General features: G+C 42.5%; 1 protein-coding gene across 1 annotated transcript; it reads left to right on the forward strand.

Annotated features, from left to right (window-relative positions):
• Positions 1-8,956: 8,956 nt before the first annotated feature.
• On the forward strand, positions 8,957-48,846 carry LOC126484666 (putative bifunctional UDP-N-acetylglucosamine transferase and deubiquitinase ALG13). The gene is made up of 4 exons (XM_050108258.1): positions 8,957-9,068; positions 10,938-11,173; positions 11,246-11,326; positions 48,397-48,846. Exons 1-4 carry the CDS (start codon positions 8,957-8,959, stop codon positions 48,844-48,846), a joined length of 879 nt encoding a protein of 292 aa, XP_049964215.1.
• Positions 48,847-65,654: the final 16,808 nt, after the last annotated feature.

The following is a 65,654-nucleotide window of genomic DNA, read 5'->3' on the forward strand; positions in this document are numbered from 1 at the left end:
CTCAAATTCGACGTCATTCTGAGGAGTGGTTTTTTTTCTCGGAACTTTAACTATGGACACCCTGTATATCCAATCAAACGTTTACAGTTTGTAATAGTTATGACCATAAGTACGTGAGACTAAACTGTGCCGTACCCGGTTGATGGTTGCAGGGTCTAAACGCGCCCGCATTTCCGTGGACGACGACAGCGCGTCGGACGTGGCGGAAGAGAGAGGCGGCGGCGGGGGCAGCAGCGGCGCCGACGCCGAGGCGGAGGCCGAGGAGGAGGCGTGCGATGCCGGCGCCGGGGGCGGAGGCGGGGCCGGGGGCGGCAGCAGGTCGGCCTCCGCGTCGCCCGCCCCCAGCTCGGGCAGCCCTGCTCGCTCCGCCTCCGCCAGCTCCACGCCGGAACCGCCGCTCTCAGGTGAGCCACGGGGTGCCGACCCTACGACCCTCCCGTAGCGTACCAGGTAGTGCATGCTAGTTGTATGTGCATGGAGTAGTCCCTGTCCACGGACAACCGTAGTCGAATAAGCATAGCGGTAAATACCTATTATATTTATAATCTCCAGGTGTACACGGTACTCATCATCATCATCATCAGTTGTCTACTCTATGAACAGGACCTTCTTGTCACCACATTTTGTGGTCCATCGCTTCTTTCTTCAGACTGGTGCGCTCGCACGCATTAAGCAGATCGTACAATTTCTGAGTTCTCTTCTGTCCTTTCCCTCTCTTCCCCTGCTCACAACCCTCTAAAACAGTTTTCAAAATTCCGTTGTGCTTTCTCAGCACATGTCCAATCCAGTTCCTCTTCGTACCTACTACGAGGGGCATTCAGTTTCGGCTAAAAGGATCGCAACTTTATTTGCGACATCATGATTCGCTCCTCATCTCACATATTTCCAGTAATTGATGGTAAATGGCACCGCTGTTATCAATCTTCAAAATGACGCTTCCTATACAGGGTGTTACAAAAAGGTACGGCCAAACTTTCCGGAAACATTCAAAAATGGCTCTGAGCACTATGGGATTTAACATCTATGGTCATCAGTCACCTAGAACTTAGAACTACTTAAACCTAACTAACCTAAGGACATCACACAACACCCAGTCATCACGAGGCAGAGAAAAAATCCCGGAAACATTCCTCACGCACAAATGCAGAAAAGATGTTATGTGGACATGTGTCCGGAAACGCTTAATTTCCATGTTAGAGCTCATTTTAGTTTGTTCTTCCACCTACGCTCAATGGAGCACGTTATCATGATTTCATGCAGGATACTCTACCTGTGCTGCTAGAACACGTGCCTTTACAAGTACGACACAACATGTGGTTCATGCACGATGGAGCTCCTGCACATTTCAGTCGAAGTGTTCGTTCGCTTCTCAACAACAGATTCGGTGACCGATGGATTGGTAGAGGCGGACCAATTCCATGGCCTCCACACACTCCTGACCTCAATCCTCTTGACTTTCATTTATGGGGGCATTTGAAAGCTCTTGTCTACGCAACCCCGGTACCAAATGTAGAGACTCTTCGTGCTCGTATTGTGGACGGCTGTGATACAATACGCCATTCTCCAGGGCTGCATCAGCGCATCAGGGATTCCATGCGACGGAGGGTGGATGCATGTATCCTCGCTAACGGAGGACATTTTGAACATTTCCTGTAACACAGTGTTTGAAGTCACGCTGGTACGTTCTGTTGCTGTGTGTTTCCATTCCATGATTAATGTGATTTGAAGAGAAGTAATAAAATGAGCTCTAACATGGAAAGTAAGCGTTTCCGGACACATGTCCACATAACATATTTTCTTTCTTTGTGTGTGAGGAATATTTCCTGAAAGTTTGGCCGTACCTTTTTGTAACACCCTGTATAGGTGTGTTCCAAGCATAGACCTGTCTCCGAGTCTCTTTTGGTGCAAACCCAGAGCATTGCAGATATTCACAGGCGTTTACAGAATGTCTACGCAATTTTTCAGACTGGATTAAAAATTCATCTCAAAGTATTCTGTAATATCTCGTTTGATCTCCTAATTGTTTTAGCAGCGCATTTTGACATAATGCCAAAGATAAATTCAGCTAAAGGTTTCAAACTTTCGTAGGAGAAGAACAGTGGAATGCCAGTACACACCGAGGTGTAGGATCAGTGTGCTTACTTACTCTGTTGTGCTTTCCTTCATCGAATTACAAATTTATTTCTTGTTGTGCATTCCGATCTCCCGCAAGTGCAGGGTGGCTGTTAGCACAAATCACAGTCAACTTTCAACTTTGTATGCAATTTTCTCAAGTAGTTACAATGAGTGCTTCAAAATATTTTCCTATTAGGTGAAAAATTTATCTAGGATACATTAAACTGATTCAGGAGATGTCTTTCACGAGCGTGATTTTATGGACTAATACCATCACTAAAGAAGAAAACCCTTAGTTGTTGAGACTCATAAATATTTCATGATAGACGTCTTCATGAAAACTCGAGTATAAGAACCAGACATGAGGTTGTACAGGTGGTAATTTCTTTTTTGGGAACCTCCTTTTAATTCACTCTCCTGTACTCCAAAAATAGACTGTAATCATTGTATGTTTATTGCTAGTTCTTTATATACCGTAGACTTATACGAAGCGCAATGAATGAAACCTGTAGTGGAGTTCAGGTCAGCGTCATTGCCCTTCGGTTAATAGTGTAGTTTCCTTAAATATGTAATTAGTTTTCTATTTTTTTAAATTTAGATAATAGATATTAGCAGTAAACACTGACCGTGTCTTCAGAAGTGTAAAAAAACGCATATTGCAATTAATCATAGATGACTGGAGTGCAAACGTGTAGATGATATAGAAGGTTATTGGAAAGTTAGAATCTTGGTTAAAAAAACACTCCGAGAAGGATGAAAAATTTTAGAAATGTATTTCGCCCCCTATTTTTCTTGTTATGCAATGTTCGCAGGACGAACAACGCTGAAATTGAAGCTAATATACCCACTACTGCGCTAACACTATGAGTAGCAGGAACGAATTGCATCCCCTGAAATAATGTAACGGCGAATGACCTCTGGCTGCTATTGTAAACATCAAAAATTCTCTCACTCATGTGCCCATTGCATGCAATTTCACTATTACATTAGCAAATAAAGCATTTTCTTCCAAAAATGTGAATCGTGGTTCAAGTATCACATTATCCGTCTTAAACAATTAAGAGAAATAATCAAGTTAATATACTGAACCGAAGTTTTCATTTGCTACCTACGTAATATGTGTCAACTTTAACAAAATACACTAAGGATGAAAGTTTTATAAAGTATAGATACGAAGAGCAACTAATAACGTATTTCTTACATTTTTCACGACAGTCACATGAGGATTTCATTGTGCCATAACTGGCTGTGACCAGCAAGGAAGCCGTTACGGTACTGCGAATTTCTTATACGATTGTGTTGTGAAAAAAGTGAAAAATAAAAAGAATATTAATGACAGTCTGTCATTTCTTTCAAAAACGTTTTCCTTATTGCACGTGATGAAAATGCAGCGAAACTGTCAACTTCTCCCTAAAATATTTTAGCGTTATACTCTTGTAATTCATTAGCTTGGTAAAATAAACACATGATTCTATTTCCATGTTGTTGCTAATAGTGACTTCTCTAATAATTTTACATTTTCAGATTTTCGTGAAGCTGACCTGACACCTGCACAGGCAGTTGCATTATGTAATTTCATTGTTTACGTCATAACAATGAAAATACATGCATCTTACTTTATAGTTCTTGAAGCAATATGTATTAGTTTTGGAGTGATGTATTTTAATTAGCTAACGTACTGCCACGATGAAGTTGCTTGAGTGATAACTTTATCAGGGACTGTTTTTTAATATCTGTTGCAACACTATGTCCATTGTTAGAGCTACGCTACTCTATTCTTTTATCTATATTTGAAAAAAGTGAGATTTTAATAGTTGCCGATCGCCGTAGTTTGTTAATTAAAAAGTTCGTAGTGCTTCTTGGATGTAAGTTTTTTTTTTCGTTTAACATAAATAGCACAAGGAGATATACTAGTTGTATAGTCTTCTCCAATACTCGAGGAATTCTCCCAGCTCTGAAGGTAATTAACGATTCCACAGCTGAACAAATCTTTTGATTAGAAGTTGACAAATCGTCTAGTCAATTTCGAAACACTTTTTTTCTCAAAGGATCATCTTAGCAATATAACTCTCATCCAAAGCCGTGGTTACTAACGCACACTTGTGCGATGGCGCTTGGCTAGAGGGGAATCGGTTAGAATTCTGGCGGTGAAAAAGGTTTCATCACCAAAAGCTCATCAAATGCGTATTATCTTCTTATATGGACGAACTGCTTTTTGTCCAGCCAGGATAGCCGCACTCGTTATCACACAACTTTCGGGATTCAGTGAGGAGCGCCGGCATCGGATCGAATCCTTCCGGCGGCTTAACGATGAGGGCAGGTGTGCTGGCCAGCCTGGATGTGGTTTTTAGGCGTTTTTCCACATCCGACTAAGTGAAAACCAGGCTGGTAACCACTTCCCACTTGTTGCAGTATTCGCGAACATTTGGAAAACGTTAGCATTCTTTCACATGGGAACATGTGATAACACTAGACGCAGACAATTCAGGTACATAAAATTCCGTTCAGAAGGTGACATGGAGGTGGGGAGGGGGAGAAGATGGAAGACTCTTTACCACTAACACTGCCAAAACCGAAAGATTATCCAGCCGATCCCGTGAAGATACGGACAAAGGCCAGGAATAAGAAAAAGTAGACGGATGACTTGCTTTTTATTATGACTGCCTCATTCATTGTTATTATCTTACTTTAACAATTACGTAAGAGTTAGTTCGTCGTCGCTATTAACCACCTTCTTCTTGTGCTATCACACGGTGATCAAATAGGAAATAACCAACCACAGATTATTATGGAATCTAGTTAAACGATGCGGTACCAGAAATCGGACTTTTCAGTCTTGCACATGGAATGAAAAACCCACGCGATGGTTGATTAGCCACAGCACACCACTGATGCTAACTGTGCCACTAGCTGACATGGACTACAGGTTTCAAATGATCTTCGTGGAAAGTTCGGTGGTCTTCCTGAAAGTGATTAATCGATCGTGACAGTCTGGTCTTCTCTATTATTTCTCCCATGACATTCTCCCAAAAAAATTTTCTACGCCCTTCCCTACGAAATTCTGTGGAAGGTATACATCGAAATTGTCCATTCTCTCTCCGAATTACTCCCCCACGATGATTAGCTTGCAAACTAGTAACATATTTCTTCAAATGCCAGTCTGGGAACTGATTTAGAAGAATACCAGTTCATATAACGAATGGCAGATGACTGACGTTAAACAATGTACTGCACCGAAAAAGTAAAAATGTGTGACTTTATGTAGAGCCTTAACAACTCGGTTCGCGACTGAGGTATGTGATTGATTCTTTCAATAAGAGAACAAAATGCTAGTTTTAGTCCCTAGCAACAGCAAATTCAGTGAGGTGCAGACATAGTAAAAGAAACTATTCTTATGTCCACGTAGCTGATAAAGATCCGTTTCGCTTCGTTTTTATTTTAATTTATTTTCTGAGAACATTTCGGATCACTAGAAAACCACCCAGAACATTGTAAAAATGAACATTAAAAATAGCTTAAAAATGTTAGTATTTCAGGCTCTGGAATTCTGAAAAATACTCTGAAGTACTCTTAAATTGACTTAAGTATTCAACTGTAGCTCTGCTTAGATCATTTCGTAAGCTTGTTTCTTTTAGCAGTCTCTCTGTGGCTGCTTGCTGAGTGCCTCACTTGATCATTTTCTCTACTTTCACCTCGTTGTATATCTATTAAGTTCTAAGTCCATTCTTTCTCTTCCGTTGTCAAGCTAAACGTACTTCTCGTTCCTCATCTGTATCATTTCTTAGTTTTTTTTTCTGTTGCCTTCTTCTCAACTCACCACTGGCAAAGATGTCCTCATTTAGACTCCGGCATCCTCTTAAATGTTAATATTACTTAACACACTAAAATTCCACTTAATACACTCCTCACTATCTTCACCAATTCACTTTCACTTAAATTTATTTAACTTTCTATCACTATCACTTTTCCTCAATCCACTTTAATCGATTTCCAAAAGTATACTGACGCATGCCTCTCGCCATCGCCTATATTTACCTTTCCGAGATGGAACGTATCCCCACACAGCAGGATAATGGAACACTCGAGAATATTCCGGAACGTTAGGTAACATTCTACAACATTCTGGGTGATTCTGGAACATTCTAAAACATTCTAGAACGTTCTAGAAGGAACGTCCTGGCCGAACTCAGCCACTTCGGTTCTCGATTCCCTGCAGCATCACTGACTTCCTATAAGAGGTCCATTGGTGCACTGCTTTTGACACCCATGTCTTCGAATCCAAGTCTGCAGTTGTAACCTGAAACCTTCTTCATGACTGAGGGGTGAAGGGCTACCGTACTTTACGGGGTATCAGGGTTATAAGTGTAAATATTTTCATTGGGAACTTAGGACAGTGTACTGAACGACATTACATCAGTATTTACTTCATTTGAAGACTAATAATTACAGGTTTTAGGAGTAGTATCTTTTTAGGTTGGTTAGTACTTCGAAGAACATGTGGCAAGAGCAAGCCATTAATGCTCATTTTCCTCTGAGCAGCAGGTCAGCTGTTTAAGTTTGGACGCGTGGGTGCAAACCGGTAAGCCTATACCGACATGCGTAGTCCACTTACTGGTGCAGTTAGCGGCCGTCTAGAAAACATAATATATGACCTATTTGCGAGAAGGCAGACGCAGAGAAAAAAACAACTAGCACACTGAAATGGGCACATAGTACTAAGATACCATAGTACTAAGATACCAATGATCACAATGTCTGCACTTATAATTTCTTGTATAACCCGTAAAGGGCTGCAGGGACCGGTTTCGGAGCTATAGTAGTATACACGAACAAACGACGATTATGGTTATTGTAACTATATATTGATTACAAACCGGAATTTTAGAGTTCTTCTTAACAGCGACGGCCACTACGATGTCTCAGCTATCTGGGCATACTCGGTTCTGCTGTAAACCATTCAGAACCAGAGAGGCCATGTGCTGTTTCCACTGTAATGTTAAAGATTCCTGGTGTTTATTTGTTACTGTATTATTACACAGTCATGGGGTTGGAAACTGCGTGCCACTTTCTGAGTAGCACAATTCCAGCGATACAGTTAGTCACTGAAGCGTTTATAATTTATTGACTGATAATTTTAATGAGAATCTGTGGACGAAAATGGCATCTAAATTTTAGTACTCTTCCCCCTTCCTTCCCTACCCCCGTATTTTTGTGTAAGACACTGTAATTAATATTTCGAAAATTATAACATCCATTAAATGAAACCGCAGGCGAAACGTATTAAAAAAATCCATCTATAGTGGTTAATGTTTGTTAGATACATTCTGGAAACAAATCTATGAACACTACCCTAACAACTCAAGCGTGCTGCAACAGAAAGTGTCACGGCAGCCAGAAACAAAGGCATGTTGCTAGGAACCAGGCTATGTTGTGAAGTCACATTTAACTGATTTATTTCGCAATGCTGAGGGACCTCAATACTTTTGTTGTACATACAGAGCAACTGTATTAGTTTCGGAATCCGCCCGAACATTTTATTCATACAGTTATAGTGATGAATTCTGGACCTGGCAGCTTGATAAGAAAGGAAACACCCCTCCTACCCCTGCGTTTCTAGACATCTGTATTTCACACCAGCGTGCACGGCAGAATGGGCGTGACCCACATTTAGTTGCATATGCGACCACTGAACGGCGAGCATTATAACGCAGCAGTCTTCAAACACAGCGTATCCTGATATTGTTAGCATATGCCAAAACTCATCGTGGTAGCTTGTCTGATAAACATAAATAGTACTTAAGCTGATAAATAAATTTTCAGAATCAAATTTCTCACTCACCATTGGAGTGTTGATTAGCTGAACAATGTTGACGGGTTAAAACAGTGTGCCGGACCGTAACATCATCTCGTATCTCTGACAAGTGCTCACCCAACTGATTCAACCGGAACAGTCTAGACGTCAGCCCTGCAGAGCCTGCGCAGACGCTGATGTAGGCGATAACTGGAGACTGCGCAGTTAGAATGATTTCCTGGCAGTGTGATTGTAGAGCTGTTAACAGACAGGCTGTGTCACACAGAACCGCTTGACCATAGTATAACGAGCATTTCCAGGACGACGTGTGATCTCGGCTACAACCAAATATCTTCTTCTTCTAAACAACCTGCAAGTGCTTAATATATTTCACATGAGAAACCACAAATACACTTTGCTCAAAGAATTACCACAAACGTATATTTTCACACTGTTGACGAACAGACGAAAGCCTCAATGATATCATTTAAAGTTCACTGGTTACAATTGTGACTCACTGATGCTGAGGTCATAGGATACTACTTTTCTGCCTTCTGTGAACTTCGCAGATTTACTTAATTGTACATTTAAAGCAAGTTCCCAATGTCTACACCCCTTTCAAATCTTTTCAAGCTATAACCCAGTAGCATGGTGATCAAGAACCATCAGTTTCAGTTGAGAGTCAATGTGTGGATCGGATTATTGGCTACCACCTCACACAAGCCATCGTCCTTCCATGACGCCCTACAGATGAAGCGTATCTGAACTTCTACGAGAAAAGACTGCCCCCCCCCCCCCCCCCTACTGGAAGAAGTTTATTTTATGTTGATAAGTGCTATGTGGTTTCAACATGATAATACTCACACCACTTTTGCCTTACGGTGCCAAAACGCCTCGAAAATGTTACCTTTGACGACAGATCAGATGATAAGGTATTCCACTTGTATGACCAGTCACGTGAAATGGGGTGTGTATTAGGAGTCCACCTGAGATGAAAAGGCACCGGAACAACGAGTTTCTGCTGCCAATGACGCCATAAGGATACTGTTGATGGGTCTGAATGAATGCGGCCAGTCTTCGCTGCCGTTCGTGCGTAAACCCCTAGAGCCTCACAATGTCAGTATCTTCTCCAAGCTACATGTCAGCAAGGCATATTCGGCAGGTACCTTGTCACGTTCGCCAATTACATTATGCTGAGCCACGAGGGAACTTAATGTCTGGAATCTTAGCATTTCCCAGTGATACATCTGGTACCTATATCTTTCCCCACAGTTAGTAAAACAAACATCGTCCAGTACCTATTCAGAATTTCTCACTGATTTTCTGTGCTCTTGCAGGTAGATGTATAAAATGGTCAAGTTTAAACGACTTCCCCAGCCACATAACTGGAGTACCTTATCCGGTCCGTCTCCAATTAAACATTTTTGGCATGGTAAGGCAAAAGTGGGGTGGAGAACTATCATGCTGCAGCCACATAACAGCAACATAAATGAAGCTTCTTGCAGCACGGGATGCAGTCTTTCCTCCAAGAAATGCAGATACGCCTCCCTTTGAGGCGTCATGGAAGGACGATGGCTTGTGTGACTTGGTCGCCGATAATGCCATCCACACATTGACCCTCAACTGAAACTGATGGTTCTTGACCACCATCCTATTGGACTATGTCTTGAAAAGATTTAAAAGTGCTGCAAAAATTAAGAACTTGTTTTAAATGTACAGATAAGTGAATTTGTGAAGTTCACAAAACGCAGAAAAGTAGTATCCTATGACCTCAAGATCAGTGAGTCACAAATGGAATCAGTCAACTCATACAAATACCTGGGTTTAACAGTTTGTTGCGATATCAAGTGGAATGATCTCGTAGCGTCAGGTGGGTGGCAGACACGTTCTTTGGGAGGATACTGGGAAAATGCAGTCAGTCTACAAAGCAGAGATGTGTTACAAATCATTTGTGAATCTCTTCTGTACAAAAAGCGACTAACAGCGGGTGCTGAATGCACAGAAAGATGGGCCCGTTAATTGTCACAAGTTCGTTTGATTCAAGGGAGATCATCACTGAGATGCCGAAAACTGAATTCGTAGACACAAGTTATCACGAAAAACAGTAATTATAAAGTTGCAAGAAGCAGTATTAAGTGCTGAATGTGGAGATATTCATCTCGTACCTCTGTATTGTTATCTTGGGGCCTGGAAAGACGTAATTCGACTAATTCCAGAGCCATTTAAGTAAACATTCTTCTATCAGTCCATACACAGATTGAACAGGAAGAAACCAACATGTCGCACAACGTTAGGTACACATACACTGCACAGTCGTTTGTAGAGTATGTTTGTAGATCTAGGTCCTAGCAACGGCAGCATACGTTTGAGAGAGATGTTCATTAGATCTTATTTGTGCATTGTCTCCTCCGGGTTGTCACTTGCTGTTTATCTCCATTGTTTAAAAATATCTAGCGTATTCTCTTGTTGCCACTACTACATTATTAGAGGAAAGAGCTTCAGGGTTGCTAGGATCAAAGGGCGACGGGTGAAACTTGGAACCTCCCTGTAGGAAAGACTGTTCCGAAGCTGCCCCATTGGGCACGGGTGCCCGCTGTAGCCCGCCAGCCAGGCCGCGGGAAGACACAACAGGTTGGGTAGCTTACTCGCCAATAGACGTACTGCACTAGCTACGCCCTGTTCCGCGCACGCGCCAGCCATTTATCGGAGGCTACACCGAGGCGTACTACAGCAACGCGTAGGCTGTGTGGCGCGGCTCTCTGACGGTCCGTACATCAGGTGTTGCCCACCCCTGCTCTCCCCTGCCCGCAGACACCTGGCCGGTGGTGGTAGGGCACTCGATCTGGAAGTACCTGCTGTAATGTGTTTTAGGATAGCTCAATTGGTTGAGCAGTACAAATCTGAAGAATGGATTAGAGTTCGAGAAGCGGTCCGGCACACGGCTTCAGCCCACAATGACGGTAGTCGTTAAGGTAGCTGTAGAGTGAGTTGGCGTGTGCGGGCCTGAGACGGTGGGCGTGTTGCCACTCAGCGTGCTGGCCGTGGGCGGCCGCAGCCGCAGCCGCAGGGCCCTGGCGCGCGCGCTCGCTCACGCCTCTGGCTGCCGCAGCGTGCGTGGACGCGCCCGAGAACCTGTCGCTGCCCAAGAAGTACGAGCCGGGCAGCCCGGCGCCCGCGCCGCCGCCCCCGCAGCCGCCGCCGCCCCCGCAGCCCGCCGCCGCCGCCTTCCTGCACTACTCGGCCACCGCGGGCGCGCACTACTTCTCGGCCGCCTTCCAGTCGCCCTTCCACCCCCACCAACCCGCCCCCACGCCTCCGCCACCCCCGCCGCCGCCGCAGCGCTCACCCGTCGACGTGCTCCTCCGGGCCTTCCCCGGCCGCAGACGCGTCGACGTCGAGGCACTGCTCAACAGGTGTAAGGTAAGGCGTCCAGATGCTTTCTAGAGGGCTCAAAAAATTGTATCTATCTACCTATCTATCGCTTGCGCATCGTCCCGCAGTTACGAAGGGTCAGCCATCGTTAGTCGGATTTGGCACGTTAATTTTTAAAGGGTGGCTGAATGCCCTTCCTGCTGCCACCGCGGGCCAGAGGGGCCGAGCGGTTCTAGGCGCTACAGTCTGGAACCGTGCGACTGCTACGGTCGCAGGTTCGAATCCTGCCTCAGGCATGGATGTGTCTGATGTCCTTAGGTTGGTTAGGTTGAAGTAGTTCTAAGTTCTAGGGGACTGATGACCTCAGAAGTTAAGTCCCATAGTGCTCAGAGCCATTTGAACCATTTTTTTTTGCTGCCACCCCGTACCCCCGGGACGGAATTAGTGTACCCCAACTGTCTGCGTCGAGGGTAATCCATGGAATACTGCGAATGTGTTCAGATGTCTGCGAGCCGTGGGACTGAGGCGAAACAGGGGAACCAGCCCGGTATTCACCTAGCGGGATGTGGAAAACCGCCTAAAAACCACATCCAGGCTGGCCGGGACATCGGCCCTCGTCATTAATCCGCCGGGCGGATTCGATCCGGGGCCGGTGCGCCTACCCGAGTCCAGGAAGCAGCGAGTTAGCGCTCTCGGCTACCCTGGCGCGTAGCGTGCTGAAAAAATGACTTACCCTATATCAGTGCAGAAGCTGTGATGGGGTAGGGGACATCTACAGTGGTGGGGATCCCGCTGCGAGCGGCTATGCGCGGTGTGGGGCGCACAGTTCAACAGCTGAAGGCTAGTGACTAGTAGAACGGTTAGTAAGTCTGCAAATCACCGTATTGACAGGTTATGCCAGTACGATTAGTAATTCTAGAAGTCAACCTGTTAACACTTCCGCCCGCTACTGCTATACCATAACCTCAAAGCTGAAGGCAGTTCGTATAATGAAATTATTCTTGTTAAAGCAATTATGGTATAAAGCAACAGAGCAGTGCTGCCCTCTGAGAGGAATTTTGTTATGTTGACCGTGTTGTACCTAATGGATGTGGCTTATCGGCAGTGAAAGACATAATTGTGTAAATTTTCAAACAGTAACAAACAATGTTTTACCTATCCGCACTGTTCGAAGAATAAAGAAAACGGTCGCCAGCCTAATTAGGCGACAGAATGATTGACATACTTGTTCAAGAAAATAGGTATGAGTAACTTTAACGGACAAACACAACCTATATTTTGCCACACGCGAGTGCAATGAACTCTGACACCTGCATATGTCAACGTTAAGTCTGGAGTTGACAGAGTAGAACAAATTATTTGCGTAAATATAACAGATAACAATACACACTATTACTTTCAGGGCTTATTCAAACTGAATGGTCTTTATAACATTACTATTAATATACACTGTAGAATCACAAATTGCACATAGGTTCGGTATTACTTTTCAAACATTTTCGTAGCTGTCATCAAATTGTAAATGCAGTTCATTGCAAAATTATGAACTGGTCACAGGTTAAGTCTCTCTCAGCTAAATAATATTCTATTTAGAATGAAAGTTAAATGGAATTCACTAACATATTACTTCTCACTGTCTTTTGAATAAAGGAGTTATTGTTTTCATAGATAGTTGCCTCTCTATTAACCGTTATGTAGCATAGGCAAACTGTGAATCCTGTTACAACATTAATATGCACTTTTAATACACAAGAGGAACCCAACATTGTACAGAATTTGACTTGAGTACCAAGAGTAATTGAAATTTGCTATAATTAAGTAACTTTGTGCATTTGAACCACTTTTAGTGAAAGCGGGGGGGGGGGGGGGGGGGTGCCCTTAATCTTGACCACTGTAGCAGAGAATACTAAACACACTTTCAGTACACAAAAGAAACAAGGTATCAGTTCTCAACTCTTACTGCAGTAGAACACAACTTGACATATCTATAAAAAACTGACTCACCTTTTGCGATTTGCAACAAGCAGCAATGTGATCATTTACTAAGCAAAACTTTACCATCCTCAGTTTTAAGAACTTTTAGCCGGCCGAGGTGGCCGTGCGGTTAAAGGCGCTGCAGCCTGGAACCGCAAGACCGCTACGGTCGCAGGTTCGAATCCTGCCTCGGGCATGGATGTTTGTGATGTCCTTAGGTTAGTTCGGTTTAACTAGTTCTAAGTTCTAGGGGGACTAATGGCCTCAGCAGTTGAGTCCCATAGTGCTCAGAGCCATTTGAACCATTTTAAGAACTTTTAATTTTGAAATTGGCAACAATATATTAATAAGCAGTTTTAATAAAAAATTTATTTTCAGCAAGCATCACGTACTTTCGCTCACTCTCTTGCCACATTAACTTTAACTTTCTTTCAATAAAGGACACTCGGTAAGCACTTTAGCGTGGGAGGGACCCTAAGTGGATATGTGACTGAGGATAAATCATGGTAGGTACAAAAGTTCAGTTAAAATTTACCTTGTATTTCAGTACACTAAACATCCAATGAGCTGATGTTGGGTTGGGTTGTTTGGGGGAAGAGACCAAACAGCGAGGTCATCGGTCTCATCGGATTGGGGAAGGAAGTCGGCCGTTCCCTTTCAAAGGAACCATCCCGGCATTTGCCTGGTGCGACTTAGCGAAATCACGGAAAACCTGAATCAGTATGGCCGGACACGGGATTGAACCGTCGTCCTTCCGATCGCGAGTCCAGTGTGCTAACCACTGCGCCACCTCGCTCGGTCCAATGAGCTGATCCTTCACTGCACATTACTATAGCGTTCCATTACAGTGATTGCGCAATGTGGTGGCAATTGCATGTTGGTAGGTGGATTTGCAGGTAGAATTGCCGGAATCTGTCATTTCTTGGTGGCGATGACAGACATCAATTCCAGAATAGCTCCAGTTCTTTATCCATCCATCCGAGACATTGAAAAGTGACACGGAAAGCCTCTCTCGGCACCAGCACAATATGCAGCTTTTGCATGAGCAATTGACAGTTCGGTAGCTCGTCCCCGATTGACTCTCGGTTCCACCTTTCTACCTAGGCCAACCACAATTTGCGCGTGCTACACAGTTCCGTTCCCGAGCTGAACCACTAGACCTTTAAATACAAAATAACTAAGAACCCTAAGTGAAGGTCAGCAGTTTATATAACAGAGAACAAACATTTTAAATAAAACATAACCTTTTCACATATTGACATTTCTAAACAAATTGTTTAAACAAATTCCAAATATGTACAGTAAGTTTTGTCTCCCTCCAATTGGGACAAAGAATTAATGACACATACACTACATTGCATAGAATCAAATCATGACATCAAAGTTTTTACAAAGAAAGGAGTATACAGTTTTGCGTTATCTATTCAATCAAACACATTTGCAGAAGATCAACGATGTAACATTAAATAAAACAAAAGGCAAAATAAATCCGTAGAGTATTATTAGAGCTTTTTTTCTTTTTTTAAAGCATACTGGATTTCAAGATTGCACCAAAATTGCAGTGGAAGGGGCGACTTACTTTCGCCTGACCTGGAAACATTTATTAAGTCTTTCAGTCGCTAGTTTTGAGTAATGCCTACACTTCTTTTGTTGCCATGCTGAAATTTGTTTCTATTCCCAAAACACAGCGAGGCTTACACAACTTCACTTCATTAAATTGAAAGTGAAGTTGCGATTGGGACAGACATCTCTAAAAGTGTGCCGAGTGTTTCAAAATGAATATCGAGGTTTAAGGCTTTGTAGCACTTATTACATTTAACTTACAATCGTAAATAATTCATCAAATGAAAGATCAACTCAAACAGTTTTGTTTGTATACCTGTACACTAAGGGAAGAGCATGGAACGAGGGAGAGAGACTGAAAAACGTGTTGAACGAGTGAGAGTGTCCTTCACGCGTAGCCCCAAGAAACCAGCTGGGAAGACAAGTCGTATATTATCAGTTCCACTAGTGACATCTGTGTGGAGACTTAACGAGACGCTGACGATTACATCCGTATCATATGCAGTTATTACAACATCAAAAGCCTGCAGATTACGGTTTACGTGCCAGCTTTGCAAGTAAAATGTAGCTGAATGAGAAAATGAAGTTATTCATTATCGTATCGCCTTCAGTGAAGAATCAACATTTGAACTAAGTGGAGATGTGAACACACATTATGTGGGTATCTAGGGGTCAGCAAATCCACACGAGACTCCTCTAAATTGAGTGTTTTTTGTGCCATATCCTGTCGGAAAGTTTATGGGCCTTCCTTTTTAGGTGAAGCAATTGTAATACTCTAGAACTATGGCTCTTTCCTCAATTGGAAGAAGCGGAACCACAGAACTATGGTGCGCCGCCTCACTGGCATAACTCAGAAGGCGACTGGTTAAATGACATTCTAGCCGACTTCTGGACTGACAGCAAAGGGTCACATGACAGAGCTTGTTTCACATGTACTCCACGTTCACCCGGTCTGACCCCCTGCGATTTTTACCTTTGAGGATTCACAAAAGATCATGAGTATCTGCCTCCGCTACCAGATGACTTTACCCAACTTAAGAAACACGATGAAGCAGTTGTTCCAACAATTACTTCAGACTTCAGACACACTGATCAAAGCTTGAGGAGAACTCTCCTACCGACTCTATGTGTGCTATGTGACGAATGGTCCTCACATTGAACGCCTGGAAGAAAATGTGTCTGAGTTGCTTGTTCATTTTATGTATGATTTATAGTTGTAGGTTGAACGTAATAAATGCTACAAATCCTTGAAACCCCGACATTCGTTTTGAAACACCCGGTATTATTAAAGTATCAACGGAGGACAAATAAGGTCAATAGCATATGAAGGGCTCTCTATGGGTATAGAAATAGACGTGTAGCTTCTTCACTTACGTTGTTGAAAACACGTACTAATTCACGATTAATCAGTTAAAAAAATTCATTATTTCATCGAAAAAAATGTGTTGTTACTCATATACAGTGGTAGACAAGAAAGTTTCTTATATTAACAATACAGAAAAATACTTTCTTGTTTGTCTGCTACCATTTTCCAAAAACGCATTTCAGTGTCTCGAACCATTTACGAGATATGGGTGACGTTACGAATATTTCATTCTGACAGTATCGTTTGCGCGCGCAAGTTGAAATGAGTGCATCTGCATCTACGAGGGTGAGTCAAATGAAAGCCTCAAATATTTTTTTAAATATTATTTATTGTGCGGAAGTGATACAAAGCTGTATCACTTTTCAACATAATCTCCCCCACGCTCAATGCAAGTCGTCCAGCGCTTACAAAGTGCATAAATTCCTTTAGAAAAAAATTATTTTGTTAGTCCGCGCAACCACTCATGCACCGCGTGGCGTACCTCTTCATCAGAACGGAGCTTCTTTCCTCCCATTGCACCTTTGAGTGGTCCAAACATATGGAAATCACTTGGGGCAAGGCCTGGTGAGTAAGGTGGATGAGGAAGACGCTCAAAATGCAGGTCTGTGATTGTTGCAACTGTTGTACGGGCAGTGTGGGGCCTTGCATTGTCATGTTACAAAAGGACACCTGCTGAGAGCAATCCACGTCGCTTTGATTTGATTGCAGGCCGCAGATGATTTTTTAGAAGATCTGTGTACGATGCACTGGTGACAGTGGTCCCTCTAGGCATGTAATGCTCCAAAATGACGCCTTTTTCATCACAAAAGAGAGTCAGCATAACCTTCCCTGCTGATGGTTCTGATCGAAACTTCTTTGGTTTTGGTGATGAGGAATGGCGCCATTCCTTGCTCGCTCTCTTCGTTTCCTGTTGGTGGAAGTGAACCCAGGTTTCGTCTCCAGTAACGATTCTTGCAAGGAAGTCATCACCTTCTCGTTCAAAGGGCCGAAGAAGTTCTTCACAAACATCAACACGTCGTTCTCCCATTCCAGGAGTCATCTGCCGTGGCACCCATCTTGCAGACACTTTGTGAAACTGGAGCACACCATGCACAATGTGTTGTGCTGACCCATGACTGATCTGTAAACATGCTGCAATGTCATTCAGTGTCACTCGGCGGTTTTCCTTCACAATGGCTTCAACTGCTGCAATGTTCTGTGGAGTCACAACTCGTTGTGCCTGACCTGGACGAGGAGCATCTTCCACTGAATCCACACCATTTGCGAACTTCCTACTCCATTCTTAGACTTGCTGATGTGACAAACATGCGTCGCCGTACTGAACCTTCATTCGTTGATGAATTTCAATAGGTTTCATTCCTTCATTAGGAAAAAACCGAATAACAGAAAGCTGTTCTTCCCTGGTGCAAGTCGCAAGTGGGGCGGCCATCATACTGATACTACGATTGTATGTGCGCATCTGCACTATGCTGCCACCTACAGGCCATTCTGCACGCTGTTTGTAGCACGATTACCAACTTACACGACAACGGCGCGAAATTTCAATTTGTTATTACATATTTAAGGTTTCCATTTGACTCACCCTCGTACATCTGCTTGAATACTCTGCTTGGGTTCATCGAACCACTTCCAAACTATTTCTCAACCCTTCCTCTCTCAAGTAGCACATTGGTAAAACGATCACCTACCTCTCTGATTTCTTTTATCTTACTACAATGATCATTTCTTCCTACATACACTGGTGTCCAAAATTAAACCAACAAACCGCTATTTTCCCATCCTACGTCTAATTCACGATACAGTCATACAAACTGTCGACCGAAGATGCCTGTACGGTCGAGTCCTGCATGGAAGATGGTATTCCGGTGAACGGGCAACCACGCAAACGATGACGTGAGGGCGCCTATTAAACAGGATGTGTTTGCCGCGTAGTAGTCCCACATCCACAATCGCTGTGTGCACAACCACACACGGTGCAGTATGGCAAAGAGAAGACACTTAACAGACTCTCTGCGGTGTAGAACCATAGAAAGAATGGAAGCAGGACAGTCGCAAACTGATGTGGTCCGATGGCTTAATGTGAATCATTATGTTGTTTCTCGCATGTGGCGACAGTTTATAGAGACTGAAACTGTATCCCGAAGACCAGGGAAGGCCGACCACGTGTGACATCAGAAAGAGAGGACTGTTATTTGGCTGTAAAGGCACGACGGTACCGCCTTAGTACTGAACGGCAACTGGCATCTGACCTCACAGCATCCACTGGACGTGTTGTATCGAGGCAAACGATCTACAGAATGCTTCTCCAGAGTGGCTTTTATCGTTGGAGACCTGCTATATGTGTACCGCTGAGGCCATCTTATCAGAAGGGAACGTCTAGATTGGAGCCATCAACACACCACCTGCACGGCCGAATAATGGGCCGATGTTCTTTCCACAGACGAGTCCCGATTTGGTCTGGAGAGCGATTCTCAACGGATTATCTTCTGGAGGGAACGTGGAGCACGATTTCGGGACCCAAACATTGTCGAAAGAAACCGACATCGAGGAGATGTTGTGGACATCGATTATGTTGACCACTAGAACACCTCTTCATGAAACTGTTCGGGTGAATTGTCAAGGTTTAAATGTTTTCAGGTATCGTGACAAGATCTTGGGACCTCACGTGCGGTTGTTGCGAGATGCTGTGAGCCCAGACTTCGTACTGATGGACGATAATGCTCGACCTCATATAGCACAGGTGGTCGATGTTTTCCTGGAAACGGAAGATATTGCATGCTTAGCATGCATTTGAATCCCATAGAGCGTGTCTGGGATGCATTAGGGAGATGGCTTGCGTCACATCAGCATCCACCAACCACTCACCAATACCAGCGAACAGCTCTACACGAAGAATGGCCGTTATTGCCTCAACATGAGATTGATGGTATCATTCACAGCATGACCTGTCGTTGTCAGGCCTGCGTTTCTACCAGAGGTGATCACATACCACACTGAGCGCATTAACCAGTTGTCGGAATGAGTGTGAAAATCCGTGAAGTTGGGAAAAACGAAGAACGTTTTTGTCTGTCATTATGCATGTTGCGGTTGTTTACGTTTTGTATTCTTTACATTGTTTCTACTTTACTGTCACTTGTTTATACTGTTTAGTGGCAGAATAAACGCAGCCCTGCAAAATTTCCGTTTGTTGCTTTAATTTTGACATCAACCTAGATGGGAGTGAATAAAATATTTTCGCATTCGGAGGAGAAAGCTGGCGATTTAAATTTCGTCAAAAGATCTCGATGCTCCGAAAAATCCCTTTGTTTTAATGATTTTTCACCCCAAATAACGTATCATATCCATGAAGAGAATAGAAGCTTTCGAAATGTGGTGCTACAGAAGAATGCTGAAGATTAGCTGGGTAGATCGCATAACTAATGAGGAGGTATTGAATAGAATTGGGGAGAAGAGGAGCTTGTGGCACAACTTGACTAGAAGAAGGGATCGGTTGGTAGGACATGTTCCGAGGCATCAAGGGATCACCAATTTAGTGTTGGAGGGCAGCGTGGAGGGTAAAAATCGTAAAGGGAGACCAAGAGATGAATACACTAAGCAGATTCAGCAGGATGTAGGTTGCAGTAAGTACTGGGAGATGAAGAAGCTTGCACAGGATGGGGTAGCATGGAGAGCTGCATCTAACCAGTCTCAGGACTTAAGACCACAACAACAACAACAACATCCATGAAACTCTGTCTCCGCTTTTTCGTGGTAATAAATAACGAGCTGCCCTTCTCTGAACTTTTTCAATGTTCTCCAGCAATCCTAATTGGTAAGGCTCCCATACTGCACAGCAATACTCCAGAAGAAGACAGATAAGCGTAGTGGATTCAGTCTCTTTAGCAGAGTTGCTGCATTTTGTACATGTTTTGCCAATGAAACGCAGTCTTTAGTTCACCTTCGTACTACATTTTCTGTGTGATGGTTATTACTTGTGCTGAAACTTCCTGGCAGATTAAAGCTGTGTGCCAGACCGAGACTCGAACTCGGGACCTTTGCCTTTCGCGGGCAAGTGCTCTACCATCTGAGATACCGAAGCACGACTCACGGCCGGTACTCACAGCTTTACTTCTGCCAGTATCTCGTCTCCTACCTTTCACCTACACTTTTTTGCTTGAGGTTCTAGATAGATGCAGATATTCTTCCAAGTTAAAAAAAGATTCAGTATGTTTGCAACATTTGATATGCAGCAATATATGACATAACTTACACCAAACCTATTTTTCATTGTAATATATTCTAATTTCGCGTGATGGGATTATTTAATTTCTAAATATCGCAGTAGCTATTACCATTAACGAAGCGATAGGCAATTCACCTTGAAGCTAACAAATGATGATATAAGATGCGTAAAAATCAACATTTTGTACCAAACAGTTCATGTAACATCGCGTGAGAAAGAGCGCACAACAGCCGGCGTGATCATGCCGCCGTTCCAGCAGTGTGGCGAGTGAATTTTTTGTTTCTTCGGAGGGAACAGCAAACTGAGCCTTCCGTTCCTTCGAAGAAAAAAGGACAGACTCACTCAGCTTGAGAACAAGAATGTGTTTCTGTGCATAGGCCAAGCTACTTTGTGTGAGCTTTATCTACTAACTTATATCTCTTGACATAATAGTATCATATATTTTAGAATTAATTACTCTTCTTTCTCTTGCTATTGCACTTTCTAATAACATTCTCCCGCTCATATTCTATATCCTCCTGTTCACGTACTGTATTTTTCCTGCACGTAATTATCATTCCCTCACTCTCAGTCTCATTCCTCCTCTTGTACTTCCACTAACTCCTTTCTTGAAAAAAAAAAAAAAAAAAAAAAAAAGACCGCCTATCATAGAAGATTATCTCTGACGTATAGCGAACAATATTTTGTTCAGGAAATGGCGCTCATGACTGATAGTATCTGAAGACAAAGTGCAGGCTCAAACTGTGTATGATTGTGTGGAGTGAACTAACTCCTTTAATTGCTCTTCCACTTGGTGTTGCTCTTTTGTTTTCTGCTGCTCTTCCTCTAATTCTATCCTCTTGCTCCTCGTGTTGCTCTTCACACATGCTTTCGATCATCATTCTTTGGTCTTTCTCGCCTCATTTGCCTTTGCACTTCCATTTTGCATTTGTGAAAATTGCATGCTTGTGTTCTTAAGAAGACATATTTCGGCGTATAATTACGTGATTTAGTTTCTGCCGAAATTAAATGAGTAGTATGCAAAAAGTTTTTACACAGTATGGGTGACAAACATAACAGACCTGAAAGAGTTCGAAATAAGACTCATAGGTTGCGCACGAACTTCTGCTATAAAACACATCAATTTTCGACACCCATTACCACCTCTGCGTCTCCTGTATCTTCAGAACTAATGCTTGGCCACTGCACACAATAAAAATTTGAAAAAATGAAGCAGACTCATTAGAAATGCAACTGGTTATATTTATTATTTAGCTGTTTCCTGACAACAGGGAAGTTTTGGGACGCCACGAATCTCAAAATGTAAATCTGATCGAGAATAGAAAACTTTTATTTAATCCAACCAAGTGAAAAGTTCGCATTGAATAATACAAAGGGAAGTTGTGAAAACTGACCAAACCGAAATAAAATGACTATAAACGCGGTGAGATTTATGTTTAATTGCAAGACTGCGGAAAGCAAAAATGAATAAGACCTCTATAGCCGGGCAGATCGCAAAAGCAAGATAAATGAGACAAACGTAAATATACATATAGCTGAGTGTTCCAAGATGTATAACCAATTAAGTTAAATGTGAGCTGCCTGAGTGAAGCTTACATTCTTCAATTACAGAGAGAACTGCCCGGCCGGGAAGCGAATCGTCTCAACTTGGAGGTGAGATTAAATGATGCTGCCAATATTAATTAAAGTTTAGGCCCGTTCTGCTAGACGACAGCACATAGTATGAATTAAATGAGAGTTGTACTTGATACTCTATCGACATACAACGTTTGGTAGCGATCTGACTACGTAACAGGACACGAAAGCAGCACAAAGTTCCCACTCAAATCCTGCAAAAATAATTACGATTCATGAAATTGGTACTGTTTTCAAACAGTATCTCTCCATCGGTCAGCACCATGTCTGATGGCAGTGGCGTTACTTTGGGGTGGGCAGTCCATAATTTTGGAAGGAGGCATCGATCTTTCCCAAGCCAGGCAAACATCGGTAGGCACTTCCTCTCTGATGTGCAGTCAGAAAGGCAAATTTCATCCTCAGGCAACTCCATAGGGAATCCGATTTAAGAAGTGGACACTAACTTTAAGGAAGATTCAATATAATTACGTGTGAAATAAATCTATTTATCTATTGACTTCCCGTCCACAGTACTAACCACTACACAGTCTAGTTACAAACACACCAAAAATGAAGTTTATCTAGCTTTCTTTGCTGTGTTATGAACCTTTTGACTGGTCTGACGTGACCAACCACGACTTATTATCCTATAGCAATCTCTTTGCCTCAGAGTATCACATCTTCGACTGCTCGGTTTATATTTGTTAATCTCTACCTTCCCCTACAGGTTTTGCCGTCTACGACTCCCTTTAGTACTGTGGAAGGTATTCCCTGATGCCTTAACACATGTCCAGTCCCTTCTTCAATTATTCCGAATTCAGAAATGTTAGTTTGCTTGGCGATTCTGTGGAGAATGCACTCAATTTTTACCCGCCCAATTCCTTTTCAACATCCTTCTGTAACATCGTATCTCCGCATAGCTGCTGTGATTTTAAGTCCTTAAACTCTGGTATTAATTAATATTGAAACTACATATTCTAATGTAAACTCCATCATTGTCAGATACGAAAATGGGGCACTAACTGCATCCTGAGCCACTCTGATCTAAGCTAATGAACACTAAGGTGCTATCTTTCAGTTCGCTACAAGGTCTTCTCGTGGCACACTCCTTTTATTATGTAAAAAGAGTTCCTTGCGGTACTTCTACCCTAAACCCCCGATGTCAGGCAATCATATCAGTACCAACGTTGTATGTCGATAGAGTAACAAGTAAAACTCTGGTTTGGTTCATACTATGTGCTATCATCTAGCAGAACGGGCCCAAACGTTAATTAAAAGTAACACTAGAACTACAGAACACACCAGCAGCATAACTGTGCGTGACTATTTGATGATATTTATGTGGGGAAGCTCGTACAGCATTAGAGCCTCGTCTCAAGGGTCCCGGCTTCAAACCCCAATGACGACAAATTTTTTAATGTGTTATGCATGAAAGCGTTATGTGTGGAACAATGTGTTTCGCTTCGTTTCTTTGAAAGTAGTAAACCTGTAGAGTACATTTGCAGTTTCACAGAATATACAATCAGAACAGAAAAATAACGAAACAATTGCATCAAATGTGTGAAAGTAATAGTAGTAGTAATAATTAATAATAAACAAAATAATAACATCAATAATATGTTCAACTAACGAAGCCAAAGCAGATTGCCAAAATGACATTGCTACGAACTCCGAAAAGACATTTTACATGTCAGGAATATATTTTTCACATACAACAATTTCACGTGTAAACAGTTCAAAAAATTGTCGTCAGTGGGGTCTGAAGGAGGGATTTTTGATACGATGACCAAAGGCTTCATCTCCTTAGCCTCGCTAGACCTACGGTACATTCGCCCACGTCACACTTCTCCTGTGATCTGAGTGGCTGGCATCTGGAGGCTTGGCTGTTAGTATCCTTTGATAGTAACGCGATAACTGTTTGAATACACTGTCACATACCTCTTTTTTGTTTTTGTTTTTTTTAACTTTTTACTCAACATCCTGTGAAGAATGTAGTGACTCATGCCATGATATAGTAGCTTCACGTCACATGGTCCATCTGAACCATAAAGGAAAAACAGTAAAAAAACTTAAAAAGAAGGCAGGTGAGTAGATCTTCATCGGATGACTTTGGGTTTATCACCCAGAGCTCACACTTGCGTTCTGCCCACACAGTATGTTTGCTTGGGAAAGGGTTTAACATTCCATCGGCGGCCTAGATAGTGGGCGATGTTACAGTGTCAATAATATAATGAAACATAAAAATAAAGAAAGGTTTCTAAAATTTTGTTACCTAGGTGAAAGCTTATGGATTTCACCGTATATTCATGTAATGTGGCACAGAGGCGTGCGTAAAGTTCCCGGCCGAACGGATGGTACGTTGTGACAGGCTTTTGCAGTATTTCGACAGCATTTGAGTAGACGTTGACTTCTATTCATAATATCCACGGCTCTTTAAGAAGACGTAGGCCGTCATTCCAATCCTTGTTGAGATAATACCATGGTGGATGCTCATTCAGATATTTAGGAATTTTTATTTACATAACTTCTTTTTAGTTTGAATCCCAGAAGTTAGATGTCCAGATCAGCACAGTCGTTTGCTCAAAATCTACGACGTTTGCATTCGCCTAGAAGTGTTTCATGACAACTGACTAACCGGTCGTCTTAAAAATGTATGCAATTGTTCAGTGCACCGTTTTTCCACGGTTCTGACCGTTTGGCCAATTATACATCACATTTATAAGGGGTCTGATACCGATCGCACGCACATAATTGTAGAGATAGAGACCAACCGTCTTTAACGCTTCAGAACAATGCTCTAATTTGGACGGACAGGAGGAATGTCGTAGGTATTGGATTTTTTCGTGCTAAAGATTCTCGAGAAAAGTCGAAAGTGGCTTGCTCGCTGTGAAACAAATGTAGTGTCTGTCAAACCTTTACGGTGGATGTTACACGAAAGATAAGGGCTCCAAAACAGTATCTCTCCTCTTCATAGTGTCTACCCCGTCGCGTAGGGTCAGCTGTTCTCAAGATTTGGCAAATTTATTTTTATTTTCAGCTCTGTATGTTAACCTAATGGAGGGAAGTGTAGCCACCGTGTGTCTGTGAGTCGTGTAAATTTCTGTTTCTTATCGTATTTTAAGTTTTTATGTATCATATTTTTTGAAGCGTAGATTGAGGACCAGCCCAGCCTTTGCCTAAACGGGCGTGGAAATACACCTAAAACCACTCTCAGGCTGACCATTGTATCAGATCCGCCACGTGGATTCGATCTGGGTCTGACTAACGTCCCTATTAGAACGATGAGTAGTATGAAATAATTAACCAATGGTTGCAAATGAATTGTCTAGATGGTACGGGGCCTTGAATGAGCAATGTTAATGTGGCAAGTGTTTGTGATCTGCTGGTGTTTCATGACAAACAACTGTTTGCCGATTTGTTGTTGGCGGCCCTACTTTGAAAAATAATTCATAGTCGTCTTTAATATGTCGGCTTGGGAGTTTACCACTGGTTAAATTTCACGACTGCTTTTCTATTTTTTTTATTCGGCATTCAGCTTGAGTTCACTATTTAACCGTCAACACTTACACTATGTAGCCATCAACAATTACAGAATAATTGATTTTGAGCCCAATTGAGGAGTTACCTTGATTGATAAGTAGCGGCACCGGTCACGAAAACCGACAACGGTCGGGAGTGCGGTGTGCTGACCACATGCCCATCTCTATCAACAGCTGGTGACGTTTAGGAATTGAGGATGACACGGCGCGCGGTCGGTACCGCTGGGCCCTTTTCTGTGTATGTTACTTTAAAACATCTGAACAATATTTCTTCACTATTATTATGAAATAGTGATTTCACCTTTTCTAAATGTCTGTGGTCAGTTTTTAAATTCGCTAACCGAAATAAATCTTATCAGACATCTAAGAACTGTCTTATCATTCTTTAGTAAAAGACCAGTAATGCATGTTTGGAATGGTACACTAAGCTTTCTTAATTCTGCAAGGAATTGTTCTCTGTGTTGCTGGAAATTGGAACAAGGGAAAATTAAATAATTAGTATCTCAGAAGCCAGGATCATTGCAATCAAAAGTGTCTGAATTTCCTAGTTGTAAGTGAGGCTACCTTGATTGACTCTCATCCGATATACGTGGTTGCTTTCAGTGGTATTCACTGATGATTTTGTGTAGCAGCATGTGAGGCACCCAAGACGTTATGTTGTGATTTGCACTGTTGATAATTGAGTGAATTAACCATAGAACTAATAGATGTAACGTAGTTTTAAAGTGAAATTAAAAGTAATTACATTCCAAGTGAAGCACTGTTTGTGCCACGTACTCTGCTGAAAATTGTAATTACTTTCCACTCTACATCAATCACGCAATGTTGTTGCTATGAAGCAAAGAAGTTACATTTCTCGCCAAAGAAATTTCAAACCACCGAGTTTACATTACAGAACTTTTGTAGACAGGAGATAAATTAAGGCACGTATGTACGACCTTGTGAACTGTGACTCAGTGATAAGAAGGATGTTTTATGTATATCTAATAATAGTAGGAAATGTTTAAATTATTTTAGTATGTTGCACGACTCCTAAATGCTATGAATTTCTATGTAACATCGTAATGAAACTGAAATATAGCTATGAAAACTGTGACACTCTTAACAAGCGCATGAAAAAGGTTCTGCATTTATGGCATATATTAATCTGTATGCTATGTAACAACAACAATATGTGAGTGATGTAAACAAGGGAGGAATAGCGGTTTACTGCGGAAGAATGCAACACAAACACTGCTTCACTTGCTCTGTATGTACAGTTAACAGCTTTGAACCATGTACTACGTTACATCTATGCGTATAAGATTTTTGGTTAAGTCGCTCAATTGTCAACAGTGCAAACCACAACACAACCTCTGGCCGCAACATGTACTGCTGTACCAAAATCGCCAGTGATTTCCACTAAAACCAACCATGTACGAACGCCTCACACCTGATCACGATGGCCAACCATCGAAAAGCGTGATAGATAAAATGAATTTTCGTGACTGACGAATAATTTTTTTCATTTAATTGACAATCGCAGCCCTCGAAACGTAATCCATTATGGATGTAATTTACTGTACAGACAGTTCCGCTGAGAACTGACATATTGTCAAAGATGCAGCATACGTCCTTACTGTAGCTTGCAAATATGCATTTACTGTACCCCTCAGCACGTTGTAGTTCCCGGAAAGTTGAATGAATATATATCGGAACATGTTACAGCAGATGTCATTCTCAATGGAGAAAATTTATGGTCGAGAGTAGAAACGTAAGAAAAATGGTGTCGCTCAGTCCAAATACCTGGCCAAGGTTCAACAATAGAATTGTTCGCATCGTCGAATTTAAGATGATGATGTTGGGTTTTGTGGAAGATGAGTCATCAACTAGCACCCGTCAGTTTACCTGTGGAATGCACTCTTCGACGGAAAAGCTTTGGGAAGTCCTGGTGAAAAGAAAAAACTTCCTAACATTTAAATTTAAGTTCGATGTCAACAATTTCCTGTTTTTCAGAAGTGTTTTCTTGCTATTGGCAGTCCACATTTTATATCCTATCTACTTCTACAATCATCATTTATTCTGCTACCAAATAGCAAAACTTATCTACTATTTTTAGTGTTCACTTCCTAATCTAATTCTCTCAGCATCGCCTGATTTAATTGGACTACATTTTAAAAAATAAGTATTTTTTATCTGAAAGTACTAAGTTTATGAGTCAACGCCATCTACGGCTTGGGATACCCAGAATATTATGAAGCATTTTGCAGCAATACCAACTGCAATTCGACAAATACAATTTTAAAGGAGTGCTTTGAAGGCATAAATTCGTCTATGGGCATGGAAGGAAAGTATCCATGCAATTCAATCAATATTAAATTTTTTCCACGTTAGTACGCAAATATTGCAACAAATGTCATTTACATCCTTCATGGAATATCAGAGACTCTATTACTTTCGGTTTCATTTGTAAGTGGTGAAATTGTATACAGATTGAATCTTTCATTTTGCAGCGGAGTTTGTGCTGTTTTGAAACCCACTATCTCATTAAAACTGTATACCGGAACTGGAGTCGTACATGGAACCTTGCAACGGCTATGGCTTTTGTGGGCAATGCTCCTACTAACTGAGATACCCAAGCACGACTCTGCAAACGATGTAACAACTTTACTTCCGTCAATAGCTTTCTGTTGTTTTCCAAATTCAAAGAACGTCTCCTCCATACTTCACTAGAGTAGCATTCCTGAATGAAAGGATATTGTGATGACATTTAAATTACTGAAAATACAAGTCATTAGGAAACATTTATTTATTCTCAGTAACTGACAAAAGGAGAGAGAAGAAAGTAAGAAAGAGTAGTTCCACTTCTTATTTGTCTCCAAAACGCAGAAAACTGTATGCTGAAATTACAGCTCTTTTGGAATTGGATTAAATAAATCACGAAATAAGGCGCAACGTAGAATTCAATTATCCGACAAAAGGTCGAATGTTTAAAAGTTCTTCTAAACGTTACCATGTAACACACAGTTTGTGATATCATTATTGTGGGCTCTTTCGGTGGAGACGATTATTAAAATATAATAATAACTAGCAAGAGATTCACTGTTACCATTGTAAAATAGTTAACCGTAACATAGCTTCGTCAACATGTCAGATATTACGTTGACATAATGACGAAGCTGTGTCACTGTTAACTATTTTACAATGGTGATGGTGAGTTATTGCTAGTTATATGCGAATAATTGCCCCCACTGAGACAACCCAGAAATGAAATCTCAACCTGCTGATTACATTGTTACTTTTAGAACAATTTTAAAAAGTCGACCAATTGTCAGATAATTGAAATCTACGCTGCCCCTCATTTCATGATTTCTGCAATCTATTTCCTAAAGAACTGTAATGTGAGTTTTATAAGGCGGTCAACGTATCCTGCTCAAAACGATCAGCAACTGCTCAGTAACTACTGATGGTACTGGATGAGAATTAACTAATCATCAATTTGTGGATTACCTAGATGACACTGAAATTCTTTACTTTCTTGCAGAAAAGTTCTAATTTTAGATACGTCAATCTTTAAGTAAGGAAGGCTTGCTGCGAAATACGTACAACCATCAAGATGCAAGCAGATACATCGAAGAAAATAATTGTCTCACAAATGATCAAATAACTAGCTGCCGTTCAAACCACTAGAACAACTAGCATCTCCCTCTGCTTCAAAATGTGCATATCCCCATTAATATAAAATTACATTTGCCGTGATTTCCCTAAATCGCTTAAGGCGTCTGCCGGAATGGTTGCTTTGAATGCACACGGCCGATTCCCTTCCCCGTCTAAATTGTGCACCGCCCAGGATAACATGCTCGTCGATAGGATGTTAAATTCTAATCTGTCTTCCTTCCATCTGTTCTAAATTTCATTTAGCTATAGGTAATTGCACTTCTTTATGTTCATAACAATCAAATTACATTGTATATGTTACCGATCGGCTATTTTCTTCCAATGCTTGATAACAACTACTGTTTTCCGAATGACAACAAATGAATGCTAACGAAGCGACAGAAATACTACCATCACTTGACTCTATTTACCACACAAGCTCAACTGCTTAAAGTATTGGTTTACTTACATTTTCACGACATGGGTTGTTCTCCGACATTAGACGAAGAATGGGCAAACTTCGTACGTTGAATCACATTCATCGGTAGTGCTTCATGTGTGTCTTTGGCTAGACGTGTGTAATGATAACTTCGCTACCAACGTTATAAAGTACGTTAGATACGATGTCGTTTTTGTATTGCCACGTAGGACAATGTAATCACATCGCACTTTAATTCCGCAGTCGCTTCTTACTGAAGTTTATCCGAATATGCAAGACATTATATTTGCTGTCCTCACTGCGCTATAATCTGATATCAAACGCGCTGGATAACTCCGTGCTTTAAAATTATTAAGTCTTCGTAAAGGCAACGACCACTTCATATTTCAGCGCCTGCGATCCTGGTCTTCCTTCACTTGTTATCAGAGATTATCTACAACAGTTCGTGAGCACACAATAGAAATATCTCTGGAGTGAGCATTCAGATGTGCAACATAGATTTTGCGTTGTCAGCATACAACGCCGATGTGGTCTCGCGACCTCGCAACAGCGTTCGTTTGTCCGTAAAGCGCCCTGTAGATTTAGAACGTCATTACATTACTAGTAGAGACAGATTCCCTTCGTAGGCATCGTGTATACGCGTGTCGTAGAAATAACTACGGTATTTGAATTTGATACCTGGAATAACTGGGCTCTTAGCTTTGAAGAGCAAAATGAGGGATCATTTCGTTTCTTTGCCACAACTGTCACAAGTCAAATGTATCGGTTTTAGGGTTTTCTGTGACAGACATCGCTATTTTTCGATTTTATACGGCATTTTATCGAATGGCCGAGTCTCTTCTAGCTTAGCTTTGCTTAATGACACTGCAGAACGCCCCAGTGGCTTTGAAACTATTCTGAAAAACACTGTATTTTCTGAACATTAGCGATTATACCACCTGATTCTTCATTTTCTCTTCTCTATTTTTGGTGTTTTTATTTTATTTAAAAAATTTTTTTTTTCAGGCTAGCAGGTAATTTTGTTTGCTGATAAACTTTCATATATTTATTTAGCGCATCTTACGTGCATGCACCCACAACATTGCAAAATAACTAACAAACGAAAAGTCAAACGACTGGATAAATGTCGCACAAGGACAGATGTATCGCAAATAATAAAAATACATATACTCATTTCATCCTCCTGCGCGCGTGCGCATGCGCGTTCACACACACACACACACACACACACACACACACACACACGCAGAGAGAGAGAGAGAGAGAGAGAGAGAGAGAGAGAGAGAGAGAGAGTAGTTTTCAGTTTGCTTGAACTTAAAATACAGGTGTCGGTAAAGGTTCAATAGGGATCTCACCTTGAATTTCTCGTAGTTTAGGTGCGATATCGTCGTACAACATAGGTTTCCTGAATTTACCTTGAAATTTTAGTGTTTTTAACGAGAAGTCCGTTGCAAATGGGGAAAACGTAAACGTGAGGATACATAATAGATCAATGCGCTGCCAAAATCTTCATTTCTCATTCTCATTCATTGGCTTCGCCAACTCACGACGGAATTATTACCTTCCAGCACTTCGGACTACGCCATGGCTCAGCCTATCGCCACATTCATAGGTTTCACTGTTTAGCCAAGATACCCGTGTAAAATTATTTTATCTATTTAGTGTCATCTGCTTAGTAGTAGACCAACGTAACGACATCAGGGGAAGTGGACGATACGACACATATGAAGGAATTAGCTGGGATCTTAGGTACTCATATTTTATGTTGTTAATTAAACAAGCTTAAGATAAAAGCCACCAGAGTGGTTGCATTGGTGCTAAAACGGTTACACAGCGCGTGTGTGTGTGTGTGTGTGTGTGTGTGTGTGTGTGTGTGTGTGTGTGTTGCTTTAGTTTTTTTGTTTGTTTTGTGTTCTCCATTATCATGATACACTTTCAATCTCTTGACTTCTTATCGACTTTTTTCGAAAGCGGAATATACGGTCTATTTCTGGGGATGCCCATTTTGTTATAAAAACAAACAAATAAAGTGTTCTGTACCAGTATTGTGCAGAAAGTGTATTTAAGATACAGGCTGAAATTTCAGCCAATACATTTGGTTTTTTCCAGCTTTGATTTACTTCGCAGATCTTCATTTCACATTGCTCCTGGCATATATTTAACTAATTTACTTTCACACACACAGTTCTTTTCCTCTGTTGGGTACAGCGTTCTTTCAAACAAAAGTGAAATAATTGATGTTGAATAAAGCGCAAAACCGTTTCCTCGTGTCACAGAGAACCATACGGTAAGTATATTCTAGTCTAAAACAACAAAACTGACTATAAAACATGCAAGTGTGACCTATCAAAATGTATGAAGAGGCAAAAATTCAACTTCCACACAGTCTTTTTTGAGTTTCAACATTATAAAAAATTGACATTTTTCAAGCTGTCGATTTCCGTTGTCGTTTATGTGTGTGAACAACAGAATAGAATTCGCTATTTTGCAAACGTTTGCTGCAGATGACCAAAGACTTTGTTCAACCATCCTCTACATCTTGCACATATAATAACAAATTTAATACATTTACTCAAAATGCAACTAAAACAGCTCAGTACTTCAAAGTAACCATCAACACAAACTTTTCCACGTTTCACGTATTTCTCTTTTCATCTGCAGCAAAATCAGTAATTCACCACTGATATCAGGAATAAATAAATCGTAAACGCTCAGCAAATACGTGTAGTGTTAAAAGTTTCTAGCAGTGTGGAAGGCGTATGCAAACAATGTCACCGCGAACTTTTAATTGTTGCCAACACGTACAAACGCAATGTGTGACTATGGAGCCGAGTAAGGTGACCAGAAGCACCCTATAGATTTTGAATGTCATTACTTCGCCAGTGCAGACACATCCCCTTCAAAAGCATCATGGGCTTAGTACGCGCGATTGATACACTTCTTAATAATTTGCTTTCAGTATCTGGAATGAACTTGCTTGAAAGCTTTGACGAGATGAACGAAAATGCCCTTCGTTGCTTTATGTCACAGCTCGGGTGTCCCTATTTTTTCCTGTTCTCTTTCAGGAAAAGAAGGAACAGCCATCAATATTGCTTAGGCTTATTACTGAATTTTATCGTACTGCCGAATCTCTCGGCGGAGCGGTGGCATTGTGAAATGGCCTGCTAGCGTGCCAACATTAAGACGTCCTGACAATCTTCGAATTTGGATCTATGACATGTAGTAAATTAGCGATTTATCACACGTTGAAACATCTTTAGGAACTATATTCTTCTTTCAATCTTCAGGAACAATCTTAGTTTATTTCTAGGGAAACTAATGCCTTATGTAAAGACAGTAAAGTGGAAAACTGAAAAATACAAAGAATATGACTCAGAATAAATGTTTCCCGCATGTGAATATTCACTAAATATGTACACGTTAAACGGATTGACTGGCAGCACACTCCTGCATTACCGAATTTATCCAGCACTTGCCTTATAAACATAATTCGATACAGACACATAAATTAGCCCTACGATTTTATTAAATGGTTCAAATGGCTCTGAGCACTATGGGACTTACCTTATGAGGTCATCAGTCCCCTACAACTTAGAACTACTTAAACCTATCTAACCTAAGGACATCACACACATCCATGCCCGAAGCAGAATTCGAACCTGCGACCGGCGCCATCTAGCGGGCCAACCATAGCGCCATCTGGTTTCCCCCTTCAAGCTAGACGAGTTTCGTTCTTTGTAGTTTTTTCATTTGATGCTTATTTCGTGAGATATTTGGCCCGGTCACTATCAATGGACCACCCCGTATACATGCGGCTGTAGTATCTTCCACACAAGGCATAAAAGGGCTGTGCATTGGGGGAGCTGTAATTTCTACTCGTGTGATTCACGTGAAAATGTTTCCAACGTGATTATGGCCGGAAGATAGGAATCAGCAGACTTTGAACGCGGAATGGTTCATGGAGCTAGACGCATGGGACATTCTGTTTCTAAAATCCTTAGGGAATTCAATATCCTGAGATGCACAGTGTCAAGAGTGTGCTGAGAATACCACATTTCAGGCATTACCTCTCTCCACGGACAACGCAGTGACCGACGGCTTTCGCTTAACGATCGAGAGCATCGGCGTTTGCGTAGAGTTGTCAGTCAAGCAACACTACGCGAAATAACCGCAGAAATCAATGTGGGACGTACGACGACCGTCTCCGTTAGGACAGAGCGGTGGATTGTGGCGTTAATGGGCTGTGGCAGCAGACGACCGACGCGAACGCCATTGCTGACAGCACGACATCGCCTGCTGCACCTCAACTGGGCTCGTGACCACACCGGTTGAGCCACAGACGAATGGAAAACCATGGACAGATCAGATGAGTCCCGTTTTCAGTCGGCAAGAGCTGATGGTAGGGTTCGAGTATGGCGCAGACCCCACGAAGCCGTGGATCCAAGTTGTCGAGGATGGACTGTGAAGCCTGGTAGTGGCGCCATAACGATGTGGGCTGTGCTTGCGTGGTCCAACTGAAAATGGTTATGGTCGGCTATTGGAGACAATTTGTAGCAGTTCCTGGGCTTCACGTTTCCAAACAACGATGTCAAGACACTGGGCCGCAACTGTTCACGACTGATTTGAAGAACATTCTGGACAATTCGAGCGAATGATGGTCACCCAGGTCGCCCGACATGAATCTTATTATTCGTTTGAGGGAAATAGTCTAGGGATCAGTTCGTGCACAAAATCCTGCACCGGCAACACTTTCGCAGTTATGGACGGCCTTAGAGGCAGCGTGGTTCCTTATTTCTACAGGGGACTTCCAACGACTTGTTGAGTCCATGTTACGTCGAGTTGCTACACTACCCCGGGCCAAAGGAGGGCCGACGGAGTCATTCACGATTTTTATCACTTCAGTGTAGGTGGTTCATTTTCAGTGACACTAAGTGGACGACTCTCACGAAAAAACCATCTCTTCCCTTGCTGATATGTCTGTGTCGGTAATTCGAACAAAGCACCTCTGTTCTTTGCCGATTTAGACCAACTTGTGACTTCCTCGAAGAATTTGTTGAGCTGATTTTAAAATTGTTTCCTTACCACCATCGAATAGTCCTGCATCCAGCTAACACATCTGTGGGTCCGTAAATTGATATCATAACTGAAATTTGGCTATTTAGTTTTTTGACATGTTCAATATTTGCTCAGTTGTCCTATGTTTACTGTCATAGGATTTGTAATTTTGCTTCACGTATGAATTCGTGACCAGTTCAAAAATGGCTCTGAGCACTATGGGACTTAACATCTATGGTCATCAGTCCCCGAGAACTTAGAACTACTTAAACCTAACTAACCTAAGGACATCACACAACACCCAGATCGTGACCAGTAATATAGAAGAGATAGAGAATATCCAACGGAGAGCAGCGCGCTTCGTTACAGGATCATTTGGTAATCGCGAAAGCGTTACGGAGATGATAGATAAACTCCAGTGGAAGACTCTGCAGGAGAGACGCTCAGTATCTCGGTAAGGGCTTTTGTTAAAGTTTCGAGAACATACCTTCACCGAAGAGTCAAGCAGTATATTGCTCCCTCCTACGTATATCTCGCGAAGAGACCATGAGGATAAAATCAGAGAGATTAGAGCCCACACAGAAGCATACCGACAATCCTTCTTTCCACAAACAAAACGAGACTGGAATAGAAGGGAGAACCGATAGAGGTACTCAGGGTACCCTCCGCCACACACCTTCAGGTGGCTTGCGGAGTATGGATGAAGATGAAGCTGTAGATGTAGATTATTAATAATATGACTGAGCACAATTCGTTTGGAAGAGACTCCATGACACAGCCGCTGAGGCCTGTGTGGGAAACACAGCACACGAAAATCTCAAGTTTACACTTGTAGTGAGCTCTGTAAGGAAGTCTTCAAGTCTTCAGTTACTTTCTCTAAGGCATCTGCACTTGGAGTCAAAGAACAGACTGCATCAGATAATCAGTGACTTCCAAACTAAAGTCTCATCCCAAGGTCCTGTCGGCTGTTCAGCAAAGGAAGATCTCCATATACAGGGTGGTCCATTGATAGTGACCGGGCCAAATATCTCACGAAATAAGCATCAAACGAAATAACTACAAAGAACGAAACTCGTCTAGCTTGAAGGGGAAAACCAGATGGCGCTATGGTTGGCCCGCTAGATGGCGCTGCCATAGGTCAAACGGATATCAACTGCGTTTTTTTAAATAGGAACCTCCATTTTTTATTACATATTAATGTAGTACGTAAAAAAATATGAATGTTTTAGTTGGACCACTTTTTTCGCTTTGTGATAGATGGCACTGTAATAGTCACAAACGTATAAGTACGTGGTATCACGTAACATTCCGCCAGTGCGCACGGTATTCGCTTCGTGATATATTACCCGTGTTCAAATGGACCGTTTACCAATTGCGGAAAAGGTCGATATCGTGTTGATGTATGGCTATTGTGATCAAAATGCCCAACGGGCGTGTGCTGTGTATGCTGCTCGGTATCCTGGACGAATCATCGAAGTGTCCGGACCGTTCGCCGGATAGTTACGTTATTTAAGGAAACAGTTCAGCTGAAACACAGCATAAGGTGTGTAATGCTTACAGTAAAGTGTTTGTTCTGGATAGCGAGTTGTGAAACGTCAACCACTATCTGCAACAAATGATGATGCCCAAGTAGGTGTTTTAGCTGCTGTCGCGGCTAATCTGCATATCAGTAGCAGATAAATTGCGCGAGAATCGGGAATCTCAAAAACGTCGGTGTTGAAAATGCTACGTCAATATCGATTGCACCCGTACCATATTTCTATGCACCAGGAATTGCATGGCGACGACTTTGAACGTCGTGTACAGTTCTGCCACTGGGCACAAGAGATTTTACGGGACGATGACAGATTTTTTGCACGCGTTCTGTTTGGCGAGGAAGCGTCATTCACCAACAGCGGTGACGTAAACCGGCATAAATTGCACTATTGAGCAACGGAAAATCCACGATGGCTGCGACAAGTGGAACATCAGCGACCTTGGCGGGTTAACGTGTGGTGCGGCATCACGGGAGGAAGGATAATTGGCTCCCATTTTATCGATGGCAATCTAAATGGTGCAATGTATGCTGATTTCCTACGTAATGTTCTACCGATGTTTCTACAAGATGTTTCACTGAATGACAGAATGGCGATGTACTTCCAACATGATGGATGTCCGGCACATAGCTTGCATGCGGTTGAAGCAGTATTGAATAGCATATTTCATGACAGGTGGATTGGTCGTCGAAGCACCATACTATGGCCCGCACGTTCACCGGATATGACGTCCCCGGATTTCTTTCTGTGGGTAAGTAGAAGGATATTTGCTATCGTGATCCACCGACAACGCCTGACAACATGCGTCAGCGCGTTGTCAATGTATGTGCAAACATTACGGAAGGCGAACTACTCGCTGTTGAGAGGAATGTCGTTACACGTATTGCCAAATGCATTGAGGCTGACAAACAACATTTTGAGCATTTATTGCATTAATGTGGTATTTACAGGTAATCACGCTGTAACAGCATGCGTTCTCAGAAATGATAAGTTCACAAAGGTACATGTATCACATTGGAACAACCGAAATAAAATGTCAAATGTACCTACGTTCTGTATTTTAATTTTAAAAACCTACCTGTTACCAACTGTTCGTCTAAAATTGTCTATTACAGCGCCATCTCTCACAAAGCGAAAAAAATGGTCCAAGTAAAACATTCATATTTCTTTACGTACTACACGAATATGTAATAAAAAATGGGGGTTCCTATTTAAAAAAAACGCAGTTAAATCCGTTTGACCTATGTCAGCGCCATCTAGCGGGCCAACCATAGCGCCATCTGGTTTTCCCCTTCAAGCTAGACGAGATTCGTTCTTTGTAGTTTTTTGTTTGATGCTTATTTCGTGAGATACTCGGCCCGGTCACGATCAGTTGGCTCAAATGGCTCTGAGCACTATGCGACTTAACTTCTGAGGTCATCAATCGCCTAGAACTTAGAACTAATTAAACCTAACTAACCTAAGGACATCACACACATCCATGCCCGAGGCAGGATTCGAACCTGCGACCGTAGCGGTCACGCGGTTCCAGACTGAAGCGCCTTTAACCGCACGGCCACACCGGCCGGCACGATCAGTTGACCACCCTGTATATTGACCAACTACATTACGCATTGCAAAGTTCCAAATGTCACCTACGATAATAATAATTATGGGCGTAGTTATAGCTATCAAAGTGTATTTTAGTTGTTGTGGAAAGTAGTGGAGGAAGCTTCGTGTTATATCTCCTTTTTCCTTGATCAACGGGCTTTCGTTTCTCGAAAAGCGGATGCCGAAGTCAGCCAGGCTACTATGGATGTGCCGAGTTTTCACCACTTCTTTGCACTTCTAATGAGTGGGACACCAAACTGAATACATACTGTGACGGCTCACAAGACGGTCCTGCGTCGTACCGATACCATAATATGTGTAATTTAAAAGGTAAACCTGAATATTTTAGCATTATACTGTAGCTATAAATCTATTCAATCTATCCTTTTGGTAACTCGTATTGTCGTCTTCCAGACTTCGCAATAATTGTTTGCATCTTACCAGATACAGATGTCGCACTCACGTGGAGTATGATACTGACTTTGGCTACCAGAGTGAGCTGTTTCACTTTTAACTGGTCGATCAAGAAGCAGACGCAGTATGACTTTCAGAATAGTCGTCGTTTGTGGAAGGCACCCACTGTCCCATAAATCTTCAGCACGCACCAATGTTTAAATACTAGTTAATATAACGACCTGTAAATTGAATCGGTTCACGTTATTACGATGAACCGTTCAAGTCACCCCTCTAATATGCAACTGTCATATAGACAGAAGGTAAGTACGATTTTTTGGTTAGGCCGCAAGCACATAAACCAGAGGGAATCACTGACACGAAAGAGGGATCACAAATACGAACGACAGGAACGATGTCGCTTTTCAGTCAGACCACAGTCGTGTACGACGTGATAACTTGTAAGTTACTCTGCAGCCTGACTTGGGACAAACAAGATTTACAGTCGACTGAATTTTTAAGAAGATGGTGCAACACCAATGCCAGTACATACTGTCCAGTGTATGCAAATTGCTTTACGTGGGCTAAACAGACGGCATCGCATTTGAAATTATGGGACTGTTTTCTTTTTCATGTTTTTCAACCCGCAAGTTTTCATTGCCGGAAGGGAATTCCAAGATGACGATGTTGCCAAATAAGCTGTCACTATCTCGTTGTGCTTACATTCAGCATAGTTCTTACAGTTCTTAATTGTGAATACATAACATAAGATGTCTATCTGATGTATGTGTGTAAAAAAACGAGAATTCAGCTGAAACACAGTCTAAGGTGTGTAATGCTTCCAATAAAGTGTTTGTTTTATAAACTGAAACCCCTTTTCCTTGCTGGAATTTATATTTATTTATATTCCGTACGCCCTACGCGTTTCGCCTTCAGTGAATTTAATCTTACAGTTTTGTTTTTATATGCGACACTTATAGATTAGAAAACAGTTCACAGCATAATTTTTACATTAGTAAATTACTATCTACAGTCATTCATTTTTCCAGCCAAAATCTTCTTTTCCTCTTATCTGACTTTAGGTTAGAAGTCACACTGTCATTCACGTATGACCGGATAAGAGGAACTGCAAGGTTCAATTCACTGAAGATACCGTAATATAAAAGATGAAAAGAGTCTGGAACATAAATATGGATTCCAGGAAGAAAAAGGCATTTCAGTTTATGAAACGAATACTTATCGTTTTACTGCGGATGGATAATGGCCACACCAACAACCTTGTCATACAGTGTTTGATTCAAGATGATTTTGTGGTATTTTTATTTATCAGTGGCGATCCTTTGTATAATGAAGTATCATAACTCATGAGGTATATTTGTTGCAATGACCAAACGGGTAAAATTAAGGAAATCCGGTCATATGGAGAATGCTGCAAACAATTCTTCCTTCCGGCGCACCATACACGGATACAACAGGAGAGGAGGAGGTAGAGGGGAGGGTTTGGTGGTATTGGTATGTAGGTGTACCTTCCATCGTCAACCCTATGGTCCTTGCGGAACAGAGATGTGCCCGTAGAAAATTCTACTACTGAGGAGAACAGGTTTTTGTTTCCAAATGTGACGCCTTCAGTCAAACTTGTTTTCCGCAGTAGGCGTTTCTGGATATTATATGGTAGTTTCCAGTAGTAAGGTATTTGGTACATTTGTGTTGAGAATAGATCTCCAGAATACTGCAGGATACAGTTGACTCCTTTGGCACTTTCTTATACATGCTGTGGATTTGACGGAAAGGTACCAAAAAGACATATTCAGTGATACCATCTAAAATGTAAATGAATAATAAAGCAGTCATCAACTCGAACATTCGAGATAGTACGCCATTCTCTTTCTGCTCACCGCACCGGATTTGGGACGACCTACAGTTTAAAGGCGACTTTATCCCGATGCCTAGTTTGATACATTTACATAAGCAAATAACTTACGGAAACGAAAGATGCGAAAAATGCCAGAAATGATCATAGACGGCGGTAGTCTAGTTTCGAATCGGAGGATCTGTGGATCGGGACTTACTCAAACAGACGTAGTGGACGCACATTGTCATGTCAGCGGATGAGTTTGAATACTTTAGTATTAATTTATATCCTCAACGTGAACAACTAGGATCATGTATGCTGACATACGCACCAGAAACCAATGAAATTGCCGATAACTCTATTCAGGCCTAACACCGAAGATCTTTGATGCAATTCCATTCGACAGAACAGTAAAAAGTACAAGCTTACGGAAGGTATTCCAGCACTGCCATCTGCAGCGGCACTAAGACAGCCACTGATTTATCTGCTACAGTTTGTCGTTTGGGTCCACGAGGAAACACCTTTAGAGAAATGCACAAAGAATTACGACAAGTTCACGATGCTAGGCGGAACTCCGTGCTCATGGTATCTTACGACGGTTGCCTGTTTTATATTCCGAGAAGCCGTAAGAGATGTGGATAGGACGACAGGGCTGATAATGCCACAGTCTGCGTTTAGGACAACCACGCGCACACACACACACCCAAACGCAAGTCTCACACACGTGACCATTGTCTCTGGCTGCCGAGGCCAGACTGCCAGAAGCAGTGGTCATGTGTGTGCGAGTAGTGTATGTGTGTGTGTGTGTGTGTGTGTGTGTGTGTGTGTGTTGTCTAATTTGGAAGAAGGCTTTATTAGGTTTTTTCTCATATTGTAAGCGGGAGCGTTTGTGTGCAGGACTGGTGGAAGAAGAAGAGTGTTTGCTGTGGTATCCTGCTGCAGGCGGTGAACAGGACTCCACCCACAAAATTTCGGAGGGTGTTAAGGGAATTCTCTGAGTATTTTGGTATAAGAGATCTGTGGTCTCAGCCGCGCGGGATTAGCCGAGCGGTCTGGGACGCTGCAGTCATGGACTGTGTGGCTGGTCCCGGTGGAGGTTCGAGTCCTCCCTCGGGCATGGGTGTGTGTGTTTGTCCTCTGGATAATTTAGGTTAAGTAGTGTGTAAGCTTATGGACTGATGAGCTTATCTGTTAAGTCCCATAAGATTTCTCACACATTTGAACTTTTTTTCTGTGGTCTGAAGTTGGTCGTTAAACAGTATTTGCGTTTAGTTTGATGTATCTTAGTACCCGTATTACACCGAAAATATCTGCGGAAATGTCGACTGTGTGGTCTGTCTGTCTAATTCGGAAACAAGGCCTGTTCGATGTTGACAACAGTAACTCTCACTTTACTCCTCGCCCTCAAACTTGCACTAAGTAGGCCCTGTTGCGCGGTTCTGCTGTGGTTTGTTTTTCTGACAATGTTAGTTGTATGTTGACAGTGATACACAACAGAATAGGCTTACAGATAAAGAATTGAACGATGTGAACCTCGTGTATGTGTTGCGTAATTCTCCCTATGCAATTCTCAGCAACTTCTGTTTCTTTCAATGTATCCACGTCACATGTCCTTAAATTCGTACCTTTCTGAAGTGTCTTCATTTATAATATGCAGTTCACAAGCAATAAATGCAAGTCAGACGCCATACAAGTCCCTTGAAATTTTTTGCAGGTCTAAATCTGGTTCGGAACTCTCTGTGTTACCATTATATAACCTCTCTGAAGCCTTCCAGTGTCTTCAGGTCTCGTCCACGTACGTAACCTACCTTTGCTGTTCTTAAATCAAGTGTTTGTCCTGCCTTATATGCTCATATATTCCTCTGCTGCAGTCTTCAGCAACGGCTCGTGTCGTAATACGTGCCCAACCATTCTAGATCTTCGCCTCACTTAGTTCTTTATTAAACGTTTTTTCTCTCTGACTCATCTTCGTTGATCAACCCATCTGATCTTAAACTGTCTCCTGTAACACCACACATCAAAGCTGTCAATGCTTCGCACTCTTGCAGAAATGTACATCAAAAATACTTTTTAATTAATCTTTTTATTGTGTTAAGATTTATATTTTTTAATGTTAGTAGCCCGTTCGTCTCTATATAACGCACTTCCGCTAAGTGTACTCCTTGCCACTTTGGCTTTGTTGCATCTTTTTTCCTTTTCTATTCTACTTCACGGACAGCAAAATTCGCCGACCTCTTCTGCAGTTTCTTTTCGAAGATTAATTAACAAATCACGCCGAGAAAACTTGAGATATGGCAACTCTTGTCCAAATTTAACATGTAGCCCTTTGGCTTGGCTGTGTGCAGCGCACACTATTACCTTACCTTTCTCGTCGTTTTTCGTGGATGTTATGATTTCGAGTTATCTCACGTTCCATTTCATGAAAGAACCGAGTCATTTCCTGTTCACCTTCGGCAACCACAGTTACGTCCCGAGCTAACAGTTGTTTATCAGTGCATGACCCTTCTTTACTTCTCCAATTGCTCCTTCTGCATACAAACCAAATATCAGTGATTTCAATGAGGAACCTTACCTTAAACTTATCATGGTTTTAGCTTGTATCATGCTGATTCTAGTCTGCCTCGCATTGCATCTTCCTTTAGGATATCAGGCGGAATAGCCACATCTACATCTGCAGGGACACTCTGCAAATCGCACTAAAGTGCCTGGCAGAGGGTTGTCGAACTACCTTTACAATAATTCTCTATTATTCCATTCTCGAAGAGCGCGGAGAAGGACACCTATATATTTCTGTGCGAGCTCTGAATTCATTTTATTATGATGACAGTTTCTCCCTGTGTACGCCGGTGTCAACAAAATATTCTCGTATTCGGAGGAAAAAGTTGGTGATTGAAATTTCGTGAGAAGATCCCGCCGCAACGAGAAACACCTTTGTTTTAATGATGTCCACCCCCAAATCTTGTATCATGTCCGTGACACTTTCTCCTTTGTCTCTAGATATCAAAAAACGTTCTGCTCATCTTTGAACTTTCTATATGTACAAGAAGCATATATTTTGCTTCAAGTTTTGGCAGCAAGATCTCCTGTGATCATCTTAAGGGATCATAAAATTATTTTCCACTACAGCCTGTACGGCAACGTTCTTACTGTGGCGTCAAATACGAGAAATATTCATAAAGTAACATCTGACCAGTAAAAAAAGGAAAAAAAAGTAATTTTTGAAAATGAAATAGGGTAAACACGGGATGGATGGCCATAATATTCTCAAAGGCAGTTTCACAGCCTAATTCACAAGCTCAGCCTGAAACTTTCAATAAATTGCCTTTTCAATTCATAAAAAACAGTAGTCGACTTCGTTTACAAAGATATGAAAAATTACATACTTGTTCAAATTGTTAAGAAATATGTAACGCTTGGCCATCTTACCGGAATATTAGGGATAGATGGTCAGACACGTAAGGGATAGATGGCCTTCGGACTAAACACTTTACAATCAGAGAGAAAATTGTAGAAAAACTTTTAATACTTTAAACACGTTTTATTGAATCTCTTGAGGTAAAAAGTATTTTATAAAGATAGGAAGTATAGGTAAAGTACAACTTACACAGAACCTCATTTGTAAAAATCATTTTACAATTCTTAAAATTTTTAACACTTTTATTAATTTGTTGGAACATAACTAGTTTTATACGGAAAGTAATGAGAAATCGTCTTAGTTATCCAGTTAGTTGAATCTAGAACCAAGCCTAATCTGTTGTTTACTTTATTAATAGCATTTTTAAGGTCTTCATCTTTCCATGATCCCCTAGAAGAGACGACCTTTCGAATGTACAGATTTGGTATCTGTAAAAAAGTAACGATGTCATCAAAATTTAATGTATAAAATGTTTATGAGATGGCCTTCTAATCTCGGTCGTGGTATGGCCGTCTCTTCCGATCAGCCGAGAGAGACGACTATAGAGCATCGTCAGACATGGCGTATTTTCGGTAAAGGTTTTTTGTGTTGCCGTACTTGCCTGAAGGTGAGTTTTATACTTCGAAACATGCTTTTTAGTAAATAATTAGCGGCCTGCCCAGGCTTCGCACAGGTAGCAGCACTACGCAACCTATGGCTGAGCGAGTTGACTGATGCAGTGGTAGTAAATTACACACACAAAACTGCCTAATGAATCAGTCTGTTAGGGAAAACTGTATGAAATATCCTGCAGTAGTACCTAAGATTAGCCTTCACATACATAGAGAAAACGTGGCTTCAGATACAGAGGAAGATATATATAGATGTATAATTCCAATAATAGTTATTTTGCGTGGCTCATTAACCTATCAACTGGACGCTACTTCAGTGAGTTGTGTGTCCCTAATCTACACCAGTTATCCATTCTGGGGAAGAGAACCTGCAGTTTAACGTTTAATTCGCATCAAGTGTCATTTCTGGTGAATTTCACATCATTGAGAGGAAAATGCATCCCATTCACACGACCTAAACATTAACACTGTACAGATAAATCCATTCTAAGCAGCTTCATATGTGACACGTCCTGCATCGCAAATCGCTTAGGATGTTGGCGGTTTTTCGTGCAATCCTTCCGGTAGCAGTAGCTCGCACAGGCTTGGCGCCGCAGTCGGGAGGCGTTAGGGATGTATAGAGGATTCCAAAGAGTTCTGCCATTCACAGCTAGAGGCTATGACGTCATTTTCACAGCAGCGGGTGACTTGAACTGATCATGGATTAGCCAGTTTGTACGAAACATTTATAAATTACATTCACAACCCTTCCTCGTGAATCAATCTACCTGTTACTGAAAACTGTATCAGAAGATCATGAGATAAGAATGAACATACAGACTGAAACCGCACCGGGGGACTTTACATTATATATTTGTAGACAGAACACATAAAATAGGGCCGGCCGGTGTGTCTGAGAGGTTCTAGGCGCTTCAGTCTGGAACCGCGCGACCGCTACGGTCGCAGGTTCGAATCCTGCCTCGGGCATGGATGTGTGTGATGTCCTTATGTTAGTTAGATTTGAGTAGTTCTAAGTCTAGGGGACTGATGACCTCAGCAGTTAAGTCCCATAGTGCTCAGAGCCATTTGAATCAATTTTTAACATAAAATAGGTATAAGTAAATCAATAAAAGTTAGTGAGCAGAATAATTTCCCAATTACAATAGAAGATAATGTTGTTTCATCCACTACCGGTTTCGATCTTGTGCCCATCTTCAGGCGGTTTGTATTCAATTACATGTTTCATTGCTCAGGGTTGGACATCACTGTTTCAATAAAAAACAAATAAGTGATGATGAGTAAATAGATCCAACTGAAGCAATTGGAAGTTGGTACATGGTATGTGTTGTTAAGTATTACAGTGCTTACATACAGTTGGAGAGTCCACGTCTTTTCCACAACACATTCAACACATTTTTCACAAAAAATATCTCAGTTTTTTACACATTATCTGTTTGTTATACAACATGGTAAATATTGATACTTCCATGTTAAGCCTTTGGTACAATAGATGTTAATAACTTTGGGAGCACATTCACTCACAACATCTAACTTGCTTGTATGGGAAAACAGAGTTTGTGGAAAAATACCTTAGATTTAATGCCCTTTTGGCATATTTATTATTTTATGAATGACATATAAGTACTGCCAGTGTTTCCGTACTTATACTCTGTCATACACTTTTAGTCATACTTCTATGACCATGTTATAGAATATAGACCATTCTTTGTTTTAAATTCTGAGGAAGACACTCCTAGCAGTGTCGAAGCCAGGTTAATTTGTTAAAAATAGTGACCGAGGGCTGATTTTCTTTCAATTGTTAGATTTAAGAGCTCAAAGATGTTACAAAAATTGTTCAAATGGCTTCAAGCACTATGGAACTTAACATCTGGGGTCATCAATCCCCTAGACTTAGAACTACTTAAACCCAACTAACCTAAGGACATCACACACATCCATGCCCGAGGCAGGATTCGAACCTGCGACCGTAGCAGCCGCGTGGTTCCGGACTGAAGCGCCTCGACCACAGCGGTCGGCTAAAGATGTTACACAGACAGAAATATAACAGATATTAGAGATTATGAAAATGAAATTGTTACATGATTATAGAACCACAGTATCATTTATAATATATAGAACGATGTCGCCTCCTTCGTTGAGTGGTCAGCGCGTCTGACTGCGAATGCAGTGGACGTCGGTTTGATTCCTGGCCGGATCGGAGATTCGTTGTGGTGAGCTCATCATCATTTCATCATCACGGGCACGCAAGTCACTCAGTGTGGCATCAACTGAAAAGACTTGCAACTCGGTTAAGGAACTTCCTCAGGAGGGGAGTCCAGCCATCAGTGCCATATGATCAATTAATGTTGCTGGCAAATTATATAACGTTGTAATAATTGGCATTTTAACTAGTTGTGAGTGAGAATTGAGCAGCAGTTTCGGTTTCTTAAAATTTCATTAAAGGTGTGTAAAAAATCACTGGTATTCCAGGTCTGCTTGTTGCCACATGGATGTTCGCAAATACCTCATTTGCTGTGACCCTGGCTTTTCGTCTTGTTGCAGCGAATGATGTGCTGTTGTCGGTTACCCCGCGCGGCTGCTGTTTTAGTTTACTACTAGTGCTGAAGGATATTTGAGTACCACTGTTATGAAAAAAGTTAGCAACTCGTTGTAAAAATTTTCCCTATGATGAGAATGCGTGCAAATGTGTATATTTGTTGTTTTGAATCTGATTTAGGTGGTGTGGCTTGTTTCTCTTTGATTTTCTTGTTAGGTTCACCAATTATATCTCGGTTCTGTTCATCCACCAAAATTATTAACTAAACTACTGGCGATTAAAATTGCAACAGCAAGAAGAAATGCAAATGATAAACGGGTATTCATTGGACAAATATATTATACTAGAACTGACATGTGATTACATTTTCACGCAATATGGGTGCATAGATCCTGAGAAATCAGTACCCAGAACAACCACCTCTGGCCGTAATAACGGCCTTGATACGCCTGGGCATTGAGTCAAACAGAGCTTGGATGGCGTGTACAGGTACAGCTGCCCATGCAGCTTCAACACGATACCACAGTTCATCAAGAGTAGTGACTGGCGTACTGTGACGAGCCAGTTGCTCGGCAACCAAACACCAGATCTGGAGAATGTGCTGGCGAGGGCAGCAGTGGAACATTTTCTGTATCCAGAAAGGTCCGTATAGGACCTACAACTTGCGGTCGTGCATTATCCTGCTGAAATGTAGGGTTCGCAGGGATCGAATGAAGGGTAGAGCCACGGGTCGTAACATATCTGAAATGTAACGTCCACTGTTCAAAATGCCGTCAATGCGAACAAGAGGTGACCGAGACGTGTAACCAATGGCACCCCATGCCATCACGACGGGTGATACGCCAGTACGGCGATGACGAATACACGCTTCCAATGTGCGTTCACCACGATGTCGCCAAACACGGATGCGACCATCATGATGCTGTAAACAGAACCTGGATTCATCCGAAAGAATGACGTTTTGCCATTCGTGCACCCAGGTTCGTCGTTGAGTACACCACCGCAGGCGCACCTGTCTGTGATACAGCGTCAAGAGTAACCACAGCCATGGTCTCCGAGCTGATAGTCCATGCTGCTGCAAACGTCGTCGAACTGTTCGTGCAGATGGTTGTTGTCTTGCAAACGTCCCCATCTGTTGACTCAGGGATCGAAACGTGGCTGCACGATCCGTTACAGCAATGCGGGTAAGATGGCTGTCATCTCGGTTGCTAGTGATACGAGGCCGTTGGGATCCAGCACGGCGTTCCGTATTACCCTCCTGAACCCACTGATTCCATATTCTGCTAAAAGTCATTGAATCTCGACCAACGCGAGCAGCAATGACGAGATACGATAAACCGCAATGGCGATAGGCTACAATCCGACCTCGACCACAGTCGGAAACGTGATGGTACGCATTTCCCCTCCTTACACGAGGCATCACAACAACGTTTCACCAGGCAACGCCGGTCAACTGCTGTTTGTGTACGAGAAATCGGTTGGAAACTTTCTTCATATCAGCACGTTGTAGGTGTCATTACCGGTGCCAACCTTTTGTGAATGCTCTGAAAAGATAGTCATTTGCATATCACAGCATCTTCTTCCTGTCGGTTAAATTTCGAGTGTGTAGCACGTCATCTTCGTGGTGTAGCAATTTTAATGGCCAGTAGTGTACTAGCGATATCTGTGAAACTTTGTTGTAACTGTTTGTCTGGTGTGGTTTGAAGGTGTTCCTTCTCGCAACTAGAGCTCAGCTGCAGAGCTGAAGCACTGAGCAGGTGGCCGGTATGTGTTGCCAGGGCGACGTGCTCACGGCCATCGAGGTGCTGGCGTGCGGCAGCTTCGGCCACCAGCAGCCGCCGCCGCAGCACCAGCAGCAGCAGGCGCACCAGCTGGACGAGCCGCTGGCCAAGTCGGCCTTCTCGCCGCTGGCGCCGCCCCCGCAGCCGCGCTACAGCCCCCAGCCGCAGCCGCCGCACCCGCAGCTGCAGCCGCCGCCACAGCAGCAGCAGCAGACGCCCCAGCGGCGCTTCCTGGCGGCGCCGTACGCCGGCACGGGCTACCTGCCCACCGTCATCCGGCCCCCGCCCGACTACCCCCTGCCGCTGCTGGCGCCGCCCCACGACCTGTACGCCGGGCTCCCGGGGGCGGCTGCAGCTGCCGCCGCCGCAGCCGCTGCCGCCGACAAGGCCGCCGCCGGGTCGCCCAACTCCGCCTCCGGCTCCGACAAGACGTCGTACTCGGAGTGAGCCCACACTGGTCGCACCTTGACCACTGACCAGCGCTCTGTCGTCGCACAGAGTCGAGCTGGAAGCGCAGATGAGGCTGCGAGAAAGGGGCGAGCAGTGTCTCCCGAGTCACGTTTCTCTCCGGTGACGTTTCGATGCTAAACTTCACTGGCATCATCTGCAGGTTGTTTTCGATACAGTCCCAGTCTTCGAGGTTACGAACATCCTCCAGGTACCTCAACATACGGTAGTGAGAGGTCTGTGAAACGAAGTCCGTTTTATGTTGTGATCAAGCAGAGAAAAAAGAAACGACAATTCTGGTAAAACGTTCTCAGTGTTTCTTCAATAACGAGAAATTTGTACGCTAGTACGCCTTCAGTTACGCTCCTTGGCTTCTGGCTCTATGTCATTTGGGTTCAAATTTACTTAAAACTAAGTGCTATACTGTTGTCTCAGAGGAGTCAGTACTGCAAGAGCTAGGTCAAATTTTTATAAACTATGATGACCCAAGTGTATGTTTCGGTAGTACTATCGCCAAGTCGACCATTTCGCCCTCCTGAACCATCTCGACTGGAAAAGATGTTGACCTATTGGACAGACACCAGCTCCAGCGCGGTAAGGGGCTATACAGGGTACCCCAAGGAGGCATGACCAAATGCTGGGATATAACAGGAACGATAATTCGAAGCAAAATATCTAGTAAACATGGGCTTTAAAATGCACGCCTTAAGAGCTACGAACACTTCTGCATCTTCGACATTATTCAACTAATCCCTTCTCTAATGAGATCTTTATTTTCCATATTTTAAGACGTGGTCGTATGGATCAAAACAAGGAAAAAAGTCCAGTAAACACGGGCTGCACAGCTCATACCTTAAAAGCTACGTTAGAGATACTGGCAGAAGTAAAGCTGTGAGACCGGGCGTGAGTCGTGCTTCGGTAGCTCAGATGGTAGAGCACTTGCCCGCGAAAGGCAAAGGTCCCGAGTTCGAGTCTCGGTCGGGCACAAAGTTTTAATCTGCCAGGAAGCTCCATACAAGCTACGTTAGAGTTTGTAAATACCCGATTTGCTGTGACATTGGCTATTTGCCCTGATGCAGTGAATGAGGTGCTGTTGTAGCTCATCGTTAGTGCCGAAGGATATTTAAATACCACTGTTACGAAAAAAGTTAGCAACTTGGTACCTATAAAGGGTGAAACGTCCCCTTAGAAAAATTGTACAAGACTGTGCTTAAACTGACACACAATATTTTTTAGCGCAACGCAATCTGACTTTCAAAAATCCCTACAAAAGAATGGCCCTGACTAACATTGACCTATACGTTTCACAAATCACTTACCTCACCAAAAATCTTCGTTACTCGAACTACTGCAATACAGCGAGCGCCACTACTGCCAGCTAAATAAAAGATTCAAACTACGGAAGGCACTAACTACTGATAGGTATAGTTAGCAAATGAAAGATTTTAATAGAGAACAAACAATGTATTTACCTTAATAGTAATAATATATATAGCAGTTCATGACATCCAGTCTTACAAATTTCAAAACTCCGCCATCTTTCTCCCCACGTCCACCACTGCTGGCGGCTCACATCCAACTGCGCAACGCTACGCGCTGTTAACATCCAACTGCCGCTGCCCCACACTACAATGGCAGACAACAATGCAAACTAGCCACAGACTGCACACAGCACAGCCAGTGATTTTCATACAGAGCGCTACGTATCGTTGCCAATAAGAAAACATAAACAGCCTACTTACAAGGGGATGCGAACAAATGTGTCTATTTTTCTTGTGAATCTGATTTAGGAAGTGTGCACTGTTTCTTTTATTTTATTGTTAAGTTTACCAGTTATACCTGCCTTTTATCCATTCCTGTGTGAAAATCCACAAAAATTAATGAGTGGTAAAACCTTTTTATAGGTACGTGTGTGCCTTCAGACCTATGAGAACGTCTTCATCTTCGCTACTATGCAACGTATTTCTTCTACCGAACAAGTGCTCATAGTTCCCAAGCTACGCATTTTAGAGCCCATGTTAACTACCTATATTCTTCTTGTTTTGGTCCTAACTACCTACTCCGAAAATATTGAAAGCGAAGAGCTTGCAACATAATAGGTTAATTTCTCAGTGTCGAAGTTGAAGAACTACTCGTAGGCCTTAAGGCATGCATTTCAGTGTCCATGTTTACTAGACTTTTGTGCTTCGAATTACCGTTCCTCTCATACCCCTGAATATCGGCCATTCTCTCTGGGGCAGCTTGTAGAACCACTTGAGGGAACGCCAGTAAAAGAGTATCTACAACACCAATTAACTGCTCTAAAAAACTCAGAAAATCAAGTAGTATCAGTCCAATTGAATTTTCGGGAGGGTCTCATTTGCAGCAACGGAGATTCTTAGGCATATTGCATTATCTCAGTGCAAATATTCTGTTTAGGAGACCGAGGTTATACCGATACCTTCGAGAGAACTCTGAAGATAGGGAAGACACAGGACGAAACAACTTCTGTCCTCTTTCAACAAATGCAAGATGTATCATTGGAGGAAATCTCACGCGCTAGTAGCACCACTGCACCGTAGGTTTTTCAGAACGACGGCATTTCAGCTCATCTTTCGAAAGAGGTCGTGTGACACCTCGAGGCCGTTTCCTTCGTTATGTTTGTCACTGTTGTCCATTAAACAGCCTGGTTTTAAGTTTCAGTGGTCTCTCCTAAGGCGAGTAAGAACACAATATCGGCAAAATGCGAATGTATGAGACAATAGTTCATTCCACAGACGCACCTAATATAAGAAATCAGCGAAAGTTTTCAGATCCCGTGTTAGCGCTAGTCAAGGGAGGATGCTGAGCTGTGAAAATGGGAAACATCAGACTCCCTCAAAGAAATCTACATAGTAAAATCAGAAATCAGCTTTTATTGTAACCCAAAATGTTTAAAATTTGGTTTTGTTATATGGGTTTCCTTCATCCTTTATTTGCATTGAAGGAAAATAATTTAGCTGTGAATTTTATGAAATTTTATGTTTTTCTCTTATAATGTCCCTCCCCATACTAGTAAAATATCATCAACGATGACGAAATGCATTTCGGCAGCAATTCCTGACGGGTAACGGAAGTGTCATGGTAAAGAAAAAAAGACCAAAACCAGATAAAGTTTTTTCTTGCAATTACAGAAGACGTATATCCTTGGAAAACTCTGTAGACACTGTTTTGCAGTTTGATATTAAAATTACGGAGCAACAATGTCAGATACTCTCGTCGCTGGCGTACAGTCAGTGTTTAGTGATTGACTTCTGAAAGACAAGATTTCAGTCTCTATTGGTCGATCAGTAAAACTCTTAACATAACTTATACGACATGTTCTTTCTTAAGATAACTGTATGAAAAAAATTAATGGCCCTGCCCGCTCTGTGAAACCAGGACTCTACCAGTGGTCCTGAAACATTTCTGCGCTCAAGAGAAATGAATAAACACTGAAAAACTGAATCTTACCCAAAAAAACCCTCTTTTTACCACGATAACCACTTAACCCTCTTGGTATCAAAGGGGGAGGGGGGGGGGGGGCTTTATGCCATTATGCCCACATTTGAGAACATTGTAATCTAGTCATTTAATTTATATTTTAAATTTTTGAAAAAATATTTAGCATTTTTAATGATTACTTATACCAGATTATGTAATTCTTTTGAATTTTTCAGTAAAATGTAATCAAAAGCTTTAAATCTTAATAGTAAATGAGACTTTTCGCAACAAATATCATACTCTTATTTTCTAACACAGGAGCCTTCTTACGCATCTACATATTTTTTAAAAAGTATGTCGTGAATAAAACTCAGTGTTAATTAACGAATTCTGTACTTTTTAATTTTTTTGTGGTGATCATAAAGTACGCCTCCTTTCTGTGTACACGTTACGGAAAATGCTTTGTGGGACTGCCAAGTTGCACTAAAGGGTGTGTTCAGTTTCTGCACCCTACTTATACATCCTTACCGATTTAGAAGAATGCTGTTAATAAAAGTTAACAATTAATGAAATATATTTCTTTCTTAACTTTTTTGTGGTGCGCATAAAGTATCCCCTCCTTGGTGTTACGCGTTATGAAAAACTTGTTGACATTGCTAATGTTAGCAGAAAGACATTGTGGGCAGAGTTGTAGTACACGTGAATGCCCTCTGACAAAAAAAAAAACAAAGAAACTGTGCAGTACTGCCTTATGTATGAAATTCGCTTTGCGTGGACTAAATGAAAAGTAGCTACATGGCAACGTTCTGTTGGAAGTTTAGCAGTTACAGAAAGGATTCTACTACAATTGCTGACTGAAAACTTTTAGAAAGAGCGTAAATGTTTCACAGACATTTCCTGCATAGATGCATAATCTAAGTGACATTTTTCTAATGATGTGACTGTGGATTCTGGATCATTGTCGACTTGTAAGGGAAAAAATAAATCTTTGATATCCTGTAACTGTTTCTCTCTAACGACACGAGTGCACTAATTTGGTTGTTACATCTAGCTGCGTGAATGATATGCAGTGACATTTTTCTCGCCACATGCACTGAACGGGGTTTATATCTTCCAATCAATTTCACAACAAAATTTCTTAGGAAAAAAGTATTTATCCTAACTTAGAAGACCGTAAAATCACAGGACGGTATATTCAATACCGCAACTTTTTTGGTGCTTGGGACATTGTGCCGAGACTGAAGAAAGCTGCTGAAGACAGTTTGTGGACAGATAAATCGCACGTTTTGAACACATCTACATGTATACTGTCAAGTAGTGGACTCCTGCACACGAAACAGCAGGCGCAAAAAAAAAGAGTGTTAACGATACAAGTATATAAATATCAAAGAAATATGTTAAAATATTATTATAAATGTATCATAAAAGTATTGTGTATAATTAAAGAATATGAATGCAAGCAGTAACTGCTCTGTATTCGAAAATTTCGGTACCTATTATCGTACTGGCGTGACGAGCGTTGTAAAAAGTGAATGTGCTGTATAAATATATGGATATTGTATATTAGCTGTGTACTAGTAAGAGTATAGCGAGTATATTATTATAATGAATGTTGTCTATAGAGAATAAAATGCGTATGATATAGCAGAGGCGGGTGTTGTGGCGTTTGACCCTTCCCTCTTTCCCGTTCCCCGCCCTCGCTCCACCGGGCTGGGGTAGGGCGGAGCCCATTGTGCGTGCCCCAGCGCCGCCACCAGCCAGCCAGCACCAGCGCACAGTGGCGGAGGGTTCGCAGTCTTTCCCAGCTGACTCACTTGGGAGAGTGAAGCCCCGCTCAACTGCTCCGCGATCAGCGCGCAGATAAAGCACCCGAGCCTCTCGATACGCTATCGGCGGCGCCGCTTGCTTTGCACTTGACGTGCTGCATCACTTGCAAACAATCTCTTAACTCTCGGAAGAAGGGGTGAGTCATTAGGTAGTCAGCGACAGCAGGTCACTTTGCCAGCCTACAAGGGCTTATCGGAAAGTAAGGTCCGATTGGTCGCAAAATGAAAACCACAGTGAAGCTCTAACATTCTGCGTGGTGTCTGTTTGTTCTAAGTCGTGTCTCCCTACTACTTACGCGCAACGACGCTCTGAGCGTGTTGACTAGTTTGAACCTGTGACCTGTTGCTGGTAAGGAGACGCCAGACCACACATGACATGTAGAGTTCAGAAGAGTTCAGTGAGACTAGCGATGATATAATCAAATACTTAATGATTTCAGCGTTAGCTCCACTGCACTCCCTGTAAAAGAATCTTAATACTAACTAAATTTAGTGGAAGGGGTTCAAGGCTTTCCGGTTTTTAAAAAAAATGGCTCTGAGCACTATGGGACTTAACATCTGTGGTCATCAGTCCCCTAGAACTTAGAACTACTTAAACCTAACTAACCTAAGGACATCACACACATCCATGCCCGAGGCAGGATTCGAACCTGCGACCGTAGCAGTCGCGCGGTTCCGGACTGCGCGCCTAGAACCGCTAGACCACCGCGGCTTTCCGGTTTTTAGTTAGCTGGTAAAATAACGTCGAAAAAGCAGTTAAGTTTACCATTGGAATTTTTATTCTACTCACAAAACATTGTTTATAAATTGCACTATTGATAAAGGAAATATTTTAATACAGGATGATAAAAACCAACTGCATTCAACAAAAATATGAACGAATATTCACTGAATGGGTTTCCAAGTCCTATAATGGATCGAAGGATGACCTATGCCATATCACATCTATAATCTAGGTTTAAGTTAAGTTTCATAAAAGAGAAAACTATTAAAATGGTCTACAGTGACCCTGAATTATCTTTAATTACTTATTTAACTTGTCGTAAATTTCAGTGGTTGATGTGGCTTCTCAATAATTATATAACAGAAAAATCATCGCGTTTCAGATTTTAACTTCCAGTAGCAAATGTGAATACCACGAAGTTTAATTGACGATCGACACGAATATTACGTAAAAAGGGAATGTAACAGATGAGACTTCAGCAGTTCTGAGTGAAGCCTTATGCGCTCTTATGCGGCATCGCGTGCGTTCATTACCTTGTCGGTAGCTAGCGTCAGGGGGCGGCGGGCGGCGCAGCTCCACACACCTCGCCGTCTCGGTAGCAACTCCTCGAACTTCTCTTTGCTACAGTTTACCGAAGTTGGTTTAAGAAAAAAGTATCTGGCTGTGTTTTCAACTGACCAATCAGGGTCTCAATGTTAACCTTAAGCTCCACCTACAAATATTCTGTGTATCCAATGAGAAACGTTATACTTTTCGTGGTGGGCCAATGTTTTTAATGTTTGCTACGTAACAGAGACGCGTATAGTCTCACGCTAAAACTTGCAGCTGGTGTGGCCCTTTCAGTGTTACTGTAAGATCTATACTGTTCTTCTGGGGGGCTCAATTTTTTAACATGGGCTGGGGGCTGCTCTTGGCGATCGGCTGGCGATGTGGGTGTCCCTTATCGTAGGGCCTCCTAGCCTACACAGCTCTGCTGTCGGCTTCTGTTCTCGTTTCTCCCCTCGGAACTGCATCTGTTTCACGGTTGGAAGGTATGACATGCATATAGGCGTTCTTGTGTTAGTCTGTGGTATTCCATTTGCTCACTCGTTGATTGTATTACTTTGGTTAATTTAATGTCAGGATTTATTCGGAGCTATGTGACATACTGCCGGATTTGCTATCATGTCAGGGTTTTCATGGAAGGTGTTGGATTTGCCCGACACCTTACAAAGCTTTGCATAGATATGTTGGGCAATGTCTGTAGTATGCGTGTCGATCACGTCGCATCGCTCTCTTTAGTTCTGAGTGCACAGTTAGCACGTAAGCGTGCCTATGAAATAAGGTCTCCCGTCAGGCACGAATTCCGGTGAGAGATTTCGCCTGAAATCATACAGCCCACACAACATAACTGTCATGCATTTCCTCCTTTATGACAGTTCTAGGCTCCACCCTGCAGGGGCAATGAGGATGCTACTGCAGTGTTTTCGATGGAAAATGTTTGCAGGGGAAATGACGACGCTACTGCAGTGTTTTCGATGGAAAATGTTTGACCGACCACGGTACTGCCCGGACTTGGGTCCCTCTGACTTTCATCTGTGCTAACATGAACCACTGGCTACGAAGACAAAATTTTGACACAGACAACAAGCCGCAGATCACCGTAGAGAATTGGCAGAAAGGGCAGGCGGCTCCCTCCTATGACGAGAGTACTGGAAAGTTGGTACAGTGCTATGAGAAATGTCTCAGTCTGAGCATCAGCTATGTAGAGAAGTAGCTGTAAGCTGTACCTAGCTGTTGCAAATAAAAAATTTCTGATTTTCACTATGGTCTCCATATCACGACCTATCCGACCTTACTTTACGAATAGCCCTTGTACATAATGGATTAGTAAAACATAAATGAAGAAAAGTGCCCAAAACCAGACCCCATTTCGTCCTTTATTTTAAAAAATGGAAAATACCAAGAAATTATGTTTTAAAAGAGTGTGAGTTTTCTTAATCATTTAGGCCCCTTTAACATTTCACTCTTAGAAAATGTAATGTAAATTTATTGTGAAAAAGGTAATATTTTGAAAACATGTACAATTAGCGAGTTTGAAAAATAGCTGCCAAAATCGGACCCCTTGTAAAAAGAATCAAAATAACACTGAACAAAATTACAAAAAGGTATTAGATCACAGAAAACATAACCTACTTTCAAAGCAACAGCTTTGGGAAGTTTATAGAATTTCTCTGAGTTTTCCTTGTTGAACCCAAGAACTTTGGTTTTCCTGTAGGCTACATTTCTTACAGTTTCGTTTCATAGCTTTTAAGAAAAAGACTAACCCAATTTTCCCCAGCAACTTCGTGCTTGAAATGGGATAATATTTATCTCTACCAACTGTAAGTTCATTTTTCACAAGCCATTACCAGTAAGTCAAAAGAAAGAAGCTTCGTTAACAAGACAATACTAAACCAGCTCTTCCTAAAGATCTTTTTGCTGCTTGCTCAGGCGTACTCTACTTCATGTTGGACCACCTCATAAACGTTGTTTGTGGAACATTAATCTGTTTACTGGGCTTATTCCAATCCGTCTCCTTTTTCTCAACTGCATCAATAGCTTTAGTCATTTTCGACGTCCACTTTCTTTGATCAACTTCCTACATTATTACTTTAGAATGTGCAAGGGAATTTTAAGAGGATAACAGTGTGTACTAATACAGGCAGACTTTAAACATGAAAAAGTAAGGGATCCCATCCAAGGAACTGAAGGGACCCCAGTTTACACAACTAGAGAATATATTTTACTCGCGGAGTAAGTTTTTAACCACACATCTAGCTGAAATGGTTTTATCATAAACATTAATCTTACATTTTACTCATCAAGAAAACACGTACGTTAAAAGCCTTACCTGCCAATATCCATTGTCAAACCATGTATTAGCGAACTAAGAAGCACTAATGAAGCACACTAATTTGTCTACACAGCTGCAAAAGCCTGAACTACTGTTAACAGTTCGTCCCACCATAGGTGATGCAGAGCGAAGGGAGCAGGGCGTCCGCTTTGGCGAGGAGGGGTGAGTAGGTGTGGAGAGCAATTTACAGTACTTTTTCTATCATCTAACAAACATTGACATGAAGCATATGAATTAGGACAACAGATTATACCACCACTCTTTCTCGAGATTTTTGGCCTTCAGCCAACACCACACGGGAAATTTATTCTTACAGACAATAAAATACACAATCGATTTGTGACAGTTCATTATAGCACACAGAAATTGAAACATGTAATATAACCAGGTAGAGTTACGTTTATCTTGAGCAACCCAAGTAAATTTTTGTCCAGAAGAAAAATGAAGGCCGGCCGGAGTGGCCGTGCGGTTCTAGGCGCTACAGTCTGGAGCCGAGCGACCGCTACGGTCGCAGGTTCGAGTCCTGCCTCGGGCATGGATGTGTGTGATGTCCTTAGGTTAGTTAGGTTTAATTAGTTCTAAGTTCTAGGCGACTGATGACCTCAGAAGTTAAGTCGCATAGTGCTCAGAGCCATTTGAACCATTTTGAAAAACGAAGAATCTATCAAGAAAATGTTGTTCGTCTATTACGGAGAACATTAAACAACATCAAAATGACTGGTTTTCTTGTTACTTTGTAGGTATGAACCTCAGTGCGTCTTTTTTGAATAGAACACTATATTTTTTAGTCGGTGATCCACTTCCTCTTCCCCAAAAGTTGAAAGTGTTCACTACATTTAAACTTTAAACTCTCAGCCCACAGCAAGTTATGACTCCAACTTTAATACCCAGAAGAAATCCCATTTTGTAGAAAATTAATACAAAAATGAAAGATTGTGTGATCTGGCTACTAAGAATGAATATATTGCTGTGAACCACCTCTCTCATAGTGCAACAGAATAATAAAAGGATATCTAACGTAAGTTAAGTCAATATAAATTGTAATAAAAACTTCAGCTGATTGAATGCATCTTTCCAGTGTTGACGCATTACTCCGGGGATGCGTGTGCAGTGACAGGTTGGTGGGGCCCTGTGACACACTGGTGGTCGAGATAACTATTTTATTAGACTTCAAATGCACACTACGCCAGTAGTAACGTGAGGCAGATACGCCCACTCCAACGCCCCAGACCGGTGATGGTTAACAGGTGGCTGTCTTACACCGTGGCGGAGAGTTGCACACGTAGTCGCCCTGCGTTGCAGATATCAGGCAGAGCAGTGGCCAGCTGTCTGACAACGGGCCGAGGCCCCGACTTGAACGGCGTTCTCATTTCTGCTGCAGAGTGGCCACACCTGGTGACTCTGGCGTGTATCGAGTTCCACTGTGGAGGCGAGCGAAGGACTGCCATGCTTGAGACACAGCCCGCTGCCCCTGGCAAGAGTCTTGCGACGGCAGGGCTGTGGCACCAAGAGACCTTGTGGAGGAGGCGGCTCGACAGACCCGCTCTCGAACCTATGGCCCACAGTGGTGGTTTCCAGTCGTCTCGTTGGCTAACGTGGCCCAGGTGTTATGGTACTGCTGCTTGACTCCAAATGAATATCCTTCAAAATTTACAAATATTTATACGGTACCGAGGCACATTTGACGCACTGTTGCCCAGTCCCCCACCGCCCCCTCCATCACATAGCTCACATCATGGGTGTTGCCGTGGCGGTGGTCACATCGTGCTGCCTTCTCTGCCTATTACCACTGAGTGGTGCAGGTTTTGCCGAACACAGCTAGCCCATCTTGCAATCTATGCGTATATAATATCATGACCTGCATGTCACCACATTGCACTTACCAGCACTCAGTAACTGACGCAATGCTTCATGACAGCTTTCTTACAAATCCCTACAAGTGCTTCTTAAAACTAGATAGTGGCACTGCATTGTCATCCTTCATGGCGAAGACCCAGCCCCTCGGATCTTACTCAGGACTGGTTCTTCATCGTGATTACTTCCAACACCAATTTATAAAATAAGTAATTCTTCCAAGATTATACTACACTCTTGGCCATTAAAATTGATACACCATGAAGAAATGCGGATGATAAACAGGTATCCATTGCACAAATATATTATAGAACTGACATGTGATTATATTTTCACGCAATTTGGGTGCATAGATCCTGAGAAATCAGTATCCAGAACAACCACCTCTAGCCGTAATAACGGCCTTGATACGCCTGGGCATTGAGTCAAACAGAGCTTGGATGGCGTGTACAGGTACAGCTGCCCATGCAGCTTCAACACGATACGACAGTTCACCACAAGTAGTGGCTGGCGTATTGTAACGAGCCAGTTGCTCGGCCACCATTGACCAGACGTTTTCAATTGGTGAGAGATCTGGAGAATGTTCTGGCCAGGCCAGCAGTCGAACATTTTCTGTATCCAGTAAGACCCGTACAGGACCTGCAACATGCGGTCGTGCATTATCCCACTGAAACGGAGGGTTTCGAAGGGATCGAATGAAGGGTAGAGCCACGGGTCGTAACACATCTGAAATGCAACGTCCACTGTTCAAAGTGCCGTCAATGCGAACAAGAGGTGACCGAGACGTGTAACCAATGGCACCCCGTACCATCACGCCGGGTGATACGCTAGTATGGCAATGACGAATACACGTTTCCAATATGCATTCACCGCGATGTCGCCAAACACGGATGCGACCATCATGATGCTGTAAACAGAACCTGGATTCATCCGAAAAAATGACGTTTTGCCATTCGTGCACCCAGGTTCGTTGTTGAGTACACCATCGCAAGCGCTCCTGTCTGTGATGCAGCGTGAAGGGTAACCGCAGCCATGGTCTCCGAGCTGATGGTCCATGCTGCTGCAAACGTCGTCGAATTGTTCGTGCAGATGGTTGTTGTCTTGCAAACGTCCCCATCTCTTGACTCAGGAATCGAAACGTGGCTGCACGATCCGTTACAGCCATGCGGATAAGATATCTGTCATCTCGACTGCTGGTGATATCATGCCGTTGCGATCCAGCACGGCGTTCCGTATTACCCTCCTGAACCCACCGATTCCATATTCTGCTAACACTCATTGGATCTCGACAAACGCGAGCAGCAATGTTGCGATACGATAAACCGCAATCGCGATAGGCTACAATCCGACCTTTATCAAAGTCGGAAACGTGATGGTACCCATTTCTACTCCCTACACGAGGCATCACAACAACGTTTCACCAGGCAACGCCGGTCAACTGCTGTTTGTGTATGAGAAATCGGCTGGAAACGTTCCTCATGTCAGCACATTTTAGGTGTCGCCACCGGTGCCAACCTTGTGTGAATGCTCTGAAAAGCTATTCATTGGCACATCACAGCATCTTCTACATTTCGCGTCTGTAGCACGTCATCTTCGTGGTGTAGCAATTTTAATGGTCAGTAGTCTAGATTGACAATTTTAAAACCTTCTTCATTTACTACATTGAATTTTACGACTGTTTCCTTCTTCTTTAAACTCTACAAATGCATTTTTCCATGATATTTATACTACATTATTGCTCGTGCACTTGCTATGGCTGTCTTCACTTTGGAATCCTCCTTGTACTCCTTAGTGTCTCAAGGCTTTCTTGACCTGCTCATTATCTCAAATACTACAAAACATATTTCTCTGCTAGGCCTCTTGTCATGCTTGTACATACACAACTCTTACTCTACCTCAAGATCACGGCGACCGGGGTTCGATTCCTGACCGGGTTGGGGGTTTTCTCTGCCGGGGACTGGTTGTTTGCGTTGTCCTCATAGTCTCATCATCATCATCATCATCATTCGTGATAGTCGCTAGATTGGACTGGGTAAAAAACACTGGCGTGTGAGAACATTGGGACTTTGTACGGGTGCTGATGACTGCGCAGTTGAACGCCCCACAAACCAAACATCATCATCATCATCATCTTACTCTCCATTCCTCACTCACAGACTATAAATGACACTCTTTCCTTCTTAATAAATTTTCTTGACATATCAACTTCATAAAAACATTGTCTGGCTCTATCAAACTCTTACATTTCCCATCTCATCTCTCTGTCCGGTGGTTTTTGAATACTAGGTTTTGCAACAACTTTCGGAAATTTTTCCTTGCGACAACTGTTCCCTCTTTGCTTTTCCAGCAAACATACGCCCAGAACTATCATCACGGAAAAACCACATACCCCACTACCGTTCAGAATACTTCGACAGGTTGCCTTCCTTACTCGTCCCACTGTTGGTGCTCATTACACACTGAATTTCCTGTGAAATGCTTGATTTTCCAGTACTCTTGTTCACCAAAAAGAATTTCCTGGTGTCTAGTGGCACTATGTTATGTGAATACAGTTTAACTGATTTGTCTTGTACAACAGACACACCTCATAACGGGCCTACACTGGTAACAAATTTCTGTAGCTGAAGGCTAACTTTGACACGATGCTCAGTCAGAACGTTTATTTGCAGGCTCCCGTTGCACCGTTCGCCCATTTCATACTCATCGCTTGCATCAGACTGCGACTGCACTGTAAACATCTGGCTGCGCACATAACGTGCCTGTCCTGCAAGGCTGTGACGCACTATCTTCGCTCGTTCTAGGTCCTGAACCTCTGGCACATACTCTTCAACAGATTCATCCTGTAAACTCGATCATCTATTTTACGAACTCATCTCCTTTTCCTTTTCCACCATTCACTCTGATTCTGAGGAAATATATGTCCCTGCAGCGTTTATGTCACAACATCTGCAACACAACTATTAACAACTTCTTGTGAATTCCCTGTAGTAACTGAAACAACAACGCTGTCAGAGCTCCACTCTGCACGATACAAAAGTCCCAGGCTCTCCGGCCTCAACGCAACTCCCTTTATCACCGAATGGGGCGGATACTGCTGCACTCAAAACACCCTTGTTGCTATCCGCACACTTAATCACTTCGTTACAGCCCACACTCATTACTGCTACCTTAGACTCCTCAATTCCGTGGTTTCAAAATCACATGAACATTGCATAAAAATGTCCTTCAACGAATCACGTGTCGTTACAGACCCAAGCCATTACAAAGGACGGAAAAACAACACGTTATTCATATAAAACTCTGTAAATTTATTTAATGAGTGGGAGGAAAGTAGTGAGATAAGCGACATCTACGCTCCGAGGACTGAAGAGAGCAGAATTCTAGTCGCTTGCTCACATGAAATACAGCTGCAAAATACCTCACGTACGTAAACCTTAAAAATCATTGACATTATGCAAATAAGTGTGAGCCAGCAACCGTCTCACCAAGCTCCTGGACTACGTAGCTTCAATGTGCCTATCTCAATATCACAAGAAAAAGCTTCTATTCTTTACAAGTCAGTACATTCACGGCAGCCACCGGAAGATGACAAAGAGTCTTTGTCTGGCAGTCCATGCTGCCGTAGTGAACTCAAATCTTACCGCCAAGCAATGATATTGGCTGGTCAGACTTAGCGTTTAAAGCAATGGCTAGACTCAGCGTTCAAAGAACTGGCTAGAGACGTCCCTTGCAGTTCCCATCCAAAGACAAAGCTATTCTAGCAGAAGGACACATTGAATGTAAGGTGTTTGAGTCATGTAGGTGCTCAGCTACTCGCGTACGAATACATGACATACAAGTCGTCAACAGCAGACCACTTTCAAACAGTATTACGTATCCAAGTAAACACACCATCCAGCTTAATAAGAAACGGAAACACATTTTGTTGTACTGTGATCCACTGTGGGCGCAAAAGAAGTGGAACGTTCAATGGTAATGAAAGTAAGTGGCCATGCACCTTGATATACTAGTCATAGTGCTGAATGAAAGGGTCCATCGGTGTTCCCAGCGCTGCTTGCTGAAGTGAATCACAAGCAAGCAAAATATGTTCAAATGGTTCAAATGGCTCTGAGGACTATGGGACTTAACATCTATGGTCATCAGTCCCCTAGAACTTAGAACTACTTAACCCCAACTAACCTAAGGACATCACACACATCCATGACCGAGGCAGGATTCGAACCTGCGACCGCAGAGGTCACGCGGTTCTAGACTGAAGCGCCTAGAACCGCACGGGCACACCGGCCGGCGCAAAATATGTACCTCATTTTCTCTGAAGATGCTGGAATATCACTATAGATAACTTATTTTATACATCCCCAAAGAAAAAGGTCGACAAAAGATAAGACAGCAGACCGACAAGGCCAATCAACGGTTCCTCTACGACCAGTCCATCCGGCGAGATACCTCTAGTTAAGAATACGACGTGCAAGCAAGGCGTAACGCACTGCACATCGATCGTGTACGCATTGCATACACTGAGATGGCGGAACTCATAAGATGGCGATATGCACATATACAGATGGCGATGGAATCGCGTACAAAACGTATAAAAGGGCAGTACATTGGCAGAGGTCTCATTTATACTCAGGTGATTCATGTGAAAAGGTTTCCGACGTGATTTTGGCTGCACGACAGGAATTTACAGACTTTGAACACGGAATGGTAACTGGAGCTAGGCACATTCCATTTCAGAAATCGTTAGGGAATTCAGTATTCCGAAAGCCACAGTGTCAAGAGTGTGCCGAGAATACCGAATGTCAGGCATTACCTCTCACAGTGCAGTGGCCGACGGCATTCACTTAACAACCGAGAGCAGATGCGTTTGCGTAGAGTGGTCAGTGCTAACAGACAAGCAACCCTGGTCATGGCAGCAGACGACAGACTCGAGTGCCTTTGCGAACAGCACGACGCCGCCTGCAGCGCCTCTCCTGGGCTCGAGACCATATCGTTTGGACCCTAGACGACTGGTAAACCGTGACCTGCTCAGATGAGCCCCAATTTCAGTTGATAAGAGCTGATGGCAGGGTTCGGGTACGGCGCAGGACCCAAGTTGTCAGCAAGGTATCGTACAAGCTGCTCATGGCTCCAAACGGTGTGGGCTGCGTTTACGTGGATGGACTGGGTCCTGTGCTCCAACTGAACCGATCGTTGACTGGAAATGATTGGTTCGACTACTTGGAGACCATCTGCAGCCAAACATGGGCTTAATGTTCCTAAGCAACAATGATATTTTCGTTGTTCGCAATGTGTTGTACCACTGCGCCACCCAGTTGTCAGCGATTGGTTTGAAGAACATCTGTGACAATTCGAGCGAATGATTTGGTCACCCTGATCGGCCGACATGAATGCCATCGAACATTTACGGGACGTAATCGAGAGGTCAGTTCGTGCACAAAATCCTGCACCGGCAACACTTTCGCAATTATGAACGGCTGTAGAGGCAGCATGCCTCAATATTTCATTAGCGGACTTCCAGCGACTTCTTGAGTCCATGCTACGTCGAGCGGCTGTACTATCCAAGCAAAAGGAAGTCCGACACGATATTAGGAGGTATCCCAAGATTTTTGTCACCGATGTTTATGTCCCTTCATGCTCTCTGAAGCTGTTGGAATTTATGTACGCATCCCGAAAGAAAATGGTCCACAGAAATTAAATCAGCAAAGGGAGCACACTAATCCGTTGTGCCTCTGCGACCAATTCATTGGGTAAAATATCTTAAATTTGGAACACGATATGCATGCAAAGCATAATGTACAGGACAACTGGACATCCATCGTGTTGGTTCCACATAAGCATTACGGTTTTTAGCAGCGCTATATCCAGATAACAAGAATGAATGCGCGGGAGATAGCGGGCATATGCCCTGCCGTTTTGGTAACCACTGACGAATCAGGGATAATAATTGGAGTACAGAATATGCATCTAAGCGAAGTGTAAACTAATGGCGTCCGTATAAGGTAGATACGCTAGATACATAAATGTTAAACTTGGACAAGAGATTCTTGAAGAGAAGAATTAATTTTGGTATCATGGAAGTAGGATAAAT

This window comes from Schistocerca serialis, chromosome 6 (genome assembly GCF_023864345.2).
Source record: "Schistocerca serialis cubense isolate TAMUIC-IGC-003099 chromosome 6, iqSchSeri2.2, whole genome shotgun sequence".
In the NCBI taxonomy this organism is placed as follows: Eukaryota; Metazoa; Arthropoda; class Insecta; order Orthoptera; family Acrididae; genus Schistocerca; species Schistocerca serialis.

What these genes read in the sequence shown, in the direction of transcription:
- LOC126484666 (XM_050108258.1), top strand. Translation starts at nt 8,957, where the DNA reads ATGGGTCTGAATGAATGCGGCCAGTCTTCGCTGCCGTTCGTGCGTAAA. An exon ending in CGGGCGCGCACTACTTCTCG is followed by an intron (nt 11,174 to 11,245) that starts GCCGCCTTCCAG and finishes CCGCCGCCGCAG; the next exon opens with CGCTCACCCGTCGACGTGCT. An exon ending in CACTGCTCAACAGGTGTAAG is followed by an intron (nt 11,327 to 48,396) that starts GTAAGGCGTCCA and finishes ATGTGTTGCCAG; the next exon opens with GGCGACGTGCTCACGGCCAT.